The 72,089-nt window shown below is 43.5% G+C and overlaps 1 protein-coding gene across 2 annotated transcripts; it reads left to right on the top strand.

Moving 5' to 3' along the window:
• The first annotated feature begins 30,780 nt into the window (after window positions 1-30,780).
• On the top strand, window positions 30,781-58,103 carry PDP1 (pyruvate dehydrogenase phosphatase catalytic subunit 1). Of its 2 annotated transcripts, none has more exons than XM_075825921.1 (2): window positions 30,781-30,954; window positions 56,463-58,103. In XM_075825921.1, exon 2 carries the CDS (start codon window positions 56,507-56,509, stop codon window positions 58,085-58,087), a length of 1,581 nt encoding a protein of 526 aa, XP_075682036.1. In that variant the 5' UTR covers window positions 30,781-30,954; window positions 56,463-56,506; the 3' UTR covers window positions 58,088-58,103. The 2 variants fall into 2 exon arrangements, with proteins under 2 accessions (XP_075682036.1, XP_075682035.1); XM_075825920.1 differs by lacking the exon at window positions 30,781-30,954 and adding an exon at window positions 31,052-31,156.
• The last annotated feature ends 13,986 nt before the right edge of the window (window positions 58,104-72,089 follow it).

Genomic DNA, 72,089 nt, shown 5'->3' with positions numbered 1-72,089 from the left:
GAGTTACTGCCGATCAGTTAACTCTTTCAGCACCATGGACAGTGACTGACGTCGACTAGCCTCATCTCTATGATGGCGGCTGTGCGAAAATCACGCAGCCGCGCATCATACACGGATGACACACTGAGCTGTCAAGTGCCTTTTGCGCACGCAAAACGCTGCGTTTTTTGCGCGTGCAAAACGCACACGCTCGTGTAAATGAGGCCTAAAGGCTGTGTTCACCTTTGAAAGCAATTTTTTTTTTAATAAACAGGTCAGTCAGTGTGTTTGGTGCAACTTTACAGTTCGTTATTACTATAGAAAGATGTTACTTTTTGAGATACAGCTGCTTTGTATTCTGTATACAGAGTAGCTGTATCTAGCGCTAAAACCTGAATCTGTCAGGTCCGCGGGACTGACAGGTTTAATGTCAGCGGGTCCTACATGTCTCTGACACGCAGGATCGAGCTGGTAACAATCACATCCAACAGCTGTGCCTCTTGGGCGTTATGGATGAAGTTATACACACCCGCTATGATAAGATATTCTTTCGCTTTGTTTTGTTCTGTGCCCGGAAGATTGGAATTAAGGCTTGGAAGAGCACAGATCGCCAGAGTTTGATCCGCTGGCTGCAACTAGTAAATAAATATATACCTATGTATAAGAAGCTCTACCTTAGTAGGAAATGTCCAGATAAATTTGGGAAAATTTGGTTGAGGTGGTTGGAGACTCTAGAGACTGCGGTTTAATTGTCACTTGAAAGTGTCGGGAGGTGGTGGTGGTGGTGGTGGGGGGGAGGGTTGAGGACAAGGATGAATGTGTGTGTGTATGGTAGTTGGTTTTAGTTAGGCTGGGTTCACACGAGCACATTAACGTCCGTAATGTACGGACGTATTTCGGCCGGAAGTCCCGGACCGAACTCAGTGCAGGGAGCCGGGCTCCTAGCATCGTAGTTATGTACGACGCTAGGAGTCCCTGCCTCTCCGTGGAAATACTGTCCCGTACTGAAAACATGATTACAGTACGGGACGGTTGTCCTGCAGAGAGGCAGGGACTCCTAGCATCGTACATAACTACGATGCTAGGAGCCCGGCTCCCTGCGCTGAGTTCAGTCCAGGACTTCCGGCCGAAATACGTCCGTCCATTACGGACGTTAATGTGGTCGTGTGAACCCAGCCTCTGGCTCTTAGGGAAGATCATGTCATTTATTTTGTATATGTTATATAATGCATCTCCTCTGGATGGACATTTCTTTCTGATACTCATTCCTTTCTGAATGTCTTTTGTTTTGTATTGATTATATATTGGTACATGTTTTGTACAACACAAGTTTTTTGAAAATAAAGCCTTTTAAAAAAAAACAAAAAAACAAAACAATCACATCCAAGTTCATTACTTAGATGTGATGGATAACAGGTGGATCCTGCGTGTCAGAGACATGTAGGACCCGCTTTCACTGAACACGTCAGTCCCGCTGATCTGATGGATTCAGTGCATGATACAGCTGCTCTGTATACAGTATACAAAGCAGCTGTATCTCAAAAAGTTAAAAACTATTTTTAATAAAAACAAATTATTAAGTTGCACAAAACACACTGACATTTTTAATAAAAATTTGTTCTGTGTTCCCTTCAGCAAAGTTCTGTTCTTGTTTTTGGCAAAATACGTAGCGAGAAAAAACAAACTGCAGATGCGGCCATGTTAAGAAACCCTGTATATGTGTATGTCCCGCTCCTGTTTTAGTTTTGTATGAATAATGTAGCAACTTTTATAGATTCATAATGTCTTGATGAGTATCGAGTGCCCTCTAGTGGACAAGGAATGTAAAAGGTTTCAGGCGCAGTAGCGATGAAATTGTATCAGGTATTTTTGGCCTTACTCAGGGGCCTCAACATTCTTTTCCTTTAGCGCCATCTAGTGGTAAACAGTCATTTAGCATTCCTTGTGTCAGTGTAGTTCAGATGTTGAGCTCCTGGTATGTATTTGGGAATAAGACATTGTGGCACTTTATGTTGCTTTATATGATGGAATACGTGACAGTTGCATAATATTACTTCCCCCGTTCTGTACATAGGGATAACAAAGCCAACGATAGTTCCTCCATAACAATGCCAACAACAGTGTCCCCGTAACCGTAACAGCCATAGTTATAATATACTTGCAGAACTGTACCACTGAATCTGTGTTGTTTACGTGGTCTAATCCTCCACCAAGTGCATTTGAGTCTGTTCGTGTTCCAGTCAGAGGGGGTCGCTAGTCGTCTCTTTAAAGAGGCTTTGTCACCAGATTTTGCAACCCCGATCTCCTATTGCAGCAGATCGGCGCTGCAATGTAGATAAGAGTAACGTGTTTTTTTTTTAAAAAACGAGCATTTTTGGCCAAGTTATGACCATTTTTATATTTTATGCAAATGAGGCTTTCTAAAGTACAACTGGGCGTGTTTACAGTAAAAGTACAACTGGGCGTGTATTGTGTTCGTTACATCGGGGCGTTTTTACTTTCTTTTACTAGCTGGGCGTTGTGTATAGAAGTATCATCCACTTCTCTTCAGAACGCCCAGCTTCTGGCAGTGCATACACAGCCGTGTTCTCGAGAGATCACGCTGTGACGTCACTCACTTCCTGCCCCAGGTCCTGCATCGTGTCGGACGAGCGAGGACACATCAGCACCAGAGGCTACAGTTGATTCTGCAGCAGCAGCATCAGCGTTTGCAGGTAAGTCGATGTAGCTACTTACCTGCAAACGCTGATGCTGCTGCAGAATCAACTGTAGCCTCTGGTGTCGATGTGGCCGACACGATGCAGGACCTGGGGCAGGAAGTGAGTGACGACACAGCGTGATCTCTCGAGAACACGCTGTGTCTGCACTGCCAGAAGCTGGGTGTTCTGTAGAGAAGTGGATGATACTTCTATACACAACGCCCAGCTAGTAAAAGAAGTAAAAACGCCCAGATGTAACACACACAATACACGCCCAGTTTTACTTTAGAAAGCCTCATTTGCATAAATATAAAAATGGTCATAACTTGGCCAAAAATGCTCGTTTTTAAAATAAAAACGTTACTCTTATCTACATTGCAGCGCCGATCTGCTGCAATAGTAGATAGGGGTTGCAAAATCTGGTGACAGAGCCTCTTTAAAAAGTCTCCAGATTATAAGTGCCCTATCTCCTACATAATGTGATCGGCGCTGTAATGTAGATAACAGTGGTTTTTATTTTGAAAAACGATAATATTTTTGAGCAAGTTATGACCTATTTTAGATTTATGCTAATTGGTTTCTTAATGACCAACTGGGCGTTTTTTTACTTTTTACCAAGTGGGCGTTGTAAAGAGAAGTGTATGACGCTGACCAATCAGTGACTAATCAGTGTCCTACACTTCTCTTCATTCATGTTCAGCTGTACTCACAGCACAGCGTGATCTCGCGAGATCACGCTGTGCAGCGATTAAGTTCCACAGGAACTTTACTGAAGTGTCGGGAGTGTGAATAGACATTGCGTCCTGGCTGGAGATGATGTCTATTCACTCTCAAGACACTTCGGTAAAGTTAATGTGGGAGTAAGTGACAGCACAGCATGATCTCGCCTATTCTTACCCTCTGACGTCCTGCAGCCCAGCCTCCTGAGCCTGGGATGAAGTTTCATCCCACGTGACTGCTGCAGCCTGTGATTGTCTGCAGCACTCACAAAGGATGAAACGTCACACCAGGAGGCCGGCGTGGACGAAGAAGCACAGAATTCTGGATAAGTAAAATATTTTTTTTTATACTGAAATTATTGCAGCAGAATTGCAGGTTTTCAAACGCAAAAATCGCAACTTTTGCTTTTTGTTGCGGGTTTTACCTCCCATTGAATTCAATTGGGGAAAACGCAGAAACAATAGGGCAGCGATTACACAAATACAATTGACATGCTGCGGAGTAAAAAAAAAAAAAACGCACTGCAGGTCAATTTCTGAGCGTTTTTTTACTTTTATCATTTACGCAGCGTGTGGATGAGATTTCTTCAAATATCATCCACTTTGCTGCTACTGTATTCTGCGGCGAATTTTACGTAAATAAATCTGCAGTATTTATGCTACGTGTGAACCCGGCCTAATTGTAAAGGAATATTCAGTGGTTTCGAAATGTAATCTTCCCCTGACTGGTATGGGCTGTTTTCTTGTCTTCATGGTGTCATTTTTGCGAGGAAATTCATCAGTCGAACCTTTCAGATAAAGGTGTATTTATGTTTCAATTACATGACTGCGCCTACTTTTCTATTTGACTAGTTATGTGACTCTCAGGGCATGTTCACACAGAGTGTTTTCAGCCATTTTTTGGGCCGTAATCGTCCTGAAGAACGGCTGAAAAATCGGAAGCAGAGCGCCTCAAAACATCTGCCCATTGATTTCAATGGGAAAAACGGCATTCTGTTCCGATGGGCCGTTTTTTTTCGTGCATGTCACTTCTTCAGCCGTTTTTGAGGCCATTTCTCATAGAAAAACAGCTCCAAAAACGCAGCGAAAATCACGAGAGACTTAAAGAGGCTCTGTCACCAGATTTTGCAACCCCTATCTGCTATTGCAGCAGATCAGCGCTGCAATGTAGATTACAGTAACGTTTTTATTTTTAAAAAGCGAGCATTTTTGGCCAAGTTATGACCATTTTTGTATTTATGTAAATGAGGCTTGCAAAAGTCCAACTGGGCGTGTATTGTGTGTGTACATCGGGGCGTGTTTACTTCTTTTACTAGCTGGGCGTTCTGACGAGAAGTATCATCCACTTCTCTTCACAACGCCCAGCTTCTGGCAGTGCAGACACAGCCGTGTTCTCCAGAGATCACGCTGTGACGTCACTCACTTCCTGCCCCAGGTCCTGCATCGTGTCGGACGAGCGAGGACACATCGGCACCAGAGGCTACAGATGATTCTGCAGCAGCATCGGCGTTTGCAGGTAAGTAGCTACATCGACTTACCTGCAATCGCCGATGCTGCTGCAGAATCAACTGTAGCCTCTGGTGCCGATGTGGCCGACACGATGCAGGACCTGGGGCAGGAAGTGAGTGACGTCACAGCGTGATCTCTGGAGAACACGCCGTGTCTGCACTGCCAGAAGCTGGGCGTTGTGAAGAGAAGTGGATGATACTTCTCGTCAGAACGCCCAGCTAGTAAAAGAAGTAAACACGCCCCGATGTACGCACATAATACACGCCCAGTTGGACTTTTGCAAGCCTCATTTACATAAATACAAAAATGGTCATAACTTGGCCAAAAATGCTCGCTTTTTAAAAATAAAAACGTTACTGTAATCTACATTGCAGCGCCGATCTGCTGCAATAGGAGATAGGGGCTGCAAAATCTGGTGACAGAGCCTCTTTAAAAAACTTCTGAAAATCAGGAGCTGTTTTCCCTTGAAAACCGCTCCGTATTTTCAGACGTTTTTGAGTTTGTGTGTGAACATACCCTAATACCAGCTGGTTGTTACATGGATATGTAATTTGTGAAAATTGCATAAAAAATACAAATTGACCACTCCTTGTTCACACAGTGCAGATTTAGCATTTTTCTTTTAAGTCAAAACCAGGAACGGAACACAAACAAAAAAAACAGAATGTCTGCAGCAAAGCTGCACTGTGTGAACATGGCCTAAGGATTCATTTGCACTATTTCCATGCAGTACCGCAGTTTTGTGATGCATTTTTTGGAGGCACTGCATCTACAGGGGAAACAAGTTGAATGCACCTGTTTCACCTGTACAAGCTGCACGTGCAAAAAAACACATTGCAAAATCGTGGTTCGAATGGGCACAGTTTGGCTGCACAGTATTTGGCAGGGGAGGGTGCACCGTTACGTGTGTTGTAGGATTGGGAATTAATTGTTGTACATTCAGTTATTTTGTGTATATTTATTGTAAAGAATGTAGATCATTTTTTAGGGATTTTTTTCCCACTTTGACGTTTTCCCAGTTGATCGCTGTCAAAACCACCAAGATTCAATGTTACATGGAAGAAATGATTGTACGTGCATGACATGTGTTATGAGGTATTGGGGGAAGTGGGTTGTGTTATTTCGCCATCACCCGCCTTGTACAAGCTCTGAACCACAACATGTCGTATTAGTCTGGACGCATCTCAGCAGTGACGCTTCCCGTGACCTTTGCACAGCATGTAGGTTGTCCTTAAAGGGGTTATGCGGGGAGTGAAAATGATTAGCAGTGTACTCTCTGCAGTATGTGAGCGCGCTGCTAATATACAATCCGGTCCTCCGTCGCAATGATTCTGAGATTTTCATCGATTTTTATAGCGCTGCCGGGGGACAGGAAGTCTAGTTGCTCAGCCTTTCTTGATGACAATACGACTCTTCGTCATGTGACCGGCCCCGCTGTACTCCATGTACAAGCAGCAGCAGTAATACAGCTGTCATCATGAAGGAAGACTGTGCAACTAGACTGCTGGACCCCCGGCAACACCATAAAAAAAACGATGAAAATCTCAGAATCAGCCCGACGGGGACTGGAATGTATATTAGCGAGTGTACTCACATACTGCAGTGACTACACTGCTAATACTTTTCGCTCCCCACATAACCACTTTAACCCCTTCCTGCATTTGGACAGAACTGTATGTCCATTTTAACGATGCCTTTCTACAAATAGATGTACAATTACATCCAAGGAATGGCGCAGGCACAGGGACTGTGCCCATGCCGGCAGTAATATACAGCCAACATCCCGCTGCAATGGTCGGGATGGGGTGGCTGGGCGTCGGTTAGTTGCTATGGCAGCAGGGGGGCTTAAGAAAAGCCCCCAGGCCTGCCATAGCTGTATACCACTTAGGGTATGTTCACACACAGTGTTTTCAGACGTAATACGGGCGTTTTACGCCTCGAATTACGCCTGAAAAAACTGCTCCATTACGCCTACAAACATCTGCCTATTGCTTTCAATGGGTTTTACGATGTTCTGTTCCCACGAGGTGTAATTTTACGCACCGCTGTCAAAATACGGCGCGTAAAAAGACGCCCGCTCAAAAGAAGTGCAGGTCACTTCTTGGGACGTCTTTGGAGCTGTTTTTCATTGACTCCATTGAAAAACAGCTCCAATAACGTCCGTAAAATACGCCGCGAAAAATGCGAGTTGCTACAAAAACGTCTGAAAGTCAGGAGCTGTTTTCGCCTGAAAACAGCTCCGTATTTTCAGACGTTTTTGGTCACTGCGTGTGAACATACCCTAAGGCCGTGCTGAAGGCATGACATAATAGATTGCCTGTCAGTATGTTCCTGACACTAAGGCCTTATTTACACGAGCGTGGCACTGTAGTTTTTCACATCCGAGCTGCATCCGTGCTTGCTCAGCGCTGCAGGACGCAATGTCTCGTATCCCCCATAGAGAAGAGTCTATGGAGGGATGCGTGAAGCGTGAAAAAATAGGACATGTCCTATTTCTCACGGACCCTTCACATGGTCCATTGAAACAACGGCTATGTGATCGGCCACATTGAATTACAAAGGTCCGTGGGACTAAAAAAAGAAATTAAATGAAGTTTAATGAAGTTAATTTAGTGTTCAGTGTAAAAAAAACAAAAAAACATTTTATCCCAAAAAGAAGTTTTATTTTGCAAATGTGTTGAAAAAAAATAATGTATGGAATCCCCAAAATCGCAACGAAAAGTATAATAAATTTCTTACACAGTGAAAAAAAACCAGCAGAAATGCCGTTTTTTCTATTCCCCCTAAAAATATTAAAAGTTAATAAATAATCTATATGTATCCTAAAATGGTTCTATTAGAAAATAAGTCTCGTCTTCCTAAAAATAAGCCCTCATATGGCTACATCGATGGAAAAATAAAAAAGTTCGTCTTGGAATGTGGCGAAAGAAAAATAACTTTTTTCTTTAAAATGTACTATGAGGGTATGTGCACACACACTAATTACGTCCGTAATTGACGGACGTATTTCGGCCGCAAGTACCGGACCGAACACAGTGCAGGGAGCCGGGCTCCTAGCGTCATACTTATGTACGATGCTAGGAGTCCCTGCCTCTCCGTGGAACTACTGTCCCGTACTGAAAACATGATTACAGTACGGGACAGTTGTCCTGCAGCGAGGCAGGGACTCCTAGCATCGTATATAAGTATGATGCTAGGAGCCCGGCTCCTTGCAGTGTGTTCGGTCCGGTACTTGCGGCCGAAATACGTCCGTCAATTACGGACGTAATTAGTGTGTGTGCACATACCCTTAGGGTAGGTACACACAATAAAAAACGTCTGAAAATACGGAGCTGTTTTCAAGTGAAAATAGCTCCTGAGTTTCACAAGTTTTTTTATTCAAAGTCGCGTTTTTAACGGCCGTTTTTTGGAGCTGTTTTTCTATAGAGTCTATGAAAAACGGCTCCGAAAATGACTGAAGAAGTGACATGCACTTATTTTTTGCAGCCTTTTTTTTACGCGGCCGTTTTGAAAAACGACTTGTCGGAACAGAATGCTGTTTTTCCCATTGAAATCAATAGGCAGATGTTTCGAGGCGTAGCCGTTTTTCGGGACATTTACGGCCCGAAAACACTCAGTGTGAACATACCCTTGTGAAAAAGTGGTAAAACATAAAAAAGGTACATCTTTGGTATCACAAGGTAATATGTTATTTATGTCGCACGGTGAAAGGCGCAAAATTTATACCGCAAAAAAATAGCAAAAGTGCAATTTATTTCCATTCCCCCCAGAAAGAGTTAAAGGGGTTTTCTCATGAGAGACATTTATGACATATCCACTGGATATGTCATAAATGTCAAATAATTGCGGCTCCCACCTCTGGGACCCGCACCTATGTCTAGGTCCTAGAGGTGGGACACGCATCTATCTGACATTTATGACATATTCTGTGAATATGTCATAAATGTTCCTGATGGGAAAACCCCTTTAATAAAAAGTAAACAATAAATTATATGTGTATCCCAATGGTGCCATTAAAAAATACATATCACGTAGAAAAACAAAAAAGTTATGGCTATCAGGATGCGGTGGTGAAAAACAAAAAAAAAATTCTGTAGTGATGAAGGTCAATATAGGCTCGGTCCTGAAGGGGTTAAAGGAGTTGTACGAGATTAGAAAAACATGTCTACTTTTTTCCAGAAACAGCGCCACTTTTGTACATGGCTGTGTGTGGTATTGCAGCTTAGCCTCATTCAGATAAATGTGACTGCTCTGCAATGAGTATTTCTAGTATAACCCTGATAGACTTCCTAACACTCAATAACGTTAGTATATGAGTTACTATGCCCTGACAGGAGCTTTCATATTAGTGAAAGACATACTTTTAACAGATCAGGACAAGAAAGTAAAGCAATGTATTATAAAGTTACTAAACATTTTATGAAATTAAAGCGGTTTTCTGTTTTTTTCAAGTGATGTCATATCGCTAGCATATGCCCTCTTTTGCTGATCGGTGAGCGTCAAACCACAAGGACCCGCATCTATAACAAGAACAAAGTGACCTCCATGTTACTGATACTACTGCACCAAACATGCAAATAAAACACCCTGTGTGAACTCAGGCGTGATCAGAAAGTTACCTTTTTTTTTATTTTGTGGGTTTGATTTTCAAATGGCTCACATAAAAATCAAATGCGGAATAATTAACGTGGCTGCAGATTTCATATTGGCCACCAGATGTCAGTGCACCCTTCATTCATACATGACTAAGAATCTTTCAAACTGTGTTGGTAAACACAAATCATAGCACAAAAAACTATTTCCAAAAAATACTGGAAATAGTGCACAAATACCACAACATAGTGGGCGAATAAGGATAGGTTCACATCTTGTTTTTTTCTTCCGTTGGAGGACGTCACTGTCCATATATCGATAGTGACGTTAGGGGCTTTGAGATGCCGGAATCCCCGGCCAGAGTGTCGGCAGTACTCTGGGTGGGGATTCCGCTTGTGGAGGGAGCCCCTGACGTTATATATATATATATATATATATATATATATATATATATATATATATATATATATATATATATATATCGTCATATATGGACATTCACACCAGGGTCCTCTCCAGTCCCGAAGTCCTCTGCCAGAGCGCTATAGATGCTCCTCCCACGGACTCCGTAGTGAAAAGCCCCTGACATCATTGTCCATATATGGACAATGACATCAGGTGCTCCTCCAGTCCCTGAGTCTCCAGCCATAGCGCTACCGATACTCTGGCTGGGGACTGCCTAGTTGAAAGTTCATGACATCACTGTCCATACATGGACCGTGACGTCAGGAGCTTCCCAGGGCCAGAATCCCCAGGCCGAGCACTACCTGATGCTCTTGAAAGCTCCCATGTCAGATTTTTTTTTATACAGCACGGCATATGTTTGTTTTTTTGCAGGATCGCTCAGGATGAAAAAGCGTAGTTTACTGCATTATTCCATCCTCAAAAAAAAAGGTATACTAATGTATACCAGCCCAACAGAGAGCAAAATGACACTCTTTTGGACTCCGTTGGGCTAATGGGGCCATATGGACACATTTAGTGTGTACGTAGGGAGCTTTCCAAACATGCACGCTAAACATAGGGCCAAAACGAAATGTGAACAGGGCCTAATACTGACAGATCTTTACACAGCAGACATGGTATACGAGAATATTAAACACTATCCTGGACACCCATATCTACCGTTGTCTTTCGTCTTGGTTTTTTCTCAGTCACAGTGTCACATTCACCATGACCGGTTCTAAAAAGGTTGTGCAGGATGAGAAAAAAGGGCTCTGCTTTTCTTTAAAACAGCGCCACTTCTGTCCAAAGTCTCCAGCAAGTGAAACGAAATCTCGTTTACCTCCGTAATCTCGCGAGTTTTCGTTTCCCTTGCTGGAATCTCACAGAAAAGATTTAGAAGTGTCAGGATTCTGAATACACATGACGTCCAGGCTGGATGATCATGTGTATTCATTATCAGGACACTGCAGTAACGTTAATCTCTGTGTATGTGGCTGCACATCTCTGCTGTGTAAATGAATGGAGAGGAGTGTATGACACTGACTGGTCACTGATTGGTCAGCGTCATACACGTAAACAAGCCCAGTTAAAAACACAATACACTCCCAGTTGGACATAACGAAAAAAAAAACGCCCAGTTGTCCATTTCAAACCTCATTTGCATATATATATAAAATTGCTCATAACTTGGCCAAAAATGAACGTTTTTAAAAAAACAAAACATTATTGTTATCTACATTGCAGTGCCGATCACATGCAATAGGAGATAGGGATTTGAGAATCTGGTGACAGAGCCTCTTTAAAGGGGTTTCCCACTTTTACCACTGATGGAATATTCCTAGACTATCCCATCCATTTGTGATTGGCGTAGTTCTGATTGCTTGGTCATTCACCAATCACAAGATTGAATGGTTAGATTATCAGCCGAAAGTTATCTAATGTGTATGGCCGGACACTTCTGCTGCTACTTATCTATTGGGAGAAAAAAAGATTGGACAGGTTAAAATTCTGCCATTCTTTCCCCTCAAAATGGCACCATAAACAAGAGATTATTCTCAAGTCAAACCCTACTAAGACTAATCATGAAGCTGGTCATATACGTTAGGTCAAAGTTGGCTTAGGGCCGATTGGAAAAGGACGAATTGGCTGACAGGCTGGTGTTCAGCGATGAGGCTACCTTTCACCTCAGTGGGTAGGACAATCGCCACAATGTTAGAATTTGGGGCTCAGAAAAACCATGTGCACTTAATAGAGCACATAAGGCACTCACCCAAAGTAAACGTGTTCTGTGCAATGAGCAGGCACAAAGAGTACGGTCCCTTCTTTTCTGCCACAGATAGAGGAAGATCTGCCAAAACGTAGTCTATCAGCAGGATGGTGCACCTCCACATTTCCATTTGGATGTTTGCCGATACCTGAATGAAACTCTATTGGAACGTTGGATCAGCTGCGATGGAAACGATTCAGCAATGTTGCACTGGCCTCCACGATCGACAGATTTAACACCCTGCAACTTCTTTCTGTAGGGCTACACCAAGGACTCGGTGTATCTGCCTCCTCCAGCCATAGGATCTGAACGACCTGAGACAACGCATCACTGAAACGGCGGAGTCCATATCCGAGGATATGCTGGCACGCATCTGGACAGAACCGGACTACCGCTTAGATATCTGCCGTGTCACCAATAGAAATCACTTTGAACATTTGTAGTGTATAGATAAAACTTGGATAGATAGTCTGTCTTTTCATGTTAATAAATGAGTGTTACGTTCTCTCAGTTATGCCAAGGCTATAATTTTGCCCCTTCCCTTTTGAATCTCCTTGTAGTGGCTCTCTCTTTGGAGGATTCAGTCCTGTTCATTAGCATCGACTTTACTGGGCACCATGTAATCCTCCACTTCTCCTGTAGGCGGACGCTTCCCCCGGCAATGACAGCTGAGGCACTGTTTTCATCAGATTCTGTCTGGGATTTCCCTTTGACGGACGTCTCGCAAAAAAACGGCATTTTTTTAATTACTTTTTTTACACGTTGCACTTTTGCCTCTAATATCCCCTGTCCAAGCGCCCCTCATGATGTAAACAGTGGCCACTCCATGTTATGTGATCCTTCTGACATCACACTCGTGTAATCACATGACCACATAGCGGATCCATTTCCAAGCCAACTCTGGCCTGAATCAAGTGTTACCGCTGCATGTTCAGTCTTGATTGCAGACATCCTGTATTCTTCCATTTCTTCTTGGATGAATGTCAATAATTTGGGTTTTCTGGCTGACTCTTGTCAGATACAGGCTACATGCAGTGGGATTATTGCTCTTCAGTGTTGGAAGGGAACACCCATTACAACCCTATACTCTGGCTCATAAATAGGGGTCCCTAGCGGAGGACCCCACTCTATGACTTTATTCAATCTATACTTCAATCAATACCCCTTTAAGTGGTTACCCTTTTTTTCAGAGTAGACAACACCTTTAAGCCAACAAGGAAAACGCAATGATGGAGGAATAATTATGATCTACAACAGGACCTAACTACCGCCATCTAACAGTTTTGATCCCGATCTTTCTATACAGCCTCCCATACAAAGTGCTTTCTGGTACATGGGAACATGGTGCACTTAAGGGTATGTTCACACAGATCCGATACGCTGCGAAAAGTACGCAGAGTATCCAACCTAGAACCTTCAGTGAATTTCAGCCGAAAGACTGCACCGTCCAAAATCGTGGCTGCGGAGAGCAGAAAACCCCAAAAAAACAATATTTACATTTACTTGCGTTGCTATAGCGACTCGTCCCTGCTCGCTACGTCTGGTGTCTGTGCAGCCCAGCCGCCTGAGATGACACTGCAGCCCATGTGACCACTACAGCCTGTGATTGGCTACAGCAGTAACATGGAATGAAATATCATCAGAGAAGGCCAGTAGCACGGAGAAAAGCTGAGGATTAAGGAGCTGTCGCTACGGCAACGCCAGGTTAATAACTATGGAGTTTTTAATTAAATTTAAACAAGAATAAGTTGTTTTTTTGAGATTTTCTTTTTTTTTTTTCGAGGTGGAATTTGTTCCCGAAGCATGAGGATTAGATTGGTACAAATCAGAAGAAATCCATAGTGGAAAATCCGCAGCTAATCCGCCCCGTATGCACATATTCCATATACTCATATTCCATATACTCATATACTCAAGTCAATGCGACATTTCTCAGAACACACACTGTACAATGCAGCCTAGATCTGGACACATTGAATTCCCATCCTAACAAGTGGAGTAAGATGACAAACAATCCTGATCCAGAATAACCTCCAGACATTCAGTCTTACTCGACATGTCAAGGTCCTTGCCGCCACCTCCAGCCGGATCTGAGCAGAACTAGCTACCCAGCGGCATGTTCTAGCCGTCTTTATGACCTTCTTATCTGAGTTCACACACTGTACAAACCCTTCAAGACAATGCTGATCTGTACAGAGTGGCGTCATTTTTCCTCCTGCTTTTCTGACAAGAAATGAGTCATGAATGAGCTAAATACCTATAAGACCTTGTTCACACAGTGCAGATTTGCGGCAGGTTTTGCATGTTTTATGCCAAAACCAAAATTGGATCCAGGAGAGCAGACCTATAAGACCTTTCTTTATATATTTCTTCTGTCTAGGTTCCGTTCCTGGTTTTGGCTGAAAAAATACATGCAAAATCTGCAGCAAATCTGCACTGTCTGAACAAAGTCTTATTTTAAGAATTTGTGCAATGAAGAGACTTACCTAGCAGCTCACCTCACATCACGGTCTTCTCTCTTGCTGCTGTTGTAGGACCTGTGGTCATGTGACCAGCAGGTCTCTAATCAGTAACAAGAACTGCAGACATAAGATCATGTGACCTTTATGTCTGCAGATCCTTTACTGGACATACACAATGCCGTTATGTCGCGTTTTTTGCCGCGATTCGCAGCAAAATCGCGGCAAAAAACCCATTGTACTTGGGGCGGCCATGGGCCCCCCCGGGAGCCTCAGCCCGAGCAGCCGCCCAAAACGCCCAATGATGATCTGCCATTGTCTACAGGGGGCGCTGTATAACACTGTCTACAGGGGGGGGCTGTATAGCACTGTCTATAGGGGGGGCTGTATAGTACTATTTACAGGGGGGCACTATCTACAAGTGCGGGCTGTGTGTGGCACCCAGGGGAGGGGGTCCCAGTCAAAAGTTTGCTATGGGGCCCAGTGTTTCCTAGTTACGCCCCTGTCCACGTGTCCGTGTCCTTTAGAAATAAATGTATTTCTCCATTGTATCGCCCGACATTAACTTTATGCTATAGCCAGCATTTTTGTCCAGGATACTACTACTATGTCTGCTGTACTTTCCATACACAACTCATGTGCTAGGATAAGGGGATCATGGATCAGTTTAAGTGGTCTAGGGTCAGTTTTTAGGGGGTCTGCATTTAGGTGGTCTGGGGTCTGTATTAGTTTAAGGGGTCTGTATTAAGGGGGTCTGGTGTCTATTAGTTTAGGGGGCCTGGGGTTCTGTATTAGTTCAAGGGGTCTGTATTTAGGTGTCTGGTCTGGGTTCTGTATTTAGGGGTCTGGTGTCTGTATTTAGGAGGTCTGGGGTCTGTATATTTAGTGGCTCCGGTCTGGGGTCTGTATTTAGGGGTCTGGGGTCTGTATATTTAGGGAGTCTGGTCTGAGGTCTGTATATTTAGGGGGTCTGGTCAGGGCTCTGTATTAGTTTAGGGTGTCAGGTCTGGGGTCTGTATTTAGGTGTTTGGTCTGGTGTCTGTATTAGTTTATGGTGTCTGTATTTAGGGGTCTGGTCTGGGGTCTGTATTAGTTTATGGGGTCTGTATTTAGGGGTCTGGTGTCTGTATTAGTTTATGGGGTCTGTATTTTGGGGTCTGGTCTGGGGTCTGTATTAGTTTAGGGGTCTGGTCTGGGGTCTGTATGAGTTTAGGAGGTCAGGTCTAGTGTCTGTATTTAGGGGTCTGGTCCGAGGTCTGTATTTAGGGTGCTTGTTCTGGGGTCTATATTTGTTTAGGGGGGGTCCGGTCTGGGGTCTGTATGTATTCTAATTAATTAGTCTGAGTAAAAGGGGTTGTCCGGACACATTGATAGGTCATCAGTATAAAAAACGGTCTGTGCCCAGACAACTCCTTTAATTTAAGGTCCTGGGCCTGAATTTTTGTGTTTCTATAGAGGCTGGAAATGGCTGCAGAAGCGAGGAGCAAAGATGTCTCGGGAGAAGTCGCCATACTGGTCTGTATAAGATGGAGAAGAAAAGAGAACTCCCCTCAGAGAAGACGTCACTTGTGAGTCACTGGATCTATAGAGGATCTGCCCCCTCTCCTGACAGCTGTTGTAGGAAATCCTTGTATTCTACATATCTTTGTGTACCCAGGACTAATAGACAAATGCGTGTTACCATTTCCATTGTCAGGAGGAAGTGTCCCTACACAGTGTTAGGCCGGATTCACACGAGAGTGTGCGTTTTGCGCGCGCAAAAAATGTGGCGTCTTATGTGCGTAAAAGGCACATAACAGCTCCGTGTGTCAGCAGCGTATGATGCGTGGCTGCGTGATTTTCGCACAGCCGCCATCATTATGACGCTCTGTTTGTAAACAGAAAAGCACGTGGTGCTTTTCTGTTTTCATTCATAGTTTTACTGCTGTTGCGCAAATCACGCTCGTCCCACGGAAGTGCTTCCGTGTGCTGCGCGTGATTTTCACGCACCCATTGACTTCAATGGGTGCGTGATGCGCGAGAAACGCACAAATATAGGACATGTCGTGAGTTTTACGCAGCGGACACACACTGAGTAAAAATGACTGACTGTCTGAACGGCCCCATTGACTAACATAAGTCCGTGCGAGGCGCGTGAAAATCACGCGCGTTGCACGGACGTATATCACGTTCATCTGAATAAGCCCTTAGGCTGTTAGCGATGGTTGGAGACTGTCAGTATGTAGGAACACAGCCCTTGGATTAGAGGAATCGTAACACCCATTTGTCAACGCTCGCACAAAAAGTTGGTGTTCACTATAGACACGGCAGAGCGGCGGTGGGGAAGGTGAGCCCAAGTTTGTGGAACAGCCTCCCCATACAGTGCTATACAGCCCCCCCTGTAGACAGCTCTATACTTTCAAGTATCACAAAGAGGGACAATCTCTGCGGCGCGTAGCGGCACATTTTTTTCTTTTAAGCCACGCCTCTAATCCCACCAATCCCCGCCCATACGCATCCGGTTGAGCCCACACAGTATTATGCTTCCATAGTGCCCCCCAAACAGTATAATGCTGCCACCATAAAGTATAATGCCCCTATACAGTATAATGCCCACACAGATGCACCATACAGTATAATGCCCACACAGATGCACCATACAGTATAATGCCCACACACAGATGCCCCATACTGTATAATGCCCACATAGATGCCCCATACAGTATAATGCCCACACAGATGCCCCCATGCAGTACAATGCCAAAACAAATTCCCCCATGCAGCATAATACCCCCATAGTTGCCCCCCCCCTGTATGCCTCCCATAGCTGCCCCCACAGTATATTGCCCCATAGTATAATTCCCCACGCAGTATAATGCCCCTCATAGCTGCCCCCACAGTATAATGCCCCACACAGTATAATGTCCCCTCATAGCTTCCCCCACAGTATAATGCCCCCCATAGCTGTCCCCACAGTATATTGCCCCATAGTATAATTCCCCACGCAGTATAATGCCCCTCATAGCTGCCCCCACAGTATAATGCCCCACACAGTATAATGTCCCCTCATAGCTGCCCCCACAGTATAATGCCCCACACAGTATAATGTCCCTTCATAGCTGCCCCCACAATATAATGCCCCCATAGCTATCCCCATAGTATAATGCCCCCCATAGCTGTCCCACAGTATAATGCCCCCCATAGCTGTCCCACAGTATAATGCCCCCATAGCTGACCCTACACAGTATAATGCCCACCATAGCTGCCCCCACAATATAATGCCCCCCCCATAGCTGCCCCCACAGTATGCCATCCATAGCTATCCCCACAGTATGCCCCCATACAGTATAATGCCCCCACAGTTTAATGCCGCCCATACAGTATAATGCCCCTCATATAGTAAAATGCTCCTATAGCAGTCTCCATATCAGCCCCCCTTCCCTACCCAGTATAATGCCCCATAGTGCATAATAGAAAAATAATAACATAATTACTTACCTATCCCCGTTCCCATGACGAGTGAAGGATCCTTCTCCTCCGTTCTGTGCTGTGAGTGACTCAGCGCAGACAGGCGCGATGACATCACCTGATCGCGCCTGCCTTCGACGAGCTGCTCTCAGCAGAGTGAATGCTGGAGCAAGGAGCCGTCAGCTCCTTGCTCCAGCATTCAGGAAGCGGGACCAGCTAGAGGGGCAATTGCGACCATTGCGAACCCTAGAGCTATGCCACTGTTACAGTAGCCTATGGCAGAGCAGGGAGATACCTCCCTGCTCTGTCATAGTGTTCAAAGGCATTTGCGATCCAAAGGACCAGACACTATTGAATGTGGCGTCGCTACCGCTGTAGCAGCCATAGCGGCTGCTAGCGGAGCCTCTAGGCATGGGGGCCCGTGCCGACTGGTTGCAAGGGCCCCCTCATGCCGCGGGCCCCGTAGCAGCTGCTATGACTGCTACAGCGGTAGTTACGCCATTGCATGTGGATAACCCCTTTAATTTAAAAGTCTCCTATCGTTTTGTGTATACAGCGCCAACGCAGACCTATGTATCTCCATGGTTACAGACTAAAAACCCTGTGTGTAGTCTGACCTTGCTATGTGTTCCGCCATGACGCTGTACGGATCCGTTTTACGCTGAATCCAATCGCTTACTAACAGACCCGATTGACTAGGTTGTGGCACTACATGCACTCGGTTTTATGACACCTATCGATTATGATAGCGCCATCATTTTCTGTGGAGCAGTACAATGTGGTATTTAAACTGTAACTAAACGTTCAACAAACTTCTGACATGTTACAGTGACATGTCAGAAGTTTTGATTGGTGGGGGAGTACGGGCTCAATGCTCACGTTTTAGCGATTGGTGGGGTCTCAGTGCTCGGACTCCCACCAATCAAAACTTCTGACATGTCACTGTAACATGTCAGAAGTTTGTTGAACGTTTAGTTTCACTTTAAGGTTTCGGATGCATGCACAGCCTTAGGCCCGATTCACACGAGCGCTGCGCATCTCGGACGTGAAAAACTGCAGTTTTTCATGTCCGAGGTGCATCTGTGCTCAGCGCTGCGGGACGCGATGTTACGCATCCACCATAGAGTAGAGGCTATGGAAGGATGCGTGATGCATGAAAAGATAGGACATGTCCTATTTTCGCACGGACCCTTCACACGGGCTGTTGAAACAACATCTGTGTGATCGGCCACATTGAAAAACATAGGTCCGTGCGACGGCTGAAGTTTCAACGGCCGTCCCATGGACGTTTAACACGCTCGTGTGAATCCGGCCTTAGGGTCAGTTCACGTTGTGTGTTTTACTGCTGATTTTGATGTGGAAAGCAAATTGATTTCAAGGGGAGGCAGAGGCGTTTTTTTTGTGTGGGGGCAGCTATGGGGACATTATACTGTATAGGGAGAGCTATTTAGCCTTATACTGTGTGGGGACTGCTATAGGGTATTATACTGAGGGGAGGCACTATGGGAGCGTTATACTGTGGGGAGGCACTATGGGAGCATTATACTGAGGGGAGGCACTATGGGAGCGTGATACTGTGGGGAGGCACTATGGGAGCATTATACTGTGGGGAGGCACTATGGGAGCATGATACTGTGAGGAGGCACTATGGGAGCATTATACTGAGGGGAGGCACTATGGGAGCATTATACTGTGGGGAGGCACTATGGGAGCATTATACTGTGGGGAGGCACTATGGGAGCATTATACTGAGGGGAGGCACTATGGGAGCGTGATACTGTGGGGAGGCACTATGGGAGCATTATACTGTGGGGAGGCACTATGGGAGCATGATACTGTGAGGAGGCACTATGGGAGCATTATACTGAGGGGAGGCACTATGGGAGCATTATACTGTGAGGAGGCACTATGGGAGCATTATACTGTGAGGAGGCACTATGGGAGCATTATACTGTGGGGAGGCACTATGGGAGCATTATACTGTGAGGAGGCACTATGGGAGCGTGATACTGTGGGGAGGCACTATGGGAGCATTATACTGTGGGGAGGCACTATGGGAGCATTATACTGTGGGGAGGCACTATGGGAGCATGATACTGTGGGGAGGCACTATGGGAGCATTATACTGTGAGGAGGCACTATGGGAGCATGATACTGTGAGGAGGCACTATGGGAGCATTATACTGTGAGGAGGCACTATGGGAGCATTATACTGTGAGGAGGCACTATGGGAGCATGATACTGTGAGGAGGCACTATGGGAGCATGATACTGTGGGGAGGCACTATGGGAGCATTATACTGTGAGGAGGCACTATGGGAGCGTGATACTGTGGGGAGGCACTATGGGAGCATTATACTGTGGGGAGGCACTATGGGAGCATTATACTGTGAGGAGGCACTATGGGAGCGTGATACTGTGGGGAGGCACTATGGGAGCATTATACCGTGAGGAGGCACTATGGGAGCGTGATACTGTGGGGAGGCACTATGGGAGCATTATACTGTGGGGAGGCACTATGGGAGCATTATACTGTGGTGAGGCACTATGGGAGCGTGATACTGTGGGGAGGCACTATGGGAGCATTATACTGTGGGGAGGCACTATGGGAGCATTATACTGTGAGGAGGCACTATGGGAGCGTGATACTGTGGGGAGGCACTATGGGAGCATTATACTGTGGGGAGGCACTATGAGAGCATGATACTGTGGGGAGGCACTATGGGAGCATGATACTGTGGGGAGGCACTATGGGAGCATGATACTGTGGGGAGGCACTATGGGAGCATTATACTGTGGGGAGGCACTATGGGAGCATTATACTGTGAGGAGGCACTATGGGAGCATGATACTGTGGGGAGGCACTATGGGAGCATTATACTGTGGGGAGGCACTATGGGAGCATTATACTGTGGGGAGGCACTATGGGAGCGTGATACTGTGTGGAGGCACTATGGGAGCATTATACAGAGGGGAGGCACTATGGGAGCGTGATACTGAGGGGAGGCACTATGGGAGCGTGATACTGAGGGGAGGCACTATGGGAGCATTATACTGTGGGGAGGCACTATGGGAGCATTATACGGAGGGGAGGCACTATGGGAGCATTATACTGTGAGGAGGCACTATGGGAGCGTGATACTGTGGGGAGGCACTATGGGAGCATTATACTGTGGGGAGGCACTATGGGAGCGTTATACTGTGGGGAGGCACTATGGGAGCGTTATACTGTGGGGAGGCACTATGGGAGCGTTATACTGTGGGGAGGCACTATGGGAGCGTGATACTGAGGGGAGGCACTATGGGAGCATTATACTGTGGGGAGGCACTATGGGAGCATGATACTGTGGGGAGGCACTATGGGAGCATGATACTGTGGGGAGGCACTATGGGAGCATGATACTGTGGGGAGGCACTATGGGAGCATTATACTGTGGGGAGGCACTATAGGAGCGTTATACTGTGAGGAGGCACTATGGGAGCATTATACTGTGGAGAGGCACTATGGGAGCATTATACTGTGGGGAGGCACTATGGGAGCGTGATACTGTCGGGAGGCAATATGGGAGCATTATACTGTGGGGAGGCACTATGGGAGCATTATACTGTGGGGAGGCACTATGGGAGCATTATACTGTGGGGAGGCACTATGGGAGCATTATACTGTGGGGAGGCACTATGGGAGCCTGATACTGAGGGGAGGCACTATGGGAGCGTGAAACTGTCGGGAGGCACTATGGGAGCATTATACTGTGGGGAGGCACTATGGGAGCGTGATACTGTGAGGAGGCACTATGGGAGCGTGATACTGTGGGGAGGCACTATGGGAGCGTGATACTGTGGGGAGGCACTATGGGAGCGTGATACTGTGGGGAGGTACTATGGGAGCATTATACTGTGAGGAGGCACTATGGGAGCGTGTTTCTGTGGGGAGGCACTATGGGAGCATTATACTGTGGGGAGGCACTATGGGAGCATGATACTGTGGGGAGGCACTATGGGAGCATTATACTGTGAGGAGGCACTATGGGAGCGTGATACTGTCGGGAGGCACTATGGGAGCATTATACTGTGGGGAGGCACTATGGGAGCATTATACGGAGGGGAGGCACTATGGGAGCATTATACGGAGGGGAGGCACTATGGGAGCATTATACTGTCGGGAGGCACTATGGGAGCATTATACTGTGTGGAGGCACTATGGGAGCATTATACTGTGAGGAGGCACTATGGGAGCATTATACTGTGTGGAGGCACTATGGGAGCATTAAACTGTGAGGAGGCACTATGGGAGCATTATACTGTGGGGAGGCACTATGGGAGCATTATACTGAGGGGAGGCACTATGGGAGCATGATACTGTATGGAGGCACTATGGGAGCATTATACTGTGGGGAGGCACTATGGGAGCATTATACGGAGGGGAGGCACTATGGGAGCATTATACGGAGGGGAGGCACTATGGGAGCATTATACTGTCGGGAGGCACTATGGGAGCATTATACTGTGTGGAGGCACTATGGGAGCATTATACTGTGTGGAGGCACTATGGGAGCATTATACTGTGAGGAGGCACTATGGGAGCGGAGTTCCAGGGTGAATACCTCTGTGGCAGATGTGAGCATGTTGGTCACCTGGAAGCTCGTATTAGAGATCTGGAGGAGCATACTGCAACACTGAGGAGGATAGACAATCTTGAGCTGAGCTTGCTGCTCACGGAGCATGCAGTTAGTGGGTTAGAACTGGAGGGTGAAGACATGGGTGAGCAGGATCAGGTAAGTAGCTGGGTTAATGTAGTTAGGGGCAGTAGAAAGGGGTCAAAGAAAAGGAAGGCCGATCCGGTTTCTGACATTCCAGGCAAAATTGCCAAGTTGGGTGATGATGCGAGGGTGTTAGTCTCAGAAATGGCAGCCCTAGTGGATACTGATCTCTCTAACAGCCGGGAGAACAGCCCAGCTAGTAGTCGGCGGGATGGTAATGCAGGTAAGCCAAGACAATTGATAGTCGTAGGGGATTCTATAATCAGGAAGACGGATAGAATAATTTGTCGCCAAGACCCCCTCAACCGAATGGTTTGCTGTCTCCCTGGTGCCAGGGTTTGGCATGTGGTGGAACGGGTGGACAAATTGCTGAGAGGGGCTGGTGATGATCCAGCTGTCGTGGTCCATGTCGGTACCAACGACAGAATAAATGGTAGGTGGAGGAGCCTTAAGAATAATTTTAAAGAACTAGGCTACAAGCTGAAGGGAAGGACCTCCAAAGTAGTATTCTCAGGAATACTGCCTGTGCCATGCGTATCACAGGAAAGACAGCAGGAGCTCAGGGAGTTAAATGCATGGCTGAAGTCTTGGTGTAGAGGAGAAGGATTTGGGATCCTAGAGCACTGGGCTGACTTTTCATTGGGGTACAAACTGTATTCTGCAGATGATTTGCACCTAAATGGAAGGGGGTCCGCTGTGCTGGGGGAGAGAATTCTAGCTGGGGTGGCGGAGTATTTAAACTAGGGCTGAGGAGGGAGGTCAATGTAGAAAAAAAAGGGGTAGTCAGGTTAGAGAGGGGTCAGACTATATTGGTGGGGGGAGAAACAGAATGTGGGGAGAGGACTAGACAACAAGATAAGGAGATCCTTTCGTTACAAAACATCAGTGTAAATAAAAAGGCCCGATTAATGTCAAATCACATTTCTGATAAAAGTGAAAAACTGACAGGCAAGTTAAAGTGTATGTTCACAAATGCCAGAAGTCTAGCAAGTAAAATGGGGGAGCTGGAGGCCTTGATACTGGAAGAAAATATAGATATAGTTGGTGTTGCTGAAACATGGCTGGACTCTTCACATGACTGGGCTGTAAATCTACAGGGTTTTACACTTTTTCGTAAAGACAGGACAAATAGGAAAGGTGGTGGTGTATGTCTGTATGTGAGAAGTGATATGAAGGCGAGTGTGAAAGAGACAATAGTGGGTGAAGACTGTGAGGAGGTTGAAACCTTGTGGGTGGAACTAGAAAGGGAGGTAAACACTGAAAAAATTACTTTTGGTGTAATCTATAGACCCCCCAATATAACTGAGGAGATGGAAGTTCAGCTATATAAACAGATGGAGCGGGCTGCACAGGTCGGGTACTGTAGTGATAATGGGAGATTTTAATTTCCGGGATATTAATTGGTATCATGGTTCGGCTTCAACTGCAAAGGGGAGACATTTCCTCAACCTGTTGCAGGAACATTTTATGGGCCAGTTTGTGGAAGACCCGACTAGAGGTGAAGCTCTGTTGGATCTGGTCATTTCTAATAATGCAGAGCTTGTTGGGAATGTCAATGTTCGTGAAAACCTCAGTAACAGTGATCATAATATAGTTACATTTTACCTATACTGTAAAAAACAAACACAGGCTGGGAGGGCAAAAACATTTAATTTTAAGAAAGCCAATTTCCCCAGGATGAGGGCTGCAATTCAGGATATAGACTGGGAAGAACTAATGTCAAATAATGGAACAAATGATAAATGGGAGATTTTCACATCTACTTTGAGTTATTATAGTGCAAAATGTATTCCTATAGGTAACAAGTATAAACGACTCAAATTAAACCCCACATGGCTTACACCTTCTGTGAAAGGGGCAATACACGACAAAAAAAGGGCATTTAAAAAATACAAATCTGAGGGTACATCTGCCGCCTTTGTAAAATATAAAGAGCTTAATAAAATCTGTAAAAAGGTAATAAAATTAGCAAAAATACAAAATGAAAGGCAGGTGGCCAAGGATAGTAAAACAAATCCCAAAAAATTCTTCAAGTATATAAATGCTAAAAAGCCAAGGTCTGAACATGTAGGACCCCTAGATAATGGTAATGGGGAGGTGGTCACAGGAGATCAAGAGAAGGCAGAGTTACTAAATGGGTTCTTTAGCTCTGTATATACAACAGAAGAAAGAGCAGCTGATGTAGCCGGTGCCAGTGCTGTTAATATATCAGTTGATATACTGAATTGGATGAATGTAGAGATGGTCCAAGCTAAATTAAATAAAATAAATGTACACAAGGCCCTGGGACCGGATGGGTTACACCCTAGAGTTCTTAAAGAGCTTAGTTCAGTTATTTCTGTCCGCCTCTTCATAATATTTAGAGATTCTCTAGTGACTGGAATAGTGCCAAGGGACTGGTGTAGGGCAAATGTGGTGCCTCTTTTCAAAAAGGGCTCTAGGTCTTCCCCGGGTAATTATAGACCAGTAAGCTTAACATCCATCGTGGGGAAAATGTTTGAGGGGCTATTGAGGGACTATATACAGGATTATGTGACAATAAATAGCATTATAAGTGACAGCCAGCACGGTTTTACTAAGGACAGAAGTTGTCAAACCAACCTGATTTGTTTTTATGAAGAGGTGAGCAGAAGCCTAGACAGAGGGGCCGCTGTGGATATAGTGTTTTTGGACTTTGCAAAGGCATTTGACACTGTCCCCCATAGACGCCTAATGGGTAAATTAAGGACTATAGGTTTAGAAAATATAGTTTATAATTGGATTGAGAATTGGCTCAGGGACCGTATCCAGAGAGTTGTGGTCAATGATTCCTACTCTGAATGGTCCCCGGTAATAAGTGATGTACCCCAGGGTTCAGTGCTGGGACCACTATTATTCAACTTATTTATTAATGATATAGAGGATGGGATTAATAGCACTATTTCTATTTTTGCAGATGACACCAAGCTATGTAATATAGTTCAGTCTATGGAAGATGTTCATGAATTGCAGGCAGATTTAAACAAACTAAGTGTTTGGGCGTCCACTTGGCAGATGAAGTTTAATGTAGATAAATGTAAAGTTATGCATCTGGGTACCAACAACCTGCATGCATCATATGTCCTAGGGGGCGCTACACTGGGGGAGTCACTTGTTGAGAAGGATCTGGGTGTACTTGTAAATCATAAACTAAATAACAGCATGCAATGTCAATCAGCTGCTTCAAAGGCCAGCAGGATATTGTCGTGTATTAAAAGAGGCATGGACTCGCGGGACAGGGATGTAATATTGCCACTTTACAAAGCATTAGTGAGGCCTCATCTAGAATATGCAGTTCAGTTCTGGGCTCCAGTTCATAGAAAGGATGCCCTGGAGTTGGAAAAAATACAAAGAAGAGCAACGAAGCTAATTAGGGGCATGGAGAATTTAAAGGGAATGTGTTGCCAGCAAAACATGTATTTTTTTTTTTAGTTAAACAACTAGTGTATAGGTGATTAAACATTGTTCAAATTTTTTTTATTTTTTTCACGAGTCAGGAAATATTATTAATTAGATTCTAATTTATAATATTTCCCATTGCTGGTCACTAGATGGAGCTATTCCCAAAATTGCAACCACATTGCTTTTTGCTGCAAAATTGGGAAAAAAGCACTCGCTCTAGTGAGCTCTCAGAATCCCCCCTCCTTTATCCTGGCTAGTGCCGGGATAAACGAGGGGATTGAACGGTCTAACCTCCTACACTGTGTGTCGCCATTTTTTGAGCTAACACACAGTGTGGTAGGTTTACATACAGTAGTAAACGTACACAAACACGAACATACATAGAAATCACTTACCTGCTCCTGCCGCCGCGGCTCCCTCCGGCCCGTCCGCTCAGTCTGCTGCCGCTGGTCCAAGTGCACAAGTCCGGAAGCCGCGACCGGAAGTAGTAATCTTACTGTCCGGCCGCGACTTCCGGTCCACAGGAAAATGGCGCCGGACGGCGCGCATTTCAAATTGGACTGTGTGGGAGCGGCGCATGCGCCATTCCCACACAGACGGCGTACACAGAAGTGGATGGGACGGGCCCCGTTTGCAGTCCCTATGGGACTGTGGCTGCCGTATTCCTTGTCTGTATGTGTCGTTAATCGACACATACAGAAATGGAAAAAAAAATGGCAGCCCCCATAGGGAAGAAAAAGTGAAAAAATAGAAAAAAGTAACACACAAACACACAAATAAATAAAAACGTTTTTAATAAAACACTAACATAAAACTGACATGAAAAAAAAATTTTGGTGACACTGTTCCTTTAAGTTATGAGGAAAGATTGAAAGAATTAAACCTATTTAGCCTTGAAAAGAGACGACTAAGGGGGGACATGATTAACTTATATAAATATATGAATGGCACATACAAAAAATATGGTGATATCCTGTTCCTTGTAAAACCCCCTCAAAAAACAAGGGGGCACTCCCTCCGTCTGGAGAAAAAAAGGTTCAAGCTGCAGAGGCGACAAGGCTTCTTTACAGTGAGAACTGTGAATTTATGGAATAGTCTACCGCAGGAGCTGGTCACAGCAGGGACAGTAGATAGCTTTAAAAAAGGGTTAGATCATTTCCTAGAACAAAAAAATATTAGCTCCAATGTGTAGACATTTTTACCTTCCCTTTTCCCGTCCCTTGGTTGAACTTGATGGACATGTGTCTTTTTTCAGCCGTACTAACTATGTAACTATGATACTGTGAGGAGGCACTATGGGAGCATTATACTGTGGGGAGGCACTATGGGAGCATTATACTGTGGGGAGGCACTATGGGAGCATGATACTGTGAGGAGGCACTATGGGAGCATGATACTGTGAGGAGGCACTATGGGAGCATGATACTGTGAGGAGGCACTATGGGAGCATTATACTGTGAGGAGGCACTATGGGAGCATGATACTGTGAGGAGGCACTATGGGAGCATGATACTGTGAGGAGGCACTATGGGAGCATTATACTGTGAGGAGGCACTATGGGAGCGTGATACTGTGGGGAGGCACTATGGGAGCGTTATACTGTGAGGAGGCACTATGGGAGCGTGATACTGTCGGGAGGCACTATGGGAGCATTATACTGTGGGGAGGCACTATGGGAGCATTATACTGTGGGGAGGCACTATGGGAGCATTATACTGTGGGGAGGCACTATGGGAGCATTATACTGTGAGGAGGCACTATGGGAGCATTATACTGTGAGGAGGCACTATGGGAGCATTATACTGTGGAGAGGCACTATGGGAGCATTATACTGTGAGGAGGCACTATGGGAGCATGATACTGTGAGGAGGCACTATGGGAGCATGATACTGTGAGGAGGCACTATGGGAGCATGATACTGTGTGGAGGCACTATGGGAGCGTGATACTGTGGGGAGGCACTATGGGAGCATTATACTGTGGAGAGGCACTATGGGAGCGTTATACTGTGGGGAGGCACTATGGGAGCATTATACTGTGGGGAGGCACTATGAGAGCATGATACTGTGAGGAGGCACTATGGGAGCGTTATACTGTGGGGAGGCACTATGGGAGCGTTATACTGTGAGGAGGCACTATGGGAGCATTATACTGTGAGGAGGCACTATGGGAGCATGATACTGTGAGGAGGCACTATGGGAGCATGATACTGTGAGGAGGCACTATGGGAGCATTATACTGTGAGGAGGCACTATGGGAGCGTGATACTGTGGGGAGGCACTATGGGAGCATTATACTGTGAGGAGGCACTATGGGAGCGTGATACTGTGGGGAGGCACTATGGGAGCATTATACTGTGAGGAGGCACTATGGGAGCGTGATACTGTCGGGAGGCACTATGGGAGCATTATACTGTGGGGAGGCACTATGGGAGCATTATACTGTGGGGAGGCACTATGGGAGCATGATACTGTGGGGAGGCACTATGGGAGCATTATACTGTGGGGAGGCACTATGGGAGCATTATACTGTGGGGAGGCACTATGGGAGCATTATACTGTGGGGAGGCACTATGGGAGCATTATACTGTGAGGAGGCACTATGGGAGCATTATACTGTGAGGAGGCACTATGGGAGCATTATACTGTGGAGAGGCACTATGGGAGCATTATACTGTGAGGAGGCACTATGGGAGCATGATACTGTGAGGAGGCACTATGGGAGCATGATACTGTGTGGAGGCACTATGGGAGCGTTATACTGTGGAGAGGCACTATGGGAGCGTTATACTGTGGGGAGGCACTATGGGAGCGTTATACTGTGAGGAGGCACTATGGGAGCATGATACTGTGAGGAGGCACTATGGGAGCATGATACTGTGTGGAGGCACTATGGGAGCGTTATACTGTGGGGAGGCACTATGGGAGCGTTATACTGTGGGGAGGCACTATGGGAGCGTTATACTGTGGGGAGGCACTATGGGAGCGTTATACTGTGGGGAGGCACTATGGGAGCGTTATACTGTGGGGAGGCACTATGGGAGCGTTATACTGTGGGGAGGCACTATGGGAGCGTTATACTGTGGGGAGGCACTATGGGAGCGTTATACTGTGAGGAGGCACTATGGGAGCATGATACTGTGAGGAGGCACTATGGGAGCATGATACTGTGTGGAGGCACTATGGGAGCGTTATACTGTGGGGAGGCACTATGGGAGCGTTATACTGTGGGGAGGCACTATGGGAGCGTGATACTGTGGGGAGGCACTATGGGAGCATTATACTGTGGAGAGGCACTATGGGAGCGTTATACTGTGGGGAGGCACTATGGGAGCATTATACTGTGGGGAGGCACTATGGGAGCATGATACTGTGAGGAGGCACTATGGGAGCGTTATACTGTGGGGAGGCACTATGGGAGCGTTATACTGTGAGGAGGCACTATGGGAGCGTTATACTGTGAGGAGGCACTATGGGAGCATGATACTGTGAGGAGGCACTATGGGAGCATGATACTGTGAGGAGGCACTATGGGAGCATGATACTGTGAGGAGGCACTATGGGAGCATTATACTGTGAGGAGGCACTATGGGAGCATTATACTGTGGGGAGGCACTATGGGAGCATTATACTGTGAGGAGGCACTATGGGAGCGTGATACTGTGGGGAGGCACTATGGGAGCATTATACTGTGAGGAGGCACTATGGGAGCGTGATACTGTCGGGAGGCACTATGGGAGCATTATACTGTGGGGAGGCACTATGGGAGCATTATACTGTGGGGAGGCACTATGGGAGCGTGATACTGTCGGGAGGCACTATGGGAGCATTATACTGTGAGGAGGCACTATGGGAGCATGATACTGTGGGGAGGCACTATGGGAGCATTATACTGTGAGGAGGCACTATGGGAGCATTATACTGTGGGGAGGCACTATGGGAGCATTATACTGTGGGGAGGCACTATGGGAGCATTATACTGTGGGGAGGCACTATGGGAGCATTATACTGTGGGGAGGCACTATGGGAGCATTATACTGTGGGGAGGCACTATGGGAGCATTATACTGTGGAGAGGCACTATGGGAGCATGATACTGTGAGGAGGCACTATGGGAGCATTATACTGTGGGGAGGCACTATGGGAGCATTATACTGTGGAGAGGCACTATGGGAGCATTATACTGTGGGGAGGCACTATGGGAGCATTATACTGTGGGGAGGCACTATGGGAGCATTATACTGTGGGGAGGCACTATGGGAGCATTATACTGTGAGGAGGCACTATGGGAGCATTATACTGTGGGGAGGCACTATGGGAGCATTATACTGTGGGGAGGCACTATGGGAGCATTATACTGTGGGGAGGCACTATGGGAGCATTATACTGTGGGGAGGCACTATGGGAGCATTATACTGTGGGGAGGCACTATGGGAGCATGATACCATGTGGGCTGAAGCGGGTGTTTATGGGCGGGGTTAGAGGCGTGGCATAAGAGGGAAAACATTTGATTCGCTAGTTGAAAGTTATGGTTTTTACATTAGATTCAGCGGCCGGAAGCACAGAATGCCGTCATAAATGTGGGGGGAAAAAAGTTTCTAAAAACACTGGCAATTAAAAATCTGCCTCAAAATTCCTTCAGGAATTTCTGAAAGAATGTTGAGGCAGATTTTTTTCAGCCTTTCAAAACACTCTGTGAACTAGGACTTAAAGTGACAGGCCTCCGGGGGCTCAGCAGTAACACAAGAGGGATCCATCAGTAGTCGGCAGGCGACTATGTCCTCTCTCAGCCCTGTCACCCGCCTCACCAGAGCTCACACGACGCCGGCCCGTCCATCAATACTGCGCGCCCATTATCTGTACACATAGCAACCACACTTCAAAGAGCCGCCTGGAAATGGGCAGGAGCACTGCTGTCATGACAGCCAATCAGTAGAAAGGTGGGCGTTGCTTCGTCCGGACAGGGTGCTGCTATTGGCGGGGTGGAGGGTGTGGCGAGGAATTTTATCGCCTTTTCAGAGCTGCTGAAGGACGGGTACTGGCTGTGACGTCAAAGAGGCGATTAGCGCTGCTCGGCGGAAGGGCGGCCGGTACCGGAGCTCGGTGTGTCCGCCAGTAGTGCGGTGGATGGCGGGATGTGAGGGCTGACTAGGGGCCGCAGGTACCGCTCTCCCCCGTAGTGACTGTCTGTTCGTCTCTCCCTCTTCTGCTGCTATTTTTGTCTGTCTTCCAGTCCTATGTCGGGCTGTTCCCTTCTTTTTCCTGCGCTGGTCTGTGCTGTCCGCCGGGCGGTTGCAGGTTGTGGATGTTCGCAGCTTGTTGTGACAGGAGAATGTGTGTGTGTCCCGGGCCCAGGCGGATCGGTACGTATCCTCCTCCTCCTCCTCTATGGTGCAGCACCGGGCACACAGGAGGGAATACCTCACATAATGAGCGAGCGGTACGCCTGGTATCATGTCATGATAATAGTGCAGATTATACGTCCTGATAATAGTGCAGATTATATGACATGATGATAGTGCAGATTATACGTCATCATAATAGTGCAGATTATACGTCATCATAATAGTGCAGATTATACATCATCATAATAGTGCAGATTATACATCATCATAATAGTGCAGATTATACGTCATGATGATAGTGCAGATTATACGACATGATGATAGTGCAGATTATACGACATGATGATAGTGCAGATTATACGACATGATGATAGTGCAGATTATACGACATGATGATAGTGCAGATTATACGACATGATGATAGTGCAGATTATACGACATGATGATAGTGCAGATTATACGACATGATGATAGTGCAGATTATACGACATGATGATAGTGCAGATTATACGACATGATGATAGTGCAGATTATACGACATGATGATAGTGCAGATTATACGTCATGATAGTGCAGATTATACGTCATGATAATAGTGCAGATTATACGTCATGATAGTCCAGATTATACGTCATGATAATAGTGCAGATTATACGTCATACTAATAGTGCAGATTATACGTCCTACTAATAGTGCAGATTATGTGCCGTAATACTAATAGTGCAGATTATACGTCATACTAATAGTGAAGATTATACGTCCTACTAATAGTGCAGATTATGTTCCGTAATACTAATAGTGCAGATTATACGTCATGATAATAGTGCAGATTACACGTTTTACTAATAGTGCAGATTATGTGCCGTAATACTAATAGTGCAGATTATACGTCATACTAATAGTGCAGATTATACGTCCTACTAATAGTGCAGATTATGTGCCGTAATACTAATAGTGCAGATTATACGTCATGATAATAGTGCAGATTATACGACATGATGATAGTGCAGATTATACGTCATGATGATAGTGCAGATTATACGACATGATAGTGCAGATTATACGACATGATGATAGTGCAGATTATACGACATGATGATAGTGCAGATTATACGACACGATGATAGTGCAGATTATACGACATGATGATAGTGCAGATTATACGTCATACTAATAGTGCAGATTATACGTCATACTAATAGTGCAGATTATACATCATACTAATAGTGCAGATTATACGTCCTACTAATAGTGCAGATTATGTGCCGTAATACTAATAGTGCAGATTATACGTCATGATAATAGTGCAGATTATACGTCATGATAATAGTGCAGATTATACGTCATGATAATAGTGCAGAATATACGTCATGATAGTGCAGATTATGTGCCGTAATACTAATCGTGCAGATTATACGTCATACTAATAGTGCAGATTATACGTCCTACTAATAGTGCAGATTATACGTCCTACTAATAGTGCAGATTATACGTCCTACTAATAGTGCAGATTATACGTCCTACTAATAGTGCAGATTATGTGCCGTCATACTAATTGTGCAGATTATACGTCATACTAATAGTGCAGATTATGTTTTGTAGTAGCAGTAATACTAGTGCAGATTATTATGGCAGTGCCTTTACCACAGGTGCACAGGTTAGGCTCTGTTCACAGCTGCGTTGGGGTCTCGTTCTGACGTTCCATCTGAGTTTTCTGTCAGAACGGGACCCTGAGCAGACAGACATAAACCAGAGGTTTCCATCACCATTGATTTCAATGTTGACGGATCCGATGTCCGTGGTTTCCGTTTGTCTTTGTGCACCGGATCAAAAGAGACAAACGGATATTACGGGCGCCGGATCCGTCACCGTTGAAATCAATGGTGCTGGAAACTGTCAGTTTGTGTCTGCCCAGGGTCCCGTTCTGACGGAAAGTTCCGATAGAACGGGACCCCAACGCAGATGTGAACGAAGCCTTAGTCGTATAGATAATTTGTACGTCCGCGGTGACCGTGACAGTTTCTGAGGACGCAGTTAGGAGGTTTCCTCAGTCACTGGTTATCTCTACAGCCAAGCGGATCCTGCCTGAAATGGTCATCTGACAAGGCACATGTCCCATAACCTCAAACCTCTCATCACTCAGGCTGTGTTCACGCAGGGCGGATATGTTGTGTAAAAGTACACCGCGTATCCGCCCTGGTCCCTGTAAGGAATTCCGGACGAAAAATCACTCCACGTTTTGGTGCAGTTTTTCACCTGCAATGTCCACTACAGAAAACTGCACGTATAAAAAACAAACTATACTTGCCATAGCCGTGTGTCCCTCCTGCAGCCCAGTCTCCTGGGATGACTTTTCATCCCATGTGACTGGCGCAGCCTATGATTGGCTGTAGCAGTCACATGGGATGAAATGTCCTCCCTGGATGGAGTATTATATATATATATATATATATATGAGAGCGCGCGCTAGATATACTGCATTGCGGTTTTTTTGCGGCAGAATCACAGCTTTTCCGCTGAAAAAATCACAACGGCTGCTATTTGTTGCGGGTTTTACCTTCCTATTTAATTCAATTCAATATGGAGTGATGACGCTGGCCTAGAAATGTCTGAAGGGAACAGCCTCATGCTGATAGGTCAGAGAGAGGCTCAGTGGTAGCTCCGCTATTTCTTCCGGTAAAACGACGGGTTCGGTACACAAAAGAGGCAAACGGAAACCAGGGGCACCGGCTCCATCACCATTGAAATCAATGGTGATTGAGACTGAACCCTCTGGTTTATGTCGGTGTCTGTTTGTGTCTGTTCAGGGTCCCATTCTGACGGAAACCTCTGACGGAACATCAGAACGGGACTCCAACGCAGATGTGAACAGAGCCTTAGTTGTATCCCATCTTGGCAGTCCTCTGTGAGCTTGTTGACTCCAGTCCGATACATTTATACTACACTGATACATTGTAGCAACCCTCAAGACAGATTTATTTATTTGCGACTAGTCTGTACAAGTTTTCGGCCTCTGAATGTTCCCATTCGATTACGTCAAGCAGAGATCTTGATAAATGGTGAGGAATGCTGAGTAATTTGCTTTGCCCCATATGGGACGTTTTCAGTCTGATCAGAATGTCAACCTGCCGTGTCAGTGCAGCAATAGGGGATCTAGGAGCTGGATATTCAGCCGGGAGGTTGGGGCTTTCTCACTTAATACATTGGTGGCAAATATCTAGAAATGGGGCACTCAACTATTTTTAGTGAAGGTCCATTTACCTGGGTCTGCCGTTAGGTGACAGCCCGAGATGAACACCAACAGTAAGGCTATATTCATACAGGTCAGATTTTCCATAGGCAATTCCGACCCAAGGATCTGCGGCACAAATCCAAGTCTTATCTGTCCCCTTATAGAGTGCCACACATAGTGCTCTTTGTAGATAGTTACCAATCAGTGCCCCCTCTAGATAGTCCCCCTTGTATATAGTGCCCCCCAAACACATAAAACTTGTACTTACCTAGCCTGTGCCCACGAGTAACAGCTGCTCTGCAGGCCTCCTTAGCCACGTTAGACCTGCAGCCTATAAGACGCCGAGACAGGACAGGCGCGATGCAGTGACGTCATCACGCCGGCCGGGGATCCTGTCCCAGCATCTTATAGGCTGCAGGTCTAACATTGCAAGTAGCCTGGTGAATGGTGGCGTGTAGCTCCCTGCTCCGCCATAGTATTCAATTGTATCTGCGTCCTGAAGACACCGATATAATTGAATGTGGCTGTCGCCCGAGGCCAAGAATCCGGGCTTCTGCCCGCCACGCCTGGTGCTAGCGATGCCACTGGTCTGGACAACTGGCATCCGGACCTCAGTCCACCTGCTCTAGCATATACTATGTACCGCCGTGACCCGCTTTGTTCAAACAAGCGTCTAGCGAGAGTGTCCCTGGCTAATGATGGGGCCGGGTGCGCTGATGTCCGTGTCATCCACCAGTCAGTCCAATTGATCTGTCCTGAAACACTCTGATAGAACCCCCTATTTTTGTTCCTTAAAGAGAACTTGTCAGGAGGATTTAGGCTCCCAAACCACCGCCACTGCCTTAGGCCCCTGCACTCAGCTGTAGCCGTGTGTACGGTCCATGATTATGGCACGCACGGTCACTTGCGTTTGCGGGCCGTGCTCACATTATAAAGTATAGGAGCACGGTCCATAAATGCAAAAAGGAGGACATGTCGTATTTTTTGCGGGTCATTTGTACGGCCTGGACGCATACCTGTAAATATACGGGAAGGTGTCCGTGCCCCATAGAAATGAATGGATCAGTGTTTTTATCCACAATTACAGGTCTGCAATTGCAGATAAGTTACATGCAACTCAATGTATACATGTGGACTGCAGCTGTTCCTCAATTAAAATCAGTCCGTAGCGCTCCAAAAAGTCTAGGTGTAGCCCTGACCTATTTCTGTCAACCAGCGTGACTAAAGTAAACTGTATCCGGTAACACTTTGAGCGTTACCGTTTCTGGTCATATTGGTATGGGGCAGGATAGAAAATCCTGTTCAGTGATGATCACACCTGTGCTTGAGATAAGCAGATCACAATACTTGACCAAGTCAGATGTATTTGTTCCGATCCTGGAATGGGCCGGCATATGCTGCGGATCAGTATTTCTAGGATGATAGATAGTAACGTGGCTCATAGATTCGTGGTATATATCATGTATAATCGCTGTGTTAGACCCGATTCATCAATCACTGCTGATTAGTCACCCAACGTCATAGTCACAGCCTTCAAACTCCAGATCTGGTTACAGGCGCTCTAAAAATACAGAGCCTTTCATCCGGCTGAGCTGTTAGTGTCGCATTTCATGGAGCTCGGCTGCTCGCTCAAGGTTTTGCATATGGCGGTGACTTGTAGTGTACGCAGGACACGTGTTCTCTGCACATGATGGTATATATATGTATAATGTTGCGCTGTAAATGTCTTGTGCCTATTTCTGTCTCTGCCGCTGTCTGCGCACCCAGTGAATACTCTAATCTGCATTGCAGGACCGTTTTGTTTTCCTCTGCATTATTTTCTCTTGCATGCGTTGCTAAATAGTTTTCGTTGCAACGTCTTATGTTGGGCCTCGTGCACACAGCAGAAGTGTAGGCAGAGTTTGGAGGGCACACTGTGTGACTCCGTAGGGTGCTTTTTGCCCAGCGCTGTATTTCGGAGATATTATTCCCTAAAAGCAATACATCTAGGAAATCATAGCGCCGCACTACAATGTCAGACGAAGCATGAGAGGAGGTTTTATTTTTGTTCTGTTGAATTCCAGTTCCAAAACACTAAATATTCATATTTGGTATTGTCACGACTGTAACAGCCGGCTCAACAAATTTATGGCATTTATGATCGGTGTAGTCTGTAGAAAAATAAATAAACTGCTGTGGAACTGCTTTTTTTATTTATTTATTTTTTTGAGAATTTTTGCCAAAATAAAAAACAGAAATTAAATATCCATGTATCAAAAAATTACACCTACATAAAGTATAAGGCGGGGTTCACACTACCTATTTTCAGACGTCTGAAAATAGGGCTACAATACGTCGGCAAACATCTGCCCATTCATTTGAATGGGTTTGCCGACGTACTGTGCCGACAACCTGTCATTTACGCGTCGTCGTTTGACAGCTGTCAAACGGCGAAGCGTAAAAATACAGCCTCATCAAAAGAAGTGCAGGACACTTCTATACATTATATGCAGGACACTTCTATACATTATATGCAGGTCACTTATATACATTATATGCAGGGCACTTATACACATTATATGCAGGACACTTCTATACATTATATGCAGGACACTTCTATACATTATATGCAGGACACTTCTATACATTATATGCGGGACACTTATATACATTATATGCAGGGCACTTCTATACATTATATGCGGGACACTTCTATACATTATATGCGGGACACTTCTATACATTATATGCAGGTCACTTATATACATTATATGCAGGGCACTTCTACACATTATATGCAGGACACTTCTATACATTATATGCAGGACACTTCTATACATTATATGCAGGACACTTATATACATTATATGCGGGACACTTATATACATTATATGCGGGACACTTATATACATTATATGCGGGACACTTCTATACATTATATGCGGGGCACTTATATACATTATATGCGGGGCACTTATATACATTATATGCGGGGCACTTATATACATTATATGCGGGACACTTATATACATTATATGCGGGGCACTTGTATACATTATATGCGGGGCACTTGTATACATTATATGCGGGGCACTTGTATACATTATACGCGGGACACTTATATACATTATATGCGGGACACTTATATACATTATATGCAGGGCACTTATAGGCAGGACACTTCTATACATTATATGCAGGACACTTCTATACATTATATGCAGGGCACTTATATGCGGGACACTTATATACATTATATGCAGGACACTTATATACATTATATGCAGGGCACTTATACACATTATATGCAGGACACTTCTATACATTATATGCAGGACACTTCTATACATTATATGCAGGACACTTCTATACATTATATGCGGGACACATATACATTATATGCAGGTCACTTATATACATTATATGCAGGGCACTTATACACATTATATGCAGGACACTTCTATACATTATATGCAGGACACTTCTATACATTATATGCGGGACACTTATATACATTATATGCGGGACACTTATATACATTATATGCGGGGCACTTCTATACATTATATGCGGGACACTTCTATACATTATATGCGGGACACTTCTATACATTATATGCGGGTCACTTATATACATTATATGCAGGACACTTCTATACATTATATGCAGGACACTTATATACATTATATGCGGGACACTTATATACATTATATGCAGGACACTTCTACACATTATATGCAGGACACTTATATACATTATATGCGGGACACTTATATACATTATATGCAGGACACTTCTATACATTATATGCAGGACACTTATATACATTATATGCGGGACACTTATATACATTATATGCAGGACACTTCTACACATTATATGCAGGACACTTATATACATTATATGCGGGACACTTATATACATTATATGCGGGACGCTTCTATACATTATATGCGGGACACTTATATACATTATATGCAGGACACTTCTACACATTATATGCAGGACACTTATATACATTATATGCGGGACACTTATATACATTATATGCAGGACACTTCTATACATTATATGCAGGACACTTATATACATTATATGCGGGACACTTATATACATTATATGCAGGACACTTCTATACATTATATGCGGGGCACTTATATACATTATATGCGGGGCACTTATATACATTATATGCGGGGCACTTATATACATTATATGCGGGGCACTTGTATACATTATATGCGGGGCACTTGTATACATTATATGCGGGACACTTGTATACATTATATGCGGGACACTTATATACATTATATGCGGGACACTTATATACATTATATGCAGGGCACTTATAGGCAGGACACTTCTATACATTATATGCAGGACACTTCTATACATTATATGCAGGGCACTTATATGCGGGACACTTATATACATTATATGCAGGACACTTATATACATTATATGCGGGACACTTATATACATTATATGCGGGACACTTATATACATTATATGCGGGACACTTATATACATTATATGCGGGACACTTATATACATTATATGCGGGACACTTATATACATTATATGCGGGACACTTATATACATTATATGCGGGACACTTATATACATTATATGCGGGACACTTATATACATTATATGTGGGACACTTATATACATTATATGCGGGACACTTATATACATTATATGCAGGACACTTATATGCAGGACACTTATGCACATTATATGCAGGACACTTATGCACATTATATGCAGGACACTTATGCACATTATATGCAGGACACTTATACACTATATGCAGGACACTTATACACTATATGCAGGACACTTATACACTATATGCAGGACACTTATACACTATATGCAGGACACTTATACACTATATGCAGGACACTTATACACTATATGCAGGACACTTATACACTATATGCAGGACACTTATACACTATATGCAGGACACTTATACACTATATGCAGGACACTTCTATACACTATATGCAGGACACTTATACACTATATGCAGGACACTTATACACTATATGCAGGACACTTATACACTATATGCAGGACACTTATACACTATATGCAGGACACTTATACACTATATGCAGGACACTTCTATACATTATATGCAGGACACTTCTATACATTATATGCAGGACACTTATACACTATATGCAGGACACTTATACACTATATGCAGGACACTTATACACTATATGCAGGACACTTATACACTATATGCAGGACACTTATACACTATATGCAGGACACTTATACACTATATGCAGGACACTTATACACTATATGCAGGACACTTATACACTATATGCAGGACACTTATACACTATATGCAGGACACTTATACACTATATGCAGGACACTTATACACTATATGCAGGACACTTATACACTATATGCAGGACACTTATACACTATATGCAGGACACTTATACACTATATGCAGGACACTTATACACTATATGCAGGACACTTATACACTATATGCAGGACACTTATACACTATATGCAGGACACTTATACACTATATGCAGGACACTTCTATACACTATATGCAGGACACTTCTATACATTATATGCAGGACACTTATATGCAGGATACTTATATACATTATATGCAGGGCACTTATACACTATATGCAGGACACTTATACACTATATGCAGGACACTTATACACTATATGCAGGACACTTATACACTATATGCAGGACACTTATACACTATATGCAGGACACTTATACACTATATGCAGGACACTTATACACTATATGCAGGACACTTATACACTATATGCAGGACACTTATACACTATATGCAGGACACTTATACACTATATGCAGGACACTTATACACTATATGCAGGACACTTATACACTATATGCAGGACACTTATACACTATATGCAGGACACTTCTACACTATATGCAGGACACTTCTATACACTATATGCAGGACACTTCTATACATTATATGCAGGACACTTATATGCAGGATACTTATATACATTATATGCAGGGCACTTATACACTATATGCAGGACACTTATACACTATATGCAGGACACTTATACACTATATGCAGGACACTTATACACTATATGCAGGACACTTATACACTATATGCAGGACACTTATACACTATATGCAGGACACTTATACACTATATGCAGGACACTTATACACTATATGCAGGACACTTATACACTATATGCAGGACACTTATACACTATATGCAGGACACTTATACACTATATGCAGGACACTTATACACTATATGCAGGACACTTATACACTATATGCAGGACACTTATACACTATATGCAGGACACTTATACACTATATGCAGGACACTTCTACACTATATGCAGGACACTTCTACACTATATGCAGGACACTTATACACTATATGCAGGACACTTATACACTATATGCAGGACACTTATACACTATATGCAGGACACTTATACACTATATGCAGGACACTTATACACTATATGCAGGACACTTATACACTATATGCAGGACACTTATACACTATATGCAGGACACTTCTATACACTATATGCAGGACACTTCTATACATTATATGCAGGACACTTCTATACATTATATGCAGGACACTTATATGCAGGATACTTATATACATTATATGCAGGGCACTTATACACTATATGCAGGACACTTATACACTATATGCAGGACACTTATACACTATATGCAGGACACTTATACACTATATGCAGGACACTTATACACTATATGCAGGACACTTCTACACTATATGCAGGACACTTCTACACTATATGCAGGACACTTCTACACTATATGCAGGACACTTCTACACTATATGCAGGACACTTCTACACTATATGCAGGACACTTCTATACACTATATGCAGGACACTTCTATACATTATATGCAGGACACTTATATGCAGGATACTTATATACATTATATGCAGGGCACTTATACACTATATGCAGGACACTTATACACTATATGCAGGACACTTATACACTATATGCAGGACACTTATACACTATATGCAGGACACTTATACACTATATGCAGGACACTTATACACTATATGCAGGACACTTATACACTATATGCAGGACACTTATACACTATATGCAGGACACTTATACACTATATGCAGGACACTTATACACTATATGCAGGACACTTATACACTATATGCAGGACACTTATACACTATATGCAGGACACTTATACACTATATGCAGGACACTTATACACTATATGCAGGACACTTATACACTATATGCAGGACACTTCTATACACTATATGCAGGACACTTCTATAGATTATATGCAGGACACTTCTATACATTATATGCAGGACACTTATATGCAGGATACTTATATACATTATATGCAGGGCACTTATACACTATATGCAGGACACTTATACACTATATGCAGGACACTTATACACTATATGCAGGACACTTATACACTATATGCAGGACACTTATACACTATATGCAGGACACTTATACACTATATGCAGGACACTTATACACTATATGCAGGACACTTATACACTATATGCAGGACACTTATACACTATATGCAGGACACTTATACACTATATGCAGGACACTTATACACTATATGCAGGACACTTATACACTATATGCAGGACACTTATACACTATATGCAGGACACTTATACACTATATGCAGGACACTTATACACTATATGCAGGACACTTCTATACACTATATGCAGGACACTTCTATACATTATATGCAGGACACTTCTATACATTATATGCAGGACACTTATATGCAGGATACTTATATACATTATATGCAGGGCACTTATACACTATATGCAGGACACTTATACACTATATGCAGGACACTTATACACTATATGCAGGACACTTATACACTATATGCAGGACACTTATACACTATATGCAGGACACTTATACACTATATGCAGGACACTTATACACTATATGCAGGACACTTATACACTATATGCAGGACACTTCTACACTATATGCAGGACACTTCTACACTATATGCAGGACACTTCTATACACTATATGCAGGACACTTCTATACATTATATGCAGGACACTTATATGCAGGATACTTAGATACATTATATGCAGGGCACTTATACACTATATGCAGGACACTTATACACTATATGCAGGACACTTATACACTATATGCAGGACACTTATACACTATATGCAGGACACTTATACACTATATGCAGGACACTTATACACTATATGCAGGACACTTATACACTATATGCAGGACACTTATACACTATATGCAGGACACTTATACACTATATGCAGGACACTTATACACTATATGCAGGACACTTCTATACACTATATGCAGGACACTTCTATACATTATATGCAGGACACTTATATGCAGGATACTTATATACATTATATGCAGGGCACTTCTATACATTATATGCAGGGCACTTATATGCAGGACACTTATATACATTATATGCGGGACACTTATATAAGTTATATGCGGGACACTTATATACATTATGCGGGACACTTATATACATTATATGCAGGGCACTTCTATACATTATATGCGGGCACTTCTATACAATATATGCAGGACACTTCTATACATTATATGCGGGACACTTCTATACATTATATGCGGGACACTTCTATACATTATATGCGGGACACTTCTATACATTATATGCGGGACACTTCTATACATTATATGCGGGACACTTCTATACATTATATGCGGGACACTTCTATACATTATATGCGGGACACTTCTATACATTATATGCGGGGCACTTGTATACATTATATGCGGGGCACTTGTATACATTATATGCGGGGCACTTGTATACATTATATGCGGGACACTTATATACATTATATGCGGGACACTTATATACATTATATGCGGGGCACTTATATACATTATATGCAGGCCACTTATATGCAGGACACTTATATACATTATATGCGGGACACTTATATACATTATATGCGGGACACTTATATACATTATATGCGGGACACTTATATACATTATATGCAGGGCACTTATAGGCAGGACACTTCTATACATTATATGCGGGACGCTTATATACATTATATGCGGGACGCTTATATACATTATATGCGGGACGCTTATGTACATTATATGCGGGACGCTTATGTACATTATATGCGGGACGCTTATGTACATTATATGCGGGACGCTTATGTACATTATATGCGGGACGCTTATGTACATTATATGCGGGACGCTTATGTACATTATATGCGGGACGCTTATGTACATTATATGCGGGACGCTTATGTACATTATATGCGGGACGCTTATGTACATTATATGCGGGACGCTTATGTACATTATATGCGGGACGCTTATGTACATTATATGCGGGACGCTTATGTACATTATATGCGGGACGCTTATGTACATTATATGCGGGACGCTTATGTACATTATATGCGGGACGCTTATGTACATTATATGCGGGACGCTTATGTACATTATATGCGGGACGCTTATGTACATTATATGCGGGACGCTTATGTACATTATATGCGGGACGCTTATGTACATTATATGCGGGACGCTTATGTACATTATATGCGGGACGCTTATGTACATTATATGCGGGACGCTTATGTACATTATATGCGGGACGCTTATGTACATTATATGCGGGACGCTTATGTACATTATATGCGGGACGCTTATGTACATTATATGCGGGACGCTTATGTACATTATATGCGGGACGCTTATGTACATTATATGCGGGACGCTTATGTACATTATATGCGGGACGCTTATGTACATTATATGCGGGACGCTTATGTACATTATATGCGGGACGCTTATGTACATTATATGCGGGACGCTTATGTACATTATATGCGGGACGCTTATGTACATTATATGCGGGACGCTTATGTACATTATATGCGGGACGCTTATGTACATTATATGCGGGACGCTTATGTACATTATATGCGGGACGCTTATGTACATTATATGCGGGACGCTTATGTACATTATATGCGGGACGCTTATGTACATTATATGCGGGACGCTTATGTACATTATATGCGGGACGCTTATGTACATTATATGCGGGACGCTTATGTACATTATATGCGGGACGCTTATGTACATTATATGCGGGACGCTTATGTACATTATATGCGGGACGCTTATGTACATTATATGCGGGACGCTTATGTACATTATATGCGGGACGCTTATGTACATTATATGCGGGACGCTTATGTACATTATATGCGGGACGCTTATGTACATTATATGCGGGACGCTTATGTACATTATATGCGGGACGCTTATGTACATTATATGCGGGACGCTTATGTACATTATATGCGGGACGCTTATGTACATTATATGCGGGACGCTTATGTACATTATATGCGGGACGCTTATGTACATTATATGCGGGACGCTTATGTACATTATATGCGGGACGCTTATGTACATTATATGCGGGACGCTTATGTACATTATATGCGGGACGCTTATGTACATTATATGCGGGACGCTTATGTACATTATATGCGGGACGCTTATGTACATTATATGCGGGACGCTTATGTACATTATATGCGGGACGCTTATGTACATTATATGCGGGACGCTTATGTACATTATATGCGGGACGCTTATGTACATTATATGCGGGACGCTTATGTACATTATATGCGGGACGCTTATGTACATTATATGCGGGACGCTTATGTACATTATATGCGGGACGCTTATGTACATTATATGCGGGACGCTTATGTACATTATATGCGGGACGCTTATGTACATTATATGCGGGACGCTTATGTACATTATATGCGGGACGCTTATGTACATTATATGCGGGACGCTTATGTACATTATATGCGGGACGCTTATGTACATTATATGCGGGACGCTTATGTACATTATATGCGGGACGCTTATGTACATTATATGCGGGACGCTTATGTACATTATATGCGGGACGCTTATGTACATTATATGCGGGACGCTTATGTACATTATATGCGGGACGCTTATGTACATTATATGCGGGACGCTTATGTACATTATATGCGGGACGCTTATGTACATTATATGCGGGACGCTTATGTACATTATATGCGGGACGCTTATGTACATTATATGCGGGACGCTTATGTACATTATATGCGGGACGCTTATGTACATTATATGCGGGACGCTTATGTACATTATATGCGGGACGCTTATGTACATTATATGCGGGACGCTTATGTACATTATATGCGGGACGCTTATGTACATTATATGCGGGACGCTTATGTACATTATATGCGGGACGCTTATGTACATTATATGCGGGACGCTTATGTACATTATATGCGGGACGCTTATGTACATTATATGCGGGACGCTTATGTACATTATATGCGGGACGCTTATGTACATTATATGCGGGACGCTTATGTACATTATATGCGGGACGCTTATGTACATTATATGCGGGACGCTTATGTACATTATATGCGGGACGCTTATGTACATTATATGCGGGACGCTTCTGTACATTATATGCGGGACGCTTCTGTACATTATATGCGGGACGCTTCTGTACATTATATGCGGGACGCTTCTGTACATTATATGCGGGACGCTTCTGTACATTATATGCGGGACGCTTCAGTACATTATATGCGGGACGCTTCTGTACATTATATGCGGGGCGCTTATAGGCAGGACACTTCTATACATTATATGCAGGGCACTTATATACATTATATGCGGGACACTTATATGCATTATATGCGGGACACTTATATGCATTATATGCGGGACACTTATATGCATTATATGCGGGGCACTTATAGGCAGGACACTTCTATACATTATATGCAGGACACTTCTATACATTATATGCAGGGCACTTATATGCGGGACACTTCTATACATTATATGCAGGGCACTTATATACATTATATGCGGGACACTTATATGCATTATATGCGGGACACTTATATGCATTATATGCGGGGCACTTATAGGCAGGACACTTCTATACATTATATGCAGGACACTTCTATACATTATATGCAGGGCACTTATATGCGGGACACTTCTATACATTATATGCGGGACACTTCTATACATTATATGCAGGACACTTCTATACATTATATGCAGGGCACTTATATGCGGGACACTTATATACATTATATGCGGGACACTTATATACATTATATGCGGGACACTTCTATACATTATATGCGGGACACTTATATACATTATATGCGGGACACTTATATACATTATATGCGGGACACTTATATACATTATATGCGGGGCACTTATAGGCAGGACACTTCTATTCATTATATGCAGGACACTTCTATACATTATATGCAGGGCACTTATATGCGGGACACTTATATACATTATATGCGGGACACTTCTATACATTATATGCGGGACACTTCTATACATTATATGCGGGACACTTCTATACATTATATGCGGGACACTTCTATACATTATATGCGGGACACTTCTATACATTATATGCGGGACACTTCTATACATTATATGCGGGACACTTCTATACATTATATGCGGGACACTTCTATACATTATATGCGGGACACTTCTATACATTATATGCGGGACACTTCTATACATTATATGCGGGACACTTATATACATTATATGCGGGACACTTATATACATTATATGCGGGACACTTATATACATTATATGCGGGACACTTATATACATTATATGCGGGACACTTATATACATTATATGCGGGACACTTATATACATTATATGCGGGACACTTATATACATTATATGCGGGACACTTATATACATTATATGCGGGACACTTATAGGCAGGACACTTCTATACATTATATGCAGGACACTTCTATACATTATATGCAGGGCACTTATATGCGGGACACTTATATACATTATATGCGGGACACTTATATACATTATATGCGGGACACTTATATACATTATATGCGGGACACTTATATACATTATATGCGGGACACTTATATACATTATATGCGGGACACTTATATACATTATATGCAGGACACTTATATACATTATATGCGGGACGCTTATATACATTATATGCGGGACGCTTCTATACATTATATGCGGGACACTTGTATACATTATATGCGGGGCACTTGTATACATTATATGCGGGACACTTATATACATTATATGCGGGACACTTATATACATTATATGCGGGGCACTTATATACATTATATGCAGGGCACTTATATGCAGGACACTTATATACATTATATGCAGGACACTTCTATACATTATATGCAGGGCACTTATATGCAGGACACTTATATACATTATATGCGGGACACTTATATACATTATATGCGGGACACTTATATACATTATATGCGGGACACTTATATACATTATATGCAGGGCACTTATAGGCAGGACACTTCTATACATTATATGCAGGACACTTCTATACATTATATGCAGGGCACTTATATGCGGGACGCTTCTATACATTATATGCGGGACGCTTCTATACATTATATGCGGGACGCTTCTATACATTATATGCGGGACGCTTCTATACATTATATGCGGGACGCTTCTATACATTATATGCGGGACGCTTCTATACATTATATGCGGGACGCTTCTATACATTATATGCGGGACGCTTCTATACATTATATGCGGGACGCTTCTATACATTATATGCGGGACGCTTCTATACATTATATGCGGGACGCTTCTATACATTATATGCGGGACGCTTCTATACATTATATGCGGGACGCTTATATACATTATATGCGGGACGCTTATATACATTATATGCGGGACACTTATATACATTATATGCGGGACACTTATATACATTATATGCGGGACACTTATAGGCAGGACACTTCTATACATTATATGCAGGACACTTCTATACATTATATGCAGGGCACTTATATGCGGGACACTTATATACATTATATGCGGGACACTTATATACATTATATGCGGGACACTTATATACATTATATGCGGGACACTTATATACATTATATGCAGGGCACTTATATGCAGGACACTTCTATACATTATATGCAGGACACTTCTATACATTATATGCAGGGCACTTATATGCGGGACACTTATATACATTATATGCGGGACACTTATATACATTATATGCGGGACACTTATATACATTATATGCGGGACACTTATATACATTATATGCGGGGCACTTATATACATTATATGCAGGGCACTTATATGCAGGACACTTATATACATTATATGCAGGACACTTCTATACATTATATGCAGGGCACTTATATGCAGGACACTTATATACATTATATGCGGGACACTTATATACATTATATGCGGGACACTTATATACATTATATGCGGGACACTTATATACATTATATGCGGGACACTTATATACATTATATGCAGGGCACTTATAGGCAGGACACTTCTATACATTATATGCAGGACACTTCTATACATTATATGCAGGGCACTTATATGCGGGACGCTTCTATACATTATATGCGGGACGCTTCTATACATTATATGCGGGACGCTTCTATACATTATATGCGGGACGCTTCTATACATTATATGCGGGACGCTTCTATACATCATATGCGGGACGCTTCTATACATTATATGCGGGACGCTTCTATACATTATATGCGGGACGCTTCTATACATTATATGCGGGACGCTTCTATACATTATATGCGGGACGCTTCTATACATTATATGCGGGACGCTTCTATACATTATATGCGGGACGCTTCTATACATTATATGCGGGACGCTTCTACACATTATATGCGGGACGCTTCTATACATTATATGCGGGACGCTTCTACACATTATATGCGGGACGCTTCTACACATTATATGCGGGACGCTTCTACACATTATATGCGGGACGCTTCTACACATTATATGCGGGACACTTCTACACATTATATGCGGGACGCTTCTACACATTATATGCGGGACGCTTCTACACATTATATGCGGGACGCTTCTACACATTATATGCGGGACGCTTCTACACGTTATATGCGGGACGCTTCTACACGTTATATGCGGGACACTTATATACATTATATGCGGGACGCTTCTACACATTATATGCGGGACGCTTCTACACATTATATGCGGGACGCTTCTACACATTATATGCGGGACGCTTCTACACATTATATGCAGGACACTTCTTTCAGACGTAATTTGAGCCGTTCTTCATTGAACTCAATGAAGAGCAGCTCAAAATTTACGGCTGTCAGAAAAGCCTCGCAAAATGCGAGGAGGAGCATTTACGGCTGAAACGAGGCATCTGTTTTCTCCTGAAACCAGTCTGTCATTTCAGCCGTAAAAGCCTCTCATCGTGTGCACATACCCTAACTCGTCCCGCAACAGAAAAGTCAGTCTTGCACAACTACGTCAAACAAAAAATTAAAAAGTTATAAACGCCAGAATGCAAAGAAAGTCAAGAAATTATTCTATCCTCACGGACGTGTCATTAGGGGGTTAAATCCGATTTTGTTAAGTTTTCCATTTTGTCAAGTACAGAGAAGGCAAACTAAATTCCCTAAACCTTCCAGCTTCATGCTCGGCTTTTGTTGTCAGTGGACAATTATGGGGTACATTAAGTCTTATTCTTCAAAAAAAGCTTAAAGAGGCTCTGTCACCAGATTTTGCAACCCCTATCTCCTATTGCAGCAGATCGGCGCTGCAATGTAGATTACAGTAACGTTTTTGTTTTTTAACCCCTTCCCGACATTTGACGTACATGTACGTCATGGAAAGTACTGACTTCCCGCATCTTGCCGTACATGTACGTCAAACGTTTGGCACCGGCTCAGAAGCTGAGCCGGTCCCATCATCACCGGATCTCAGCTGTATCTTACAGCTGACATCCGACTGTAACGGCGGGGACCGAAATTAGCTTCGATCCCCGCCATTAACCCCTTAAGTGCAGCGCTCAAACGCGATCGCTGCACTTAAGGTGTTTGCAGCTCATCGGAACCCCAGTAATGAAATTGCCGGGGTTCCGGTGGCTGCAATGGCAACCGGAGGCCTAATACTGGCCTCCCGGTCTGCCTAGCACCGAAGCCGGTCAAGATCCGCCCGGCGGCGGAGCCTGATCGGCCTCCGTAGCTGCCGGCAAGATGGCGCCGGGTCAGGAGCTGATCCGGCGTCATCAGCGGTGGAAGTCAGCTGTACTGTACAGCTGACATCCACCTGTAACGGCAGGAACCGGAGCTAGCTCCGATCCCTGCCATTAACCCCTTCGATGCAGCAATCGAAAGCGATTGCTGCATCGTAGCGGTTACAAGCAGATCGCCAGCCCTGACAGGCAATCGGGACTGGCGACTGCTGTTATGGCAACAGGAGACACAATGGTCTCCTGCTCTGCCATTACGGAAGCCGATTTAGGCCCCGCCGGGAGGCGAAGCCTAAACGGCTTGCTGTCAGTGAATGACTGACAGATCTAATACATTGCACTACATAGGTAGTGCAATGTATTAGAAAAAAAAAAATCTGACCGTTGGACCTTCAAGTCCCCTAGTGGGACTTGAGAAAAAGTGTAAAAAAAGTATAAAAAAGTGTAAAAAAAAGTGCAAAAAATAAAAGTTTGAAAACAATAAAAGTTTCAAGTAATCAAATAACACACAATCCCCCTTTTACTCTTATCAAGTCCTTTATTATTGAAAAATAATAATAAACCATATGTATTTGGTATCGCCACGACCGTAACGACCGGAGGTATCAAAATATTATATTATTTATTGCACGCGGTGAACAGCGTAAAAAAAACCCGTAAAAAACGTTACCAGAGTTTCTGTTTTTTAGTCACTTTGCCCTACAAATATTACAATAAAAAGTGATCAAAAAGTCGCACGTATCCAAAAATGGTACCTATAAAAACTATAGCTCGTCCCGCAAAAAACAAGCCCTCATACAACTCCGTCGACAAAAAAATTAAAACGTTATGGTTCTCACAACTTGGCGACAGAAAAAATACATTCTTTTTACAAAAGTAATTTTATTGTGCAAAAAGTTGTAAAACATAAAAAAGTTCTATAAATGAGGTATCGCCGGAATCGTACTGACCCGCAGAATAAAGGTAACATGTAGTTTATAATGCGTGGTGAACTCTGTATAAAAAAAAACCAAAAAAAGCTGTGCCAGAATTGCGTTTTTTGGTTTACCTGGCATCCCAAAAAATAGGATAAAAGGTGATCAAAAAGTCACATGTACCCCAAAATGGTACCAATAATAACTACAGCTCGTCCCGCAACAAACCAGCCCTCATACCGCTACGTCTATGAAAAATAAAATTAGTTATGGCTCCAATAAGTCAGGAAATAAAAAAATATGCAGTTGTGCCCGAGGAGAACATTTCTTCTGTTTCAAGAGGCGATTTATCAAGGACCTAAAATTAGGGAACCAGGAAGGGAGGGCCCAATCATATCCGATGGAAGCGACGGTGCCCGTATTATACCAGGATAATACTTTCCCAGCAAAATTCCCCAAACTACAAAGGCGCGGAGTGTGGACCAAAAGGGGGATAAGAAATGACACCATTTATCAGTGCGACACCGGCCTGTGCAGAAAGGATTGCTTCACAGCGTAACACACATCCATGGATTATTTTTATTTTTTTATACCACCTGACTATGCCCCTTATATACTCCGCCCCGCTTACATGTACCCCCACATTATAAAACACCAGCAATACTCAAACAAATATAGTACCAAGCAAAATCCGCTCTCCAAAAGCCAAATGGTGCTCCCTCGGCCCTGAACCCTACAGCGTGCCCAAACAGCAGTTTCCTTCAACATATATGGCACCGTCATACCCGGGAGAACCCTTTTAGCAATTTTTGGGGTGTGTGTCTCCAGCGTCATAAGCTTGGCATGACATATTTGCCACTGAATGGCATATCTAGGGAAAAATATAAATTTTTAATTTGCACCATCCGCAGCGCATTCATTTATGGAAAAGACCTGTGGGGTGAAAATGCTCACTACACCCCTTAATAAATGCCTTGAGGGGTGCAGTTCCATAATGGGGTCACTTATCAGGGGTTTCTTTTTATTATTTCACATCAGAGCCTCTGCAGTTGTGAACCAATACTTTGTAAATCGCCAAATTAGGCCTCCACTCCGCATGGTACTCTTCACTTCTGAGCCCTGTCATATGTCCAGACAAAAGATTAGGGCCACATGTAGGGTGTTTCTAAAACCGGGAAACACCGCATAATAATTAGAGAGCTGTCTTGTTATGGTGGCACAAGCCGGGCACCACATATTGGCATATCTATGGGAAAAAATCCCATTTTCACTCTGCAACATTGAGCGCACACTAATTTCTACAAAACACCTGCAGGGTTAAAATGCTTACTACACCCCTTGGTAAATGCATTGAGGGGTGTAGTTTACAAAATGGGGTCACTTCTGGGGGGTTTCCACTGTTTTGGGCCCACAGGTGCCCAGAAACCAATCCAGCAACATCTGCACTCCAAATGGCGGTCCTTCCCTTCTGAGCCCTGCCGTTTGCCCAAACAGCAGTTTATGACCACATATGGGGTATTGCCGTACTCGGGAGAAATAGCTTTACAAATGTTGGGTTCTTTTTTTCCTTTATTTGTTGAGAAAATGAAAAAATTTGCGCTAAAGCTACGTCTTATTGAAGAAAAAGGACTGTTTTTATTTTCACTGCCTAATTCTAATAAATTCTATGAAACATCTGTGGGGTCAAAATGCTCACTACACCCCTAGATGCATTCTTCAAGAGGTGTAGTTTCCTAAATGGAGTCCCTTTTTGGGCGTTTTCATTGTTTTGTCCCCTCAGGGGCTTTGCAAATGTGACCTGGCCTCCGCAAACCATTCCTGCTAAATGTGATCTCAAAAAGTCAAATAGTGCTCTTTCCCTTCTAAGCCCTGCCGTGTGTCCAAACAGCCGTTTATTACCACATGTGGGGTATTGTTTTACTCGGGAGAAATTGCTTTACAAATTTTGTGGTGCTTTTTCTCCTTTAGTCCTTCTGGAAATGAGAAAAAATTAGCTAAACCTACATTTTCTTTGAAAAAATGTAGATTATTATTTTCAGGGCCTACTTCCAATAATTTCTGCAAAAAAAACTGTGGTGTCAAATCGCTCACTATACCCCTAGATAATTTCCTCAATGGGTGTTGTTTCCAAAATGGGGTCACTTGTGGGGGGTTTCCACTGTTTTGTCCCCTCAGGGGCTTTGTAAATGTAACATGGCCTCCGCAAACCATTCCTGCTAAATTTGAGTTCCAAAAGCCAAATGGCGCTCTTTCCATTCTCAGCCTCGCCGTGTGTCCAAACAGCCGTTTATTACCACATGTGGGGTATTGTTTTACTCGGGAGAAATTTCTTTACAAATTTTATGGTGATTTTTCTCCTTTAGTCCTTGTGGAAATGAAAAAAAATTAGCTAAACCTACATTTTATTTGAAAAAATGTAGATTTTCATTTTCACAGCCTACTTGCAAAAATTTCTGCAAAAAACCTGTGGGGTCAAAATGCTCACTACACCCCTAGATAATTTCCTCAAGGGGTATAGTTTCCAAAATGGGGTCACTTGTTTGGGGTTTTCACTGTTTTGTCCCCTCAGGGGCTTTGTAAATGTGACATGGCCTCCGCAAACCATTCCTGCTAAATGTGAACTCCAAAAGCCAAATAGCGCTCTTTCACTTCTCAGCCACGCCGTGTCTCCAAACAACCGTTTATTACCACATGTGAGGTATTGTTTTACTCGGGAGAAATTGCTTTACAAATTTTGCGGTGCTTTTTCTCCTTTAGTCCTTGTGGAAATGAGAAAAAAAATCGCTAAACCTACATTTTCTTTGAAGAAATGTTGATTTTAATTTTCACGGCCTACTTCCAATAATTTCTGTAAAAAACCTGTGCGGTGAAAATGCTCACTACACCCCTAGATAATTTCCTTGAGGTGTCTAGTTTCCCAGATGGGGTCACTTTTGGGGGATTTTGACTGTTTTGGCACCGCAAGAGCCCTTCAAACCTGACATGGTGCCTAAAATATATTCTAACAAAAATAAGGCCCCAAAATCCACTAGGTGCTCCTTTGCTTCTGAGGCCGGTGTTTCAGTCCAGTAGCACGCTACGGCCACATGTGGGATATTTCCTAAAACTGCAAAAACTGGGCAACAAATATTGAGTTGCATTTCTCTGGTAAAACCTTCTGTGTTATAAAAAAAATTGTATTAAAAATGTATTTCTGCAGAAAAATATGAAATTTGTAAATTTCACCTCTACTTTGCTTTAATTCCTGTGAAATGTTTAAAGGGTTAAGACATTTTCTAAATGCTGTTTTGAATACTTTGAGGGGTGAAGTTTTTAAAATGGGGTGACTTTTTTGGGGTTTCTAATATATAAGGCCCTCAAAACCACTTCACAACTGAACTGGCCCCTGTAAAAATAGCCTTTTGAAATTTTCTTGAAAATGTGAGAAATTGCTGCTAAAGTTCTAAGCCTTGTGAGGTCATAGAAAAATAAAAGGATGTTCAAAAAACGATGCCAATCTAAAGTAGACATATGGGGGATGTTAATTAGCAACAATTTTGTGTATTATAACTGCCTGTCTTACAAGCAGATACATTTAAATTGAGAAAAATGCTAATTTTTGCAATTTTTCGCTAAATTTTGGTGTTTTTCACAATTAAATACTGAACATATCGAGCAAATTTTGCCAGTAACATAAAGTCCAATGTGTCACGAGAAAACAATCTCAGAATCGCTTGGATAGGTGAAAGCATTCCGGAGTTATTACCACATAAAGTGACACATGTCAGATTTGAAAAATGAGGCTCTGTCAGGAAGGTCAAAAGTGGCTAAAGAGGGAAGGGGTTAAAAAACGAGCATTTTTGGCCAAGTTATGACCATTTTTGTATTTATGCAAATGAGGCTTGCAAAAGTCCAAGTGGGCGTGTATTGTGTGTGTACATCGGGGCGTGTTTACTTCTTTTACTAGCTGGGCGCTCTGACGAGAAGTAACATCCACTTGTCTTCACAACGCCCAGCTTCTGGCAGTGCAGACACAGCCGTGTTCTCGAGAGATCACGCTGTGTCGTCACTCACTTCCTGCCCCAGGTCCTGCATCGTGTCGGCCACATCGGCACCAGAGGCTACAGTTGATTCTGCAGCAGCATCAGCGTTTGCAGGTAAGTAGCTACATCGACTTACCTGCAAACGCCGATGCTGCTGCAGAATCAACTGTAGCCTCTGGTGCCGATGTGTCCTCGCTCGTCTGACACGATGCAGGACCTGGGGCAGGAAGTGAGTGACGACACAGCGTAATCTGGCAGAAGCTGGGCGTTCTGAAGAGAAGTGGATGATACTTCTCGTCAGAACGCCCAGCTAGTAAAAGTATTAAAAACGCCCCGATGTACGCACATAATACACGCCCAGTTGGACTTTTACTTTAAACACGCCCACTTGGACTTTAGAAAGCCTCATTTACATAAATATAAAAATGGTGATAACTTGGCCAAAAATGCTCGTTTTTTTAAAAAAAAAAACGTTACTCTTATCTACATTGCAGCGCCGATCTGCTGCAATAGCAGATAGGGGTTGCAAAATCTGGTGACAGAGCCTCTTTAAATAGTTTTGTGGGATCCTGGTAGTTTCTACAAGGTTAATACATTTAGATGACATGGAGCGTTTATATGGCTGTATATTTAGCACTAATAAAAGATATCAAACACGTGGAACATATTCTGTACATTCCCGTGACTGGATCAGATCCTAAATCTACGGCTCCCACACAAAGCTCTAATAAGGCCAGGTAAAAAAAAAACCTTTAGCGATCTGGGAAGTGACTTCTCCCATAAACACTATGGGGACCTCATGGAAACGCGTGTTCATGTTTACTTGTTCACGGTGTAGAATCTATATGAATAATATCCTTTTCCTCTCCGCAGGATTCCCAGGAAGAAGTTGCTCCCCAGCATTACTACTGGAGGCGATGTCTGTTCCAACGCAACTTCTCTTTCCTCTCATAAGGAATTGTGAGCTGGGCAGGATCTGCAGCTCCGTCTGTTACTGTCACCACAAACCCCTTTGCTGTAGATCCAGTTATCCATCTTTAAGACCCCTCCGATGCGGAGCCTTCCAGCGGCCCAGGGAGCCATGTTTCCAGCTAAGACAATATGTGACCACTCCGCAGAGGTTTTACTTGACTCCTCCGCAGGTCAACAGTATCTTGAAAGCCAATGAATACAGTTTCAAGGTGCCGGAATTTGATGGTAAGAACATCAGTTCGATCCTTGGTTTTGAGAGCAATCAGCTGCCCGCCAATGCCCCTATTGAAGACCGAAGAAGTGCGGCTACGTGTTTACAGACCAGGGGCATGCTCTTAGGTGTGTTTGACGGCCATGCCGGTTGTGCGTGCGCTCAAGCCGTTAGTGAAAGACTCTTCTATTATATTGCCGTTTCGTTGCTACCTCATGAGACTCTACTTGAGATTGAACACGCAGTAGAAAGCGGGAGGGCGTTGTTACCCATTTTGCAGTGGCACAAACATCCAAATGATTACTTTAGTAAGGAGGCATCCAAACTGTACTTCAGCAGCTTACGGACCTACTGGCAGGAGCTGATTGATCTGAACACTGGGGAGACCACCGACGTCAAGGAGGCTTTGATCAATTCTTTTAAGAGACTCGACAATGACCTGTCTTTGGAAGCTCAAGTCGGAGATCCTAACTCTTTCCTGAACTATTGGGTCTTAAGAGTGGCCTTTTCAGGAGCCACTGCCTGTGTGGCTCACGTGGATGGTGTAGACTTGCACGTGGCTAACACAGGAGATAGTCGTGCCTTGCTGGGGGTTCAGGAAGAAGATGGCTCTTGGTCGGCAGTCACCATGTCCCATGATCATAACGCTCAGAATGAATCTGAAATTCAAAGGCTACGATCCGAACATCCAAAGGAAGAGAAAAGTGTGGTGAAGCAAGACCGACTTCTCGGGTTACTGATGCCCTTCAGAGCTTTTGGTGATGTTAAATTCAAGTGGAGCATTGATCTTCAGAAACGCGTTGTGGAGTCTGGACCTGATCAACTGAATGACAACGAATACACTAAATTCATCCCTCCAAATTACCACACCCCACCTTACTTAAGTGCGGAACCAGAAGTGATCTACCACAGGCTAAGACCTAAAGATAAGTTCCTCATATTGGCTACCGATGGGCTTTGGGAGACGATGCACAGGCAAGACGTGGTGAGAATTGTTGGAGAATATCTGACGGGTGTTCACCATCAGCAACCGATAGCAGTAGGAGGTTATAAAGTTACATTGGGACAGATGCAGGGCCTTCTTATGGAAAGACGGGCCAGGATTTCTTCCGTTTTTGAAGATCAAAATGCCGCCACCCACCTTATAAGGCATGCGGTTGGCAACAATGAGTTTGGCGCTGTTGACCATGAGCGACTTTCAAAGATGCTTAGTCTTCCAGAAGAACTGGCACGGATGTACAGAGATGATATTACAATCATAGTGGTGCAGTTTAATTCTCATGTTACTGGAGCCTATCAGAATCAACCGCAGTAAAACACGAGCCTTTAAACCAGTTTACCAAAGTTATTGGGGATGTTTGGTTAACTTTTTTTCATAGTATTTTGTTTTGATTGAGTGGCATGAAACTTTTTAGCGCTGTAACTTCTTTGGACAAGAGAAAATTGCATGGCAGAAAATGGGTTACGATTTAAAGCTGTTCGCTAGTCTAGCGTTATATCCTTCAAATCACCATGGCAAAGCTGAGACTGCAATAATATTCATTTTTTTTTTTTTTTTTTTTTTATTGGGTATATGTGGCTCTACAAAGGGTTGTTGTGTTGGGCACCATCTTGCAATGGTTCCTGAATTTTGAAATCCAATTTTTTTCACGCATGTAAAAACTCCTTTATGGCGCGTTTTTACTTTCTGCATTTTCAGTCCAGTGTCTAATATTTTCCTATTGATTTCCAGCTAACATCTAGCCGCAGCCTTTTTTTTGCCTCAGCCCTCCAAAAAACCAAAAAAAAAAACAACAAACACCAACTAAAATGTGGAGGTTTTTTCTAAAAACGCTGTAAATACTGAGGTTCCCCATAAAAAAATAAAATGTGCATGCACAGCAGTGTTGGACTTGGTCCTACTTTAGTCGGATCAATCTTCTAGACCAGATCGATCTGGCATCGGCGGACTACATGTGTGTTCTAACCCCCAGCTTAGTATACTTGTATAAATGGCACAATATTGGGGATGGTTTGGACAGTTGCCTTGGGTAGGGAGTGAGCTGGCCATCTGAACCTGCCCTAAAATGCTTATAACGCACGTTTCCATTAACGTCTGGTACGCTTTCTGAACGCACTTCTTATCTGTGTTCAAGATGGCTTCCAGTAGGGATATCCTATAAGCTGAGATCTAATTGGAGTCACTAGCCCACGTTGAGTTTTGCTTACATGAGCGCTTCCAAGCGGACAAAAATGAGCCAAAAGCATTTCCGCCTTATGTAGTCGGTAACCATGTCCTACACATTGGAAACTGTCACTTTCAAAGAGATGCAAAGAGTAGGAAGGAAAAAACAGGGCGATATGTAGCGCTGCTAAACGTCACAAACTGACTTCCAGGTAGAGATAACGGTATTTATGGTTTCATGACCAGTTTGCTGTCCCTGATCTACAATGGGCTATAAACGGATCATCCAACTTCCCTTTTTTTTTTTTTTTAATCTGATGTATGTGAATGAGGTCTAACTGCCCTGTAACGTTGTCTTCAGGATTCTGGGATGAACTATCCACTACTTTCTGCACGTCCTTAGGGCACACACACAACTAGCAGCCCCTGTCCGGTCAAAAACTGGGTTGGCCTGTTTACCTTCAAGAAAAAAGTGTGGACCTTAACGATCGCTAGAAAATCATGCCGATTCTAGGTAAAACCGTGTGTTGAACAGGGGCCGCTACATGTCCACACTTGGTTGTCATCCGTCATGCTGTCACAGTATTAACCTTTCACTGATCTACCTCTTACCGGAAAGGTAGGACTATAAATCTGCATCACGCAGGATGACACCGGTGACTGTTGTACCTGGTGCTGCGCCAGTCTTCAGAGTGGTTTCTGTAGAGATTGGCTTCAGATCTACTGGACTTCTGAAGGCGCCATTATTGCCCATGTCCACTCCATCATATCATTTGTTATTTTTCATGTCCCAAATTGGTTTCAAACCTGAGCTGCCAAAACCTTTTACCCTCTGTGGTTCACACCTCATCATTTTGGTTCCTAATTGTTACCTTTTGGCTTGTTCTGTGTGTCGGGGATACAAAGTGTAATACCGTATAATGGCCCCATGTGGGAAAACTCATGAACGTCCATCAGACACCCCCCCCCCCCCCTCCTGAAATCTGACTGAACACACTGTGAGCTCCATGCCATCATTTATAGGCGTTGCGTCTTATATTGCACATTTACTCGATGGTAATGGCTTCTAGTCTCCTCCACCATCATATCTGCTGGGGGATTATTCCAGAGTGTAGGCGAGAACTGTTTTGGCTGTATGGATAGGTTGGGTGCTTCTCTGCTAAGGACTGGTTCCCGACAACCATATCTGAATACGCTTTTCTAGCATGTGTATAATTGTAAAGTTTGCATTCATTAAACCAATTTATTTAGAGAACAGGTGAAGGCTTCATGCACTTGGACACTGTAAGACACTGCACTGAACCGGGATCTCCCCAAAAGCAATGCTTCTAGGTATGGATACCTCTGTAGTACGTCCTCTGATGTAAGGCTCTGATCCCACTCCCAATGCACTTGAGCCATGTGTTCGGCGTAGGCGCCGGAAATTATTATTATTTAACATGTGAACCTATTGATGACAATATGGCTCACTTGATATTTCTATGGCTGCTGCATTCTGCATCCATACGACACCCATGTATAATATCGCTGTGCACATGCGCCCCTTAGACTGGCCATCCTGGAGCAACGGAAGCCGGATGGACAGTAGAGTAGCATGCTGGGCTAATCTATCCAGTAATAATAGCGCACCCTTTTATGGCTATGGGATCCTTGAATAAACTAATAATGCATCCGCCATGACCCCAGTGTGAACGGAGCCTTAGACGTTTATAAACATTTTTACTTTTGTTGAAACAAAGACCACTTGGGCAGCTAAAACGACCGTTCTGGATGGAGTATCGAGTGCACTGGTTTTCTATACCAAAAAAACCTGAAGTATCTGGAGAGCCCTTGTATTTGTTTAACAGCAATATTGTATCGCCAAAAAATACAATGTCTTCCATCAGGTAAAGAACCTCCTATAGTAACACAGCGGCTTTACAGCAACACATGGAGCTGTGTGTGACTTCATGAGACTACCATTCTACCCTAGAAGCAATGTGGAGAAAAGCTCCATAAGTAGGGCACAGGATGGCGCATGCCATAGTTCATCCTTTCTCTTTGGGTATGTGCACACACACTAATTACGTCCGTAAATCACGGACGTATTTCGGCCGCAAGTCCCGGACCGAACACAGTGCAGGGAGCCGGGCTCCTAGCATCATAGTTATATACGATGCTAGGAGTCCCTGCCTCTCTGCAGGACAACTGTCCCGTACTGTAATCATGTTTTCAGTACGAGACAGTAGTTCCACGGAGAGGCAGGGACTCCTAGCATCGTACATAAGTATGATGCTAGGAGCCCGGCTCCCTGCACTGTGCTCGGTCCGGTACTTGCGGCCGAAATACGTCCGTCGATTACGGACGTATTTAGTGTGTGTGCACATACCCTTTTGATTCGTGTGAAATTGGAGGTATACGGAGATACCGCATCGGTCCCACGGGGGTTCTCTTTTTATTGCTCTGTCTAAAGTGGAGCTGTAATAGGGCCATGTGTGTGACGCCTTCAGTCCTTTCCTCCTGTCGTTATATTGAACACCTTCTATAGAGTCTGCTCTCTGCCCTCCTGACATCCCTTGTGGGTGCTGTCATGGCAGCTTTATCTGTTGTCAGCCAGCATTCCCGGAAACCGCTAAAAAGCACGAATAAGGGATGTTATGTATTTTAGGGGGAGACTCCCTTTTAAGATGGAATATAGATTTATATTCCCTTTTTATATATATATTTATTTTATATACAAGTAAAACTCATTGCCTTTGTTTAGTTTTAAACCATTTTGTCTTCCTTGTGATTGACAATCCACTCCTCTGTCTGTTTTTGGCTATTCTTTTGACTACTTTATTTCTATCTTTGCACATATTGGTTTCCAAAGCTTTGTATGACCTTTTATGAAAGCCTTTACTGTTCTGGCCTGTACTAGAACTAAAGAGCGGCATTCATAAGTCAGATCTCCTGATGTTCGTTGCTGGAGGAATGGCTGCACACAGCTTGCATTCTGGGAAATGTAGTTTTTTACACAAGGCACTTCAGTAATCTGATGTAGGAAAAACTAACTTTTCCGTTGTATTATAGGAGCTCGGCTAAGCTTTTGAGGTGTCTGATAAAAAAGCACATTTATGGTCTCCAATAGTGACCAGCGGAATTGTGATTACAGTTCTGGACTATTATACAGTCAGTAGCTCAGAATTAATACAAGATAAATAATGCCATGTATTTACAAAATGAAAAAGCATCGGTGACCTCTCCTATCAGGTGTCTTGGCAAATACTTGTATTCCCCATGAAATAACAATTCTGGAGCATCTATTCTTAGAACTCTGCATTGTGCAGTTCCTCTGTTTATTACTTTTGGAAATGTATGAATAAGTTTTACAATTGGGTTTTACCATTCCCCTTGGCAATGGGGCAGATCCCTACTCAGTCTGACACTGTCCAATCATCTCCAACAGCGTAGGAAATACCCGAATGACCAAGGGAGTGGAGACAACCAGTTGTCAGTTTATTCATACATTTCCAGGAGGAATAACAGAGGAACGGATCCACTTTAAGTTGAACAGTCAATGATGTGGGCGGGGGAGAGGTGTTCTCATTAGCTTCTACTAAGTTGGCGGGTTGAGCTTTAAATTACCATGGATGTTTTACTGACCTGTAAGTTGTTTGTTTTCTTTCTGGGTTCATAGGACAAAATATTTTGTGTACCAAGTATAACATTTCTGTAAATATAATAACTATATAAAACCATGTCTCCAAATTCTAAACTTGTCCTGTCTCTTCCACTGTAACATTAGACTGAACTTATTTTTTGGACTCTACCGCTACGGGTAGCGTACTTTTACACCTGGCGTTCAGGATATTTTACAGCACAAGTTTAGATTTAGTCTCCATTTGGTTGAATAGCACTTGTTTTATTTCATATCAAAGCTGTTACAGTATTTATCTTAATACGTTGATTTTACTATTATACCGTATGTACTCCATGTGTGTAGTGTATATGCTGAAGGGAGAATAACATTGATTGCTGTTTTACTATATAACTGCTTGTATTAAATACTTGCTGATTACATTTGTGGCTCTCGTGCTTTTATTCATTGTTGCACATTTTCTGAAATTGCGTTAATTGAGACCTCATCTGACAGCTCTGTTTTTAGTAATTACTTGTATTCCTCATGTAATACCAACTCTAGTGCATCTTTCTTACAGCATTTGTGGTGTTCCTCCATTGTTCCTCCTGTAAATGTATCAATTGAGTGTTACAATTCCCCTTATCAAAGGGGGCGTGTCCCTACACAGTGACTGTCAGCACTGATTGGACACTGTCAGTGTGTGCAGGGACACACCCACAACTGGTAAGGCCGGATTAACACTAGTGTTCGGTCTGTGATATACGGTCCGTACGTCGGCTGCATTTTCCGGACCGAACACAGTGCAGGGAGCCGGGCTCCTAGCATCATGGCTATCTATGACGCTAGGTGTCCCTGCCTCCCCGCAGATCTACTGACCCGCATTGAACATCATTGCCTTGCTGCAGGCAAACTGTCCCGTACTGTAGACTCCCAGCATCATAGATGGCTATGATCCTAGGAGCCCGGCTCCCTGTAGTGTCTTCGGTCAGGGAAATGCGGCCGATGTATGGACCGTATATCACGGATCGAACACGCTCGTATATGAGGCGCCTAACTCCCAGCTGTCAATTTAGTCATACATTTTTCAGGAGGAACAACCAGAATGGCACAATTCAGACTTCTAAGAAAAGATGCTCCAGAATTGTTTTATGGGGAATACAAGTATTTACCCAACAGACCTGTCAGGAGCCATGTCTTCAAAGAAAGACCTCCGCAATATTGACATGAGGCTGATCTATTGTTCTCTGCAGTTTTGGTGAAACGGAAGGTCCTGCTGGGGGAGTTGGAAGATCAGTTCGGGGTTAGAGACCACGACCTTAGAGACAGCAGCTGCTAGGGGGTGCTCCTCTCAGAGGCAGACAGACTCTTCTATCTAACTTTCTTGGAACAAGTGTAAAATGCTTGGGGATTGGAATAGTGTCATGTAGCAGAGGCGGCACCTATACCAGTATCAGAGCCTACATTTATAAGGGTTGTATAGTTTGGTTATTGTTCTCAATGCGTGTCATGGTGATGGGCTCCACTGCAGGTTTTAGAGCCGGTGTACACCTTCACAGGATTCCTGTCCAGACACCACAAAGTTGTTGGCATTTGGCACCAAGGAGCTGAACCCCCATTTCTAGCTTTGCTCTACTGCTCCCTTTTCTTGTATGTAAACTCCTAGGGTTAGGGATTGTCCATAATAACCTGGTAGCCACTTTAGGAGTGTTTGTGTGAACCAGCACCCCGCCTATGGGTTTGGGTATTTACAGCAACTCAATAACCGAAGAGCTTCATGATGTTGTCCAGGTGACGTGAGGTGAACCATGACATGGCCTCGCTCTCCTCGACATGTTTTAAGTGGCCAGTTTATTGAGTTGGACAACATTTTCCTAGCCCCATACGAAGTCTGACGTGTTTTTTTTTTTTCTAGTGTTTTTTTTTTCTAGTGTTTTTTTTTTAAAGCCGATACAAATATATAAATTTATTTTGTATTTCATATTTTTTTTTTTCTTCTACTTTTGCACATTAAAAGCATTTTTCATAAAAATAAATATTTTTCCATCGCCACATTCTGAGCGCAAGAACTTTTTGATTTTCAGTGTGCTATTTTTCGTGGCACCATTTGGATGATGGAGTGGGCTCTGCTTTGTGTAACGTACCAATCTCTAGTGCGGTAAATGTGCGGGCAGGGAGGGGTTAACTGCTGCTTTGTAACCAGTCACGTGCAGTTTTGCTTCTCGTAGCAGAGCGATCCTCCCACGTTCATTGTCTTCGATCGTGTCATTTTCCCCATTATGTCTTGTAATAAATACTCTAAGGGTATGTTCACACGATAACGTCTATTACGGCTGAAATTACGGAGCTGTTTTCTGGAGAAAACAGCTCCTGCATTTCAGACGTAATTGCTCGTACTCGCGTTTTGCGAGGCGTCAATTACGGCCGTAATTTGGAGCTGTTCTTCATTGAAGTCAATGAAAAACGGCTCAAATTACGTCCCAAGAAGTGTCCTGCACTTCTTTGACGAGGCTGTTATTTTACGCGTTGTCTTTTGACAGCGATGCGTAAAATTACTGGTCGTCGGCACAGTACATCGGCAAACCCATTCAAATGAATGGGCAGATGTTTGCCGACGTATTTGAGCCGTGTTTTCAGGCGTAATTCGAGGCGTAAAATGCCTCGTTTACGCCTGAAAATAGGTCGTGTGAACCCAGCCTCATAGTCACTGAATGACTTCACCACGTTATACCGACCAGTGATCTGATATCAGCAATACTGCAGAGTGACCACGTTATATAACTTGTTACTACTTATAATAAACTCGTCACTGTGTATGGCCCTTTAGGGCCTGAGAACCAGCAGAACATCGAGACCTGTAGCCCTCCTGCCTTCTTCTATAATCCACTCTGCTTTATGTAACTTCTCTCCACTTCGCTCCGCCTGGTTTACTTGTTTTCAGCTCTGTGCCAGTTTTGACCGTTTTCCAACTTCTAAACCTCGTCGCGCCCTTATTTCTCGGCATGAATCTGGCTGCTTGTTCTTGATGCTGTTGGCTGCGGCCGGCTTCCTCCTAATGAGGGATTGACAAACCAGGATCACAATATATTATTGCACATTCGTAAAGAAGTTACGTTTTTGTAATAGATTAAATAGCCCCATGAAGGGGGTCTGGCCAGATGCCTCTTCTTTTTCTGGGGGGGTGGGGGGGAGCAGATGTAATGTAATATTTTATTAACTAATACACAGTGCAGTAGAGAATGTCCTAAGGACGTCCAGTAATTTGTTTTATTAAGTACCATGGCCTGCAAGTCATTAAATTAGCACCAATTTTGTAAAAGCTGTAAGAAAGATTCCTCCCTTGGCGCTTCTGGGCTGGTGGTGGATCCAATGTAATCCTCAGTAAATCCGGCTTCACTCAAAACAAAGCTTATTTTATGTGTTGGAAATTACTGCATTGGGTCTTGACATTGCACCAAGGTCTTTATCAGGCGAGTCCTCGCACTGCAGTTTATTTTCCCGGCGTGCCGATGTCGATCTTGAGCAAGGGGCAGGGTTGCGCAGGCTAAAATCGGGAGAACAGGAGCACTTAGGGGAAAAATACTTCCCAAATGGCACTTGTAGAGTCATTTGCATATGGAAATAGTCGTTTATCTGGACAAACAAGGTAATGCAAACAAAAGGTATGTGAGAACATAATTTTACAAGACCTAGCAAATGCTGGTCAGGGCCAACTTTATGGGGGGGGGGGTTTATTGCCCAGGAATGATTGGTGGTTTATAGGGGTATGATGGCTGGTATGTGAAGCGATGATTGTGGTTTTATATACAGTGATCATGGCTGAACCAGCCATCACCCCTCTATCTACCAGCCTGGCTGGCTCACGACCGCAGCATCTGAGGCATTAAAAAGAGGGGGGCAGCCCCCACAATGCAATCGGGGGTGCCGATGGTTGTCATGGCAGCCCAGGGGCCTAATGAAGGCCCCCAGGACTGCCTTATGTCTGCCTCTGTTAAGCCGTGCCTATAGAAATGACAATCTACTGAAATACATTAATATTGCAGTGTATTGTACCAGCAATCTAACAATTGCTGGTTCAAGTCCCCAAGGGGGGGTGAATAAAATGTAAAAAAAAAAGTTTTTAATAAAGTTCTTAATAGTGAAAAAAAAAAAAACTTTTCCCATTTTTCAAATAAGCCCTCACCACTCTATGGATGTAAAAACAAAAAAGATGATGGCTCTTGGAAGGCAGGGAGTGAAAAATAAAAAATGTCTGTACTTAAGGGGTTTACATAGGTCCCTAATTTTGTTATCAGATAACGCTTCTCAGGGTGTATCTTAGGTTAAAATACATTAGAATACCCCAAAAAACTGATGCATTATAATATTTTATTTTCTGTATATTTTTATTGAGAAATACACAAAAAGACAAACAAAACTGGCGATTTGTATATTGCGGCTCGCAGGCCTGCTATAAAATTACTTATTTCCATATTAAATCAATCATAAAGCAGACCTAGGTAATTAGTATATCAAACCATATGTGACATTACTAATAAGCTACAGGTTATGCAAAGTAGATGCCCGCTCGGTCAGGTCTTCCGTTAATTATCAGGAGCATCGGAGAAACATTACAATAACCGGTGACGATCATGAGACCATTATGAAAGTAGATGTAAGTACTAGGATGCTCTGCCGTTTTATTTGAGGTATTGATATTCGTTCAGAGGAGAGGAGATCAAGGAATGACCGTATATATGGGATTTTAGTGAAGTCTAGCCAACTCGGTCATGGTTTTAAGAATTTGACATGAGCTCCACTCTCCCATCCAGCTAGTTCCTCTATTCTAAAAACCTGTCTCTAATTTTTTCCAACCATCGAGGGATGATAGGTGGGGACGTGGATTTCCATTGCAAAGGGATGAGTAGTTTAGCTGCCGTCAACAAATGGGTTACTAGTGAATGCTTAGCCGGCCGAACTGAAGTGTTAGGTAGCCACAACACCACAAGTGCAGGGGTGATACATAAGTCTATCATACATATTACATTTATAAGTCTCGTTACCTCAGACCAAAAGTCCTTTAGGACTGAACAATGATACCGTATATGTGAGATAGTCCCCACCTCCGATTTGCATCTCCAGCACAACTCCTCAGCGGTATGCCGCCATTTACAGAGTAGCTGGGGGTTCTATACCATCACGTAAGTGTCTTACAGGAGTTCTCTTGGATCTTAACACAGCGAGAAAATCTGTGTGAGTTGGACAGAACAATAGAGATTTCAGAAGGGGTAAAAGTGGTGGAAAGCTCCTTTTCCCATGCCAACAAATATCTAGGTCTAGGCGGGGCGGCTAACTGCAGGAGTTTAGTGTAGATTTTAGAGAGAAGGCCTTTGGGGAGGCTTGGGAACAACAAATAATGTTCTAGCCAATTAATGTCCCGCAGGGGTTGTGTATATTTTCTACAAAATTCTTTTACATACCGTAGTGAATGCAAGTTCATGTATGAATGGAATGGAGGTAGACTCTAGTGAAGGTAGTAAGTCGGCCAGCCTCGGCAGGACCGAGACATTTCGTAGAGTAGGATAGATCGTTTTATGTAGTAAGTGCGACCAAGGATATTGAATCGGGATGGCGGCCGCTTTCAGGAAGGCCCGGAGAACTCTGGCATAAGTGGAGAGGGTCCCCTATCCGTTTTTGGTTTTAGAAAAAGGTTGTGCCACACCGCCACCGTGCCTTTCTATGTATTACTCGAATGGACTGCCTTTATTGGTACATCAGACCAAAGGTGTATAACCCCCTCATCTCCAAGAATGTGTCGCTCAATGTGTATGTGAGGACACTCGGTCTGTTGTGCATGTTCTAAGGTCAACCATCTAGCTAAGTGATTAGCTCTATAATATGCCTGAACATCTGGTAATCTGCATCCCCCTTGTTGTCTACCAAGTCGTAATTGAGCGTATGCAATTCTAGGGTGAGTAGAGTTCCATATAAACTTAGAAAATAAACGGTGTATTTGATTAAAAAGGGATTGCGGAAGCCACATAGGAATTGTCTGCATCACATATAACATTTGTGGCATTATATAACATTTGAGTATATTCTTCCTTCCCATCCAAGAGACACATGGGATTCTTAAGCCTGAGAGATGTGAACTAATTTTCTTAAGCAGCATTTTATAGTTCTACTCGAACAGCTTATGATGCACTATAATAAAGAAAAAAAATCATAAAATACTTGCTGGTAAGAGAAAAAATGTATATGAAGTTTAAGAAAATAAATGTGAAAATTTGTTGCAATAATTAAAAAATAAAATACACGCAATTATTCTCTAAATAAAATAGCACTTTTGTATTAGTTGAAAGTCTGAAAACAACAACGTAAAAAAGGATAAACTGTCGGTATCTCCATAATTGGCACAACTTGTACCATAAAAATAACATAGTAATTATAGTTATCGGTGTACATGTAAAAAAAAATAAACACTGGCAGAATTCTGCTCTCTTTGCATTCTGTTAACTCTGTTACATACTAAATATAATTCCATAAAAAATAACTTGAAAAACCAAAAAAATGCAATATCAATTAAAAAATAAAAAGTTATGTCTTTTGAAATGTGGTGAGGCAAATACAAAACAACACTCTGCGTCCTGAAGGTCATATAGGCCCAACAGCTATAGAAAAAACCGAAGCATTAAAGGGTTGTTTTCTTAGGCTGGATTCACACGAGCATGTTCGGTCCGTAAAGGATGGAACGTATTTCGGCCGCAAGTCCCGGACCGAACACACTGCAGGGAGCCGGGCTCCTAGCATCATAGTTATGTACGATGCTAGGAGTCCCTGCCTTTCTGTGGAGCTACTGTCCTGTACTGAAAACATGATTACAGTACGGGACAGTTGTCCTGCAGCGAGGCAGGGACTCCTAGCGTCGTACATAAGTATGATGCTAGGAGCCCGGCTCCCTGCACTGTGTTCGGTCCGGGACTTGCGGCCGAAATACGTTCCGTCCTTTACGGACCGAACATGCTCGTGTGAATCCAGCCTTAGGCTCTCAAAAGCACCACTAGATTTAGCCAACCGATGGGTCGACTATTAACCCCTGAATTTCCCTGATTGGGGAAATAACAAGGGGCTGTCTGGACATTGTCCCTTTAAATGACGACTTTTGTGTACTAATAGTATAAATTAACAGATATAATGTTTGACAGGTTTCACAGCTCATTAATATAATAAAACCTCTTTAGGAGTAAGCGCTTGATGTGTTATTGAAGGAGGTTTTATGCTCTTATCTCTGACGGTAATAGGTTTATTATTAATATGCCACGCTGAAGCACATTTACGATGGTTGCCAGGCAAGCCCAGCCAGCAAGATTACTTATCTCGCCTTCATTTTATTGCAATGCTTTTCAGTATGAAGCCAAGAATGTGTAAAACAGCTGCTGAGGTGTTTGTCTATCGGATTCCTTTTGTGAATCTAATCTATATAGAAGAAACACTATGACCCCTGAAAGTAATATTGCCACACATCGTGCCCCCTGAATATAATAGTGCAGCGATTCCCAACCTGTGGTACATGCTACAGTAACCAAGGAGTACACTGGGGGTAAAAAATAAAATCTAAGTCTACCCTGGTTTCCAGCAAAGTTTTATTGCTGGTTTGTAGGGCACTGACGTGCTTGAAGGGGTTGTTCACTTTCAGCAAATTAATGTTGCTTTTTGTACAATGAAAAGTTATACAATTTTTTTTAATATACTCTCTGTATTAAAGAGGTTTTCCGGGCATTTCATATTGATGGCCTATCCTTAGGATAGGTCATCAATATCAGATTGGAGGGGGTCAGACTCCTGGGACCACCACGGTCAGCTGACTAAAGGGAGTTTGGCGACTAATTCCCCACCCTCTCCGATATTTGCCAGGCACAGCACCGTACACATCTGTAGCGCCTGTGCCTGGGATTGTAGCTATTCACTTGAATGGGACTGGAACTGAAATCCCAGGCACAGCCGCTAGCGATGTATACTGCGCTGTGCCTGTAAACTGAAAAGCCTGATCAATCAGCTGATCGGTGAAGGTGCTGGGAGTCAGACCCCCACTGATCTGATATTGATGACCTATCCTAAGAATAGGCTATCAATATAAAATGCATGGAGAATTCCTTTAATTCCTCACTCTATTCAAGATCTCTGCTTGTTCTTCTGTAGGAACATTCATTGTTTACTTCAAATTAGATAAAATGCTGTCCATGGTCATGTGACGGACACACAGGTGCTGGGGTCATTACAGTTACAGTATGTGTATCAGAGCTGTGTATCCATCACATGACCATGTAACGAGCCGTGCACCTGTGTCCATCACATGACCATGGACAGAATTTTATCCACTAGAAGTAAACCATGAATGTTCCTACCAAATAACAACAGGCAGAAATCTTTAAAACCACGAGGAATTAATACAAAAAGTATATTGAAAAATTGTATAACTTTTTTTTTTTAAATTTCTACAAAAAAAATAATAATTTGCTGAAATCGAACAACTCCCTAAAGCCTGCCTACTCTGTACCTCCGGCGCTGTGCTTATCCTGCTGCCTCTGCTGCTAGTGTTATACCGCCAGAGCCTGGGTGTTACCGGATGTGCTGCTCTGTCCCTGGTCACAAACTGGCTGTCCATAGGGTGGTCCAATGCCCCCAGGCTCGTGTCTGAAGCGCACGTTTAGGTGCGGAAAAGGTGCGAGAACCCTTATGGAGAGACCGGTATAGCTGGGACAGATGTCCAATCCTGTAATCTCAGGCCAGAATATGCAACTACCTCTATCCAGAAACCATGGTGATGCAAGACAGAACAATACTGAGATAATAATATTCTTTGCTATAGTTTCTTATGACCGTACAGACCAGTAGCAGTCTGATGAGTTAGGGGGCTGGGGAAGTACTTGGAAGTCTTGGTCTTGCTCTTCCAACCACTGTCGGACATTTCTAGCCGTGTGACGCATTGTTTTGCTGGAAAATTCCATCTGCCCCGGGAAGACAAACCGCATGTATGGGTGGACGTCATCTGCAACGATGGATTCATACCCAAATCGGTTCAGAGCCTTCCACCTGGATGAATGGGCCTAGAAAATGCCATGAAAAAATTCTCCAGACCATAACGCTGCCGCCACCGGCTTGTGTTCTTCCAGCAATGGTTGCAGGGCGTTCTCTGATGTTTCTCGTCTGACACGCCAACGTCCATCCATTCGAAGAAGCAGAAAACGTGACTCATCGGAGAAGGCACGCCTTTACCAATCATCAATTTTTTCCGATTCAACTTTGTTATCCCCATACGCAGTAGGATTCGCTGAACTGTTGTTTTAGACACATGTCAGGTAAACACCTGGTTGATTTTCGCGGTGAGCTACTCCACTGTAGCGTGTCCTCCGGCCTCGTGCACCTTTGTAGCCGACGTTCACCTCTCACATCAATGGCACAAGGGGCTCTGCAGTTTATACGTCCGTGTTTCCCAGTGGGTTTTTGCACTGGGGTCCGTGAGCCGTTCGCTACTCCCCTGCCAACAATATCAGAACTTCTTACATTTATCATTGT

This window comes from Rhinoderma darwinii, chromosome 5 (assembly GCF_050947455.1).
Source record: "Rhinoderma darwinii isolate aRhiDar2 chromosome 5, aRhiDar2.hap1, whole genome shotgun sequence".
Taxonomy (NCBI): domain Eukaryota; kingdom Metazoa; phylum Chordata; class Amphibia; order Anura; family Rhinodermatidae; genus Rhinoderma; species Rhinoderma darwinii.
This window is presented reverse-complemented; position numbering and strand designations above follow the sequence as displayed.

Bases quoted from the DNA above. Each gene is read 5' to 3' on its own strand.
- PDP1 (XM_075825920.1), top strand. From the start codon at position 31,099: ATGTTCGCAGCTTGTTGTGACAGGAGAATGTGTGTGTGTCCCGGGCCC. The intron at 31,157-56,462 runs GTACGTATCCTC...TCCTCTCCGCAG, and splicing joins TCCCGGGCCCAGGCGGATCG to GATTCCCAGGAAGAAGTTGC.